The sequence below is a fragment of the Hylobates moloch genome, unplaced genomic scaffold, assembly GCF_009828535.3.
Source record: "Hylobates moloch isolate HMO894 unplaced genomic scaffold, HMol_V3 SCAFFOLD_175, whole genome shotgun sequence".
Classification (NCBI taxonomy): Eukaryota; Metazoa; Chordata; class Mammalia; order Primates; family Hylobatidae; genus Hylobates; species Hylobates moloch.
Window position 1 is genome coordinate 1 of NW_026652450.1, and position 55640 is coordinate 55640.

The following is a 55640-nucleotide window of genomic DNA, read 5'->3' on the forward strand; positions in this document are numbered from 1 at the left end:
TGGTGCATTCACAGACCCTGAGCTAGACACAGGGTGCTGATTGGTGTATTTACAATCCCTGAGCTAGACATAAAGGTTCTCCACATCTCCACCAGACTCAGGAGCCCAACTGGCTTCACCCAGTGGATCCTGCACCAGGGCTGCAGGCGGAGCTGCCTGCCAGTCCCGCGCCATGCGCTCTCACTTCTCAGCCTTTGGGTGGTCGATGGGACTGGGCGCAGTGGAGCAGGGGGTGGTGCTCGTCGGGGAGGCTCGGGCCACACAGGAGCCCATGGAGGGGGTGGGAGGCTCAGGCATGGCGGGCTGCAGGTCCTGAGCCCTGCCCCGTGGGAAGGCAGCTAAGGCCCGGTGAGAAATCGAGCGCAGCGCCAGTGGGCTGGCACTGCTGGGGGACCCAGTACACCCTCCGCAGCCACTGGCCCGGGTGCCAAGCCCCTCATTGCCCAGGGCTGGCAGGGCTGCTCCGAGTGCGGGGCCCGCCAAGCCCACGCCCACCCGGAACTCCAGCTGGCCCGCAAGCGCCATGCGCAGCCCTGGTTCCCGCTGTCACCTCTCCCTCCACACCTCCCCGCAAGCCGAGGGAGCCGGCTCCCGCCTTGGCCAGCCCAGAAAGGGGCTCCCACAGTGCAGCGGTGGGCTGAAGGGCTCAAGTGCCACCAAAGTGGGAGCCCAGGCAGAGGAGGCGCCGAGAGCGAGCGAGGGCTGTGAGGACTGCCAGCACCCTGTCACCTCTCAGTATAAGAAAAACAAAGCCACAAAACTACTATTTTAAGGCACTGAGATTTTAGAGTTGCTACTGCAGCACAACCTACCATGTCCTGACTGATACAGGAGCCACATGAAGATTCATGAGGAAATATGCTTTCTGAATATAAAATATTTTTATAAGAAAATTAAATCATGCTAGATGCTTACCTTACAACAAATCAAACATTCCTTAAGATGCTACTACAGAGACAAAATCAAAATCAGTCGACTAAAATCTTCAACAGCCATCCTATTCACTTCAAATTTCTTTCCTTTTTTTTTTTTGCTTTTGAGACAGGGTCTCACTCTGGTACCCAGGCTACAGTGCAGTGGTGCCATCTTGGCTCACTGCAGCCTCGACCTCCTTGGCTCAAACAATCCTCCCACCTCAGCCTCCCGAGTAGCTGGGATTACAGGTGCATCCCACCACACTGGCTAATTTTTGTAATTTTTTTTTGTAGAGACAGGGTTCCACCATGTTGTCCAGGCTGGGCTCAAGTGATCTGACCGCCTCAGTCTCCCAAAGAGTGATTCAATCTGTTTGACCCGGGCATTCGGTTCCCTTATTGGAGGAGCCTGGGTTATATCCCCACTTGTGGCAGTCAGAATTCTGAAGATGCCCCTTCCAATCCCGCAGGATTGCCATTGTTGGTTATTCAACCAAACACTAACCTAGGTACTGCCATGAAAACAAATACAAAACGAATATGCCACTCCAGGAGGACAGAGCAGGGCCAGCCCCTCCCAGCACCACAGGAACTGATCATGGAAGAGGAGACTCCACAAAGAAAACCAGTTGCTGGCCACGGGTAGTGGCTCATGCCTGCAATCCCAGCACTTTGGGACCAAGGCCAGGAGTTCAATACCAAGTCTAGGCAACATAGCAAGACCCCATATATATCCGTATATATGAGTATGTATATATTAGCCAGGCATGGAGGTGCATGCCTGTAGTCCTAGCAACTCAAGAGGCTGAGGTGGGGCCCGGCGCGGTGGCTCATGCTTGTAATCCCAGCACTTTCGGAGGCCGAGGCGGGCGGATCATGAGGCCAGGCGTTCTAGATCATCCTGGCCAACATAGTGAAACCCCATCTCTACCAAAAATACAAAAATTAGTTGGGCATGGTGACGGGTGCCTGTAATCCCAGCTACTCGGGCGGCTAAGGCAGGATAATCACTTGAACCAGGGAGTTGGAGGTTGCAGTGAGCCGAGATGGTGCCACTGCACTCCAGCCTGGATGACAGAGCAAACTCCATGAAAAAAAAAAGGGGGGTGCTGAGGTGGGAGGATGGCTTGAGACCAAGAGTTCAAGGACTGCACCCTATTCTCCAGCCTGGGTAACGAAGACCATGTCTCTTTAAAAAAAAAAAAAGAAAAGAAAAAAGAAAAAGAGAAAGAAAACCAGGTGCTGTTTCCAAAAGGAGCAGGAAAGCACTGGGCAGGGTTGATGGTGTCGAAGCCGAAAATGCATTCCCCATGGCCCAGCACCCTGACACAGCCAGGCTGTCACCCAAGCATCAGACCCATTCAAGGAGGGGCCTTGGCCCCCTTTGTGCCCAGGGCCATGCCCCTACAAGGCGCCAGTCGTTTCCTGTGCTCCAGGAATCCCTCCAGCTCTCCCCCAATTCTTCTCTCCATTCTTTGGCTTCTTCGGTTTTCACCCCACTACTCAGGTGTCCAGAAAATTCCCTACACCTGGCCAGCTCCCGGGGCCTGACAGGGTGCAGGTTCCGTGTAGACTTTCAGCAATCGTGGAGCAGAATCCCTGGAACTGGCAGCAGGAGGAGGAGCAGGTCAGCCAAGCTGTTCCGGGCAGGGCTCCCTGATGTCACACATCCCATCCTTGTCACAGTTCCGTCGGCAGCCAATAGGAACTCCATTTCTCAGAAGAAAAAAATCAAGGCATGAGGGAGATAAAGCCTTCCCCAAGGTCAGCACATTCATTCTTCCCCTTCCAAGTGACGGGAACCCAATTCAACCTGGCGTAAGAAAAAGCGGAGGCCAGGCGCGGTGGCTCACGCCTGTAATCCCAGCACTTTGGGAGGCCGAGGCAGGTGGATCACCTGAGGTCAGGGGTTTGAGACCAGCGTGGCCAACATGGTGAAACCCCGTCTCCACTAAAAATAAAAAAAATTAGCTGGGCGTGGTGGCACGCGCCTGTAATCCCACCTACTCGGGAGGCTGAAGCAGGAGAATCGCTTGAACCTGGAAGGCGGATGTTGCAGTGAGCTGAGATCGTGCCATTGCACCCCAGTCTGGACAACAAGGACAAACTCTGTCGGAAAGGAAAGGAAAGGGGAAAGGGCGGAGAGGGGAGTGTGGATTCAGGCCACCTGGAGGTCAGCGGCTGGCTTCAGGCCCCCTTCGGTTCAGGCACTGGGGAAGTCTTCGTTCCCCTTCTGCCTCCCTCCTTGCCTCTGTGTTTTCCTCCCTGTCTCTGTCTCCCACCTCCTCCTCCTCTCAGGCTTTATTCCCTCTCATTGCAGATGGATACGATAGGAAATGCAGCCTGCGGCAAAGACAGAAACCTGTCAGGGCAGGAAAATGCCCAGAGGATAAATGACATTTCTCAAATTCCTTTGCAACCAGTGATACATAAGCACAAGTATTCTGTAGTACATCTGGGAAGGTTGCCTGAAGGGAGCTGACACCGCTGGAAGAAGAAACTCTTGGGCCCTTACCTACCTTTCCTCCTTCCTGTTGCCTAAAACATAAGTGCAATGGCTGGAGCTTTGGCAGCTATTTTGGGCCATGAGGTGAGATGGAATGTCTCAGCGAGTCACATGAGCCCTGGACTGCCCATCACCAGGCTTCTTTTACATTAAAAATAATAATACATCTTTACTTGTTTAAGCCACTTTTATTTGGAGCTTTCTATTGTGTGCAGTTAAACTTAACCCCATGACATGGGGCCACCAGCAGCTCCAGCTTCACCTTCCCAACTCAGAAACCCCAGGGTCAGGACCACTGCTCTTCTCACTTCACACCAAGGTGTCAGCCAAGGTGAAGCTCTGAACTGCATGGCTTGGCCATGACTGGAGGAACGGCCGAACCATGGCTCAGGCCCATTCCCGGGGCATTTTATGTTACTTGTTGGTTTGCTTTTGAGGAGAGGCAGCTGGAGTGGAAACCCATGAATGGTGGGAGAAGAGAATTCCCCAAGAGAAAAGGGGACACAATTCCCCAAGATGGACACAGGAAATGATGGGTGCCCATGGCAGCCAGCACGTGGAGAACCCATTTGTGGGGCTCACAGGCCAGGAGCTCTGCCCTGCTCAGCAGTGTCTCGGTCTTACTGGAGGGCTTCCCTGGCCATCCTGTCAGGTGCCCCCCCGGGTGCATCTCACCTCTCCCAGGGAGGTCCATCGGGAGGCCACCATGTAGGGGGTCAAGAAGACAAAGGTGTGGAGGGCTCCAAGGTCAACCCTAGGGAGCACATCTCAAACCAGCACTGTCAACTGCTTGCAGGAGGCCAAACAGACCTGGGGTCAAAGCCCACCTCAGCCCCTTCAGCTGTGTGGCCTTGAGTGAGCTGCTTTACCTCTCTGAGCCAGCATGCCAGTTTCCTCATTTCTGCCTCTGGGTCTGTCTGTACTCTCTCCCAGCTCCCCGCACACCTGGAATTCCCTCTTCTTCCTCTCCTGTCATCTACCCTCCCCAAGAGGCCCACCTCCACCGCTCCAGCCACACCCGGCCTGGGACCTAGCCTAGTGACCCACTGAGACCTAGGATGTGTCAACACTCCCCTTGATTCCAGGGCACTTCACATGGTCTAGGAAACAATTACACTTTCAGATTTTCCAAACGAGGCTGGGTGCGGTGGCTCACACCTGTACTCCCAGCACTTTGGAAGACTGAGGTGGACAGATCACTTGAGATCAGGAGTTCAAGACCAGCCTGGCCAACATGGTGAAACCCTGTCTCTACTAAAAAAAAATAATAATAATAAAAAATAAAAAAAAAAAGAAATTAGGCGTGGTGGCAGGCACCTGTAATCCCAGCTACTCAGGAGGCTGGGGCAAGAGAATCACTTGAACCTGAGAGGCGGAAGTTGCGGTGAGCCAAGATCATGCCACTGCACTCCAGCCTGAGCACAGAGCGAGACTGTCTAAAAAAAAAGAAAAAAGAAAGTAGAGGTCAGTGTGCTTGTTGGAAGAGAGAGAAAGAAGGGTAGAGAAGGAAGAGAGGGAGCCCCCCACTTCTTTGCTAAAACAGACAGATGGGCAAAATCCTGCTGGAACCCAGAGGGAACCACTGCCACTGCCAGGAGGGCTGGGGAACCACCGGAGAGACCAAGCTGAGGCTTGAGGTACAACTAGGAACTCTCTAGAATTTCTGGACCTCCACTGGATGGAGAAACAGGGGAAAGACAGTTCAGGCGGAAGGTGTGAGGCATGGGCGGGAGAAAACACGGCATGCCTAGGCTTTCGTGGAGGACTGGTGCAGCCCGAGAGGAGGCTGTTTGGAGAACAGAGGGGACAGGGAAGGGGGTGAGGACTTGGAAAGGACTTCATGAGCCGGGCCAAGGCCTCGGGACTTTCTCCCATTGATTTCAGGGAACACTCAGTAGGTGCTCACTAAGCCTCGGTTGAAGGAATGACTTGGTCGATTGTTGAACCCCATTCGGAGGAGGGGACCCCAAGTCCCACCACTGGAGTGGTAGGAGCTCCGGGACCCCATCCCCAGCCCAGGCCCCCAAGCAGCTGCTCCTCCCCCTCCCACAGACTCCAGCCTGGATGTTTTTCTCTGCGCTTGATGAAGTTAAAATAAGCCCTCTCTGGGGTGAATCGCAAGCGTTCAAATTGGATTGGCACACGGACGTCGAGCAGTTGGTGGCAGGAGCCAGGGGACCGGAGAGCAGGTTTTCGCTGGAGGGGACATGAGCTTTATTTCCCTCTTGGTTGCTGACGAGGAAGCAGCTGTCCTTGCCTGATTATTTTTACCTCGAGTCACAGCCGCTGCCACCGAGCCCCACCTGCGCCTGCCTGCCTGCCAGGGCCAGGTGAGGAGCCCACCACCGCCCTGGCCCGGCTCTGCTGCAAGCTGCGAGCTCCACCTACCGCCACTTCCACTCAGGACCCAGAAGCAGCCCCGGCCTCAGGCCCAGACCCTTCCACACCACAAAGTGCTCACTGTCCAAAAGAGGGAGACCCAGAGCAGCCTTAAGGATATTTGAGACAAAAAAAAAGGAAAGAAATAAAATGACCAATTCCGCTCTTCTAGCACAATAGCTAATTCCTTCTTTTGTTTTAGTTCAGACTTTCAGTTTGAAAAATTAAATGCGAATATCCCTTTACCGTTAACCAAGAACTTCCAACTCTGTCATGTTGTTCTACTCTTGAAAAGCCCAAGAGATGAGTGTAGCTTCATTTTAAAGTTGAGGAACTGATGGGAGGCCGAGGTAGGCGGATCACTTGAGGTCAGGAGTTCAAGACCAGCCTGGCCAACATGACAAAACCCTGGCTCTACTAAAAATACAAAAACTAGCCAGGCACAGTAGCGTGTGCCTGTAATCCCTAGCTAGCTACTTGGGAGGCTGAGGCAGGAGAATCACTTGAGCCTGAGAGGCGGAGGTTGCAGTGAACCAAGATCGCACCAATGCACTCCAGCCCGGGTGACAGAGCGAGACTCTGTCTCAAAAAATAAAATAAAAATAAAGTTGAGGGAACAGAGACTCACAGGGGAAGTGACTTGGCTTAAATCACACAATAAGAGAGTGGGAGAAATGGAATCTGAACCCCAGTTTGTCTGACTTTGTCCATGTGTCAGTTAGGGATGCTGTCAGCTTCAAGTAACAACAACAGTGCATTAAATAAATAGGGGCTTCTTTTCCTCACATACCAAAAAAAAATGTTGGTAGGTGGTCTCCAGATTGGGGAGCAGCTCAGTGATGTCACAGACTCAGGGTCTTTCAATCATGCTGCTCCACTATCCTTTTTGACAAACTAACTGCCTCATGGACACAGAAAGGCTACTGCAGCTCCAGCCATCTCACATGCATTCAAGGCAGAAGGAAGAGGGAAAGGGGATAGTGAAAGCTATGACAATCTTGCTCTCTCTCTCTCTGTTTTTTTTTTTTTTTTTTTTTTTTTTTTTAAGACAGAGTCTTGCTCAGTCATCCAGGCTGGAGTGCAGTAGCACCATCACGGCTTACTGCAGCCTCCACCTCCTAGGCTCAAGGAATCCTCCCACCTCAACCTCCCAAGTAACTGGAACTACAGGCATGTGCCACCATATCTTGCAAATTTTTTTTATTTTTTGTAAAGATGGGGTCTTGCTATGTTGCTCAGGCTGGCCTCAAACTCCTGGGCTCAAGCAACCCTCCTGCCTTGGCCTCCCAAAGTGCTGAGATTACAGGGTTACAGGCATGACCCGCTGTGCCCAGCCAACAACCCCTTTTCACAGGAAAGCAAAATAGTTCCCTAAATTCCCCCAGGAGACTTTGGTTTACATCTCAGTGGTAACATGACTACCCACAACTGCAAGGGAGGCTGAAAAAGCAAGCGTTTCTGGACAAAGAAGGGCGGTGAGAACAAATGCTGGGCAGTCACCAACAGTATCTGCCAGTCTGCATAAAGTTGTACTTAGTTGCAATTATACAACACATAATTTTTGTTTTCTCCTTTTTTCTTTTACTATTAGATCATTTGCAGTTTCCTTATCACTATGTCTTTTCTATAATTCTCATCAATGGCTTAGTACTTCTTCAAGTGGATGGGTTCTGATGTATTTGTTGGACATTTATGTCGCTTCCAATTTTTAAAATATTATACATAATGTTATGATGAATATCTTCATGCAGCAAGTATTTTCCATTGAGTACAATTATTTGCATCGAGAAATTTTTTTTTTTTTTTTGAGATGGAGTTTCACTCTTCTTGCCCAGGCTGGAGTGCAATGGCGCAATCTTGGCTCACCGCAACCTCCGACTCCCTGGTTCAAGTGATTCTCCTGCCTTAGCCGCCCGAGCAGCTGGGATTACAGGCACCCGCCACCACGCCCAACTAATTTTTGTATTTTTGGTAGAGATGGGGTTCTGCCATGTTGGCCAGGATGGTCTCAAACACGTGACCTCAGGTGATCCATCCGCCTCAGCCTCCCAAAGTGCTGGAGTTACAGACGTGAGTCATGGCGCCTGGCCAAATAGGTATTTACTGAGCACCTGCTGTGTGCCAGGCTCCAGGCCAGGCGTGTCACAGATCATCTGAAACCAAGAGCAGAGACATGACTTATTCAGGTTCCTATGCTGGTTGTTGGCAGAGAGGGGCCTGGAATGGGGGATGGGGGCAGGCAGAGGTTCTGACTGCTAGCTCAAGGCCACTGCACCAGCTGCTTCCACGTTTTACTTCCGGAGCTGCCCCAGTGACAGGTGGGGACAGGTGGGGACAGGTGGGGGTGGGCGGGAGGGGCATCTCTTTTCTCCCAGGCTGAGGAGGGGCCTGCCTCAGGTTGGCACGAAATAGTTGTTTCGCCCTCCGGTGGCCACAAGCAGCAGTGCAGGTGTCAGGCCTATCCAGGTATGACTAGGTCTGTTGGAGCATTCCAAAGCGCTCACTTTGTCAGGTGTAAGCTGGGTGCTGGGGGCAGGCAGGTGGACAAGTTCCTGACATTTGTGGAGATCAGGGGACTTCTGAGCCAGTTTAAGTGGAGGTCAGGGAAAGCATCCTAGAAACCTGAAGGATAAGTGGAAATGAACCAGAAAAGACCTGGGGCAGGTCTGCCTATTCCTAAGCAGAGGGAATGGTGCAGGCAGAGGCCTGGGGATTTCATTCTGGCTAGAAGGTAAGGGGAAGAGGCACAGTGAAGGAGGAGCTATGGCTGCGGTAGATTGGGTGAGCCGTGAGAGGAAGGGTGGACTTCCTCCTGGAGGCACTAGGGATCCACAGAGGGATTCTGAGCAGAGGAGAGACAAAATCAGATAGAAATGTTGTTATTGTTATTATTATTATTATTATTATTTTAATGTAAGCTGAATAGACGGAAATTTTAGGAAGATCAGCCTGACTGCTGTGTGGGAGGTGCGTTGGGGCAGGCCAGAGAGGAGGCTGTGCCAGTGCTGGTTCTGGGCCCATCCTGGATACTCGAGGCCCAAAGTTTGCAGGGGCATGAGAGAGGGGAAGGGATCCCACTTTGTCTACAGAGCGGGAGACAGGTCCCCTCAGAGAGTAATTACAGTGACCCCAACACTCACAAATCTCTTCTCACAGCCATGCTTTATGTCCCCGAGAGAAAGAGGTGATTCTCAACATTCTGTAGAAGACACAGAGTGGAGAGACCTGCCTGGGTCACACAAAAGCTAGCTGATGGCCAAGCCTCAATTCTGGGGGGATCAGGGTGACCCCAAAGTGAAAACATCCCAGTGGCTGGTTCTTCCTTCCAAAATCCCTGGCCCTGGGCTATGGGGGTGTTGGCTGAGGGGCCAGGAGTGAGGACCCAATGTCCTCAGGCCACCCTCGAGGCTCCCTTGGGTCCTGGCAGACCTCAGGCTCCCCACCCCCTGTACCCAGGCAATGAGCCCGAGGTCCGCAGTGGCTATCGCCTACCCACAGCCTGAAGGCTTTGTCCTTGGAAACAAGCAGCCTGTCAAAGCTGCCCGCTGTAAAGCGGATGGATGGCCCTTGGCTGCCAGCTAGACAATGCCCAGGCTCTGCGGAGGGGAGATTAGGCCAGCTGTGGCCCAAACCAGTCCCAACCGCTCAGGGGCCTCAAATCAGGGTCCATGGACGCCCTGCCCCTTCATGGTACTTGACCATCTTCAGGAGTGACTCCTGGAAAATGTGATCCCCTGGAAGAAGGGAGTTGGGCTGTGGGCACCAGGGCAGGGGCATCGCCAAAGATAGGAAGGTCGTTGCTTAAGATACAGAGAGAGATTTGGGGTAGGACAGGAAAGGCACGGTGAGGAGGGCCAGAAGGTACACAAGGAGACTGGTAGCGTTGGCATTCAGAGGCTGACCTGCAGCCCACCCCTTCCTTGCTTCGTGACCTTGGGCCAGTCCTTTATCCTCTCTGGGCTCAGTTTGCACATGCGTAAAATGGGCTCCTAAGAATCCCTGCCTTGAGTGAGATGGTGCAAGTGTGGGAAGGCCCAGCCAGGGCCAAGCAGAGCAAGGCTTCATCTTGGGCCTCTCCTTCCCGCACTTCTCACTGGCTCTGGAAACTGGGATTGAGTGGGAAGTGGGCGGGTTGCAAACAGGAGGGAACCAAGTCCTGCCCACGTTTTGCTGGACCAGGAACCTGGGAAATGCTCCGAGCTCTGACCCAGGCAGAGGCCACTTGTCTCCCAATTTTTAATTTGAAAATTATCAAACCCAGAGAAAAGCTGAAAGAATAGCACATGGAACACCAATATATCTTCCTTTGATATATATTGATTCCCCTCCTTCTTCTTAAAATAAACCATCACAAGAGCAAGACCCTGTCTCTCTTACATATATATATAATAAAAATAAAATAAAAATTGTTGCCAGCAGGCTTTTTTTAGGGGGGAGAACAGAGTGTCACTCTGTCACCCAGGCTGGAATGCAGTGCGACAGTCATGGCTCACTGCATTCTCAACCTTCCAGGCTCAAGCGATCCTCACACTGCAGCCTCCCAAGTAGCTGGGACTCCCGGTGTGCACCACCACACCCAGCTAATTCTTACATTTTTATAGAGACAGAGCAGGGTCTCTCAGTGTTGCCCAGGTTGGTCTCAAACTCCTGGCCTCAAACTATCCTCCCATCTCAGCCTCCCAAAGTGCTATGACGACAGGCATGAGCCATTGCACCCGGCCTGGCAGGCTACCTTTTAAGTGAGTTTTGACAAGAATGCTAAGTGGACTGCCTGCCGGGCACCATGTATTAGCTACGGGCTTGGTACATGTTAAGTCAAAGTCACTTAAATCTCACAGCAACTCTATGAGTTATGCACTATTTATCATCCACACATTACAGATGAGGAAACTGGCTTGGAGAAGTTAGGTGTCATGCCTTAGGTCAGAGTCAACATGAACTTGGATGAACTTGGATGGATCTATCTGCCCCCAAAGCCTGGGCCCTAGGGTCATTCAGTCTAACCTCCCTCCTAACCAGGCATCCCTGCTACTGAGGCCAGGAAGGTATGCCCACAGTCCCTACTCCACACTTCCATGGGAGATCTTTGCCTCTGCATCCCCCCAACCCCTCAGCCTCCCTCTGCAGCCCTGGCCCTGGCTCTGCCCCTATTCCCTTCCCCCAGACAGGCCCTCTCTGCCATCCCTGCAGTACCTTTAGAATGGCCTGGATGAAGATCCAGAAAGCCAGGTTCAAGGCCCGGCTCTGCCTCTGGCCACTGGCCTAACCCGGGGTGAGAGCTTTCAGTTCTCCTCTGGCAAATGGGTACGCCTGCCCCCAGCCCTTCCTCGCAGCAGGTGGAAGGTACGGGAGAAGCGTCCTCTAGGGAGCCGGTGCAGGGCAGGCAGTAGGCCAGGCACTGAGCGCTTCCTCCTCCCCGACCATCCCGGCCTCCGAGGGGCCTGGGAAGCCCAAAGACCCTTCAGCTTCCACTAGTTTGCTTTGGATCCAAGTCTCACAGGTGGCCCCTCTAATCGGGTGACTTTAACCAGTGTGTTTGGGGGAGGTAGTGACAACAGGCCCGGGGCGAGGGACTGAAGGTCTCCTCCCACCCACCTGGAGGCAGGTATCTGTCTGGCTGGACAGGGTGGGGGGCCCAAGAGGGCGGGGTGGGGAGCGGAAAGGGGCGTGACCGAGGGGCGGGGTCTCCTGGGCCGAGGGGCGGGGTCTCCTGGTAAGTGCCAGAGCCCGCCGCTGCCTCCCCGACTTCAGTCCCCGCAGATGCCTCGCAGACGGTGAACAGCCACAGGCGCCAGGCCTGGCATAGCGGGTGAGGAACTGGAGCTGGGAACAGGGGAGGGACCAGCGGGTGAAGGGGAGGCCCCTGACTCAGGCCCATTGGCGCCTCGCGAAGGAGGGACGCGCAGTGGCGGGCAAACTTCGCATCTCCCTCTGGGGCCGCAACGAGTGTTTGGAGAGCAAGAAAAGTGGGCGCCAGGGGGCTTGAGGGCGCGAATCCAGGCAGACGTGAACGAGGGAGTGCTTTTCAGACTCCAAAACGCGGGAGCCTCCGAGTCCTTGGGTGAGGGGCGTGTTGGATTTTCGTGCTGTCTGGAAGAGGGAAAAGGGGTGAATGATCACTGGTGATGGCTCAGATGCCGTCACCAGGTGGCAGGAGGCCGGGTGTCAGGACACCGTGTTTTCTCAGGCACATTTGTGTAAAGCCAGGGCTGGAGCAGAGACCCAGGAGGCTCTTCCCTGCCTGCAGAGCCCCCCAGGTTGACGGGAGTGACCCCAGATCACCCAGGGTTAGGGTATCCCCGCTGAGCACAGCGTCTGGCTGTAGCACACCCACCAGCGGGAACCGCAAGCTGAACCTGGAGGAGGTACTACTGAGAGACTGGGAGGCAGTCCAGGCAGGAGGGATGGCATGGTCACAGGTCTGGAGAAGGGAAACTCAGAAATGGACGCACCTTGGGGAGCAGGGGAAAGGTGGCTGCACCGAGCAGCGGTGGACAGGTGAGGCCAGGGAACTCGGCAGAGGCCTGACGAAGCAGAACCTTGGCGGAGAATCCCAAGGAACACAAAGCCCACCTGGCCCTGACCTTCTCCCACCCCCTGCAGCGACCCTGAGCTCTGTTTCGCCCCTCTCTGGCCAGCGACTGCTGCTGCCTCCCCCTCTCCCAGCTCTCCAGGGCGACAGTGTTTCCCTGCTTCGGTCCTGAAGGGGCTCCTGGAGACCATCTTTTGTGCAAGTAAATGTCGTCCCTAGTAGGTGGGCCACGACATCCTGGGCGTCCAGCCCACTGGTTGGTTCCCAGCTGAGTGGGGTCTGGGAGCCAAACAAAGGGCAAAGGGACCCTGCAGAAGTCCAAGGGGGAAGCAAGGCAGGATGCCCAGCTGCTTTCCTGTGACTTTTTTTTCCTCAGTCCACGTTGGCCTGCCTGTGACCCCTCCTGTCTGTCTCCTGCTCTGTTGGATCCAGGATGGCACCATGGTGCTACTGTTTCCTCTGCCTCCTGGTACCTTCACCTCTGGGAGGGCGGTGGCTGGGAGGAGGTCAAGGGGACTCACAGCTTCAAGGGTTCCAAGTGGCCATCCTTACCTCATAAGATTACTGCAAAGGTTATCCAAGATAAGCCCTGGCACAGATGGAATAAAAGCAGTCACTAAGGGCGACCCCTCTTACTCATCAGCCTGTTTACTCCTTACACAGGGAAAAGGCTCAGGGCAGCGAAGGGCCCTCCCGAGATCACACTCTGAATGGTGGGATTTGAATCCAGGTCTGACTGCAGAGTCTGCAGCTTCCACTGAATGCCCCCTCCTACCCACCCCCAGAGTAGGCATTCAATAACTGCGAGTGTGCGGGGAGGGTTGCCCCAGCCCCCACTTGTCTTCTTCTCTCCCAGATCAGGAGTCTCTCTGGAACCCCCTCCAACTCCCCAGGTGAATCAAGGAACCCTTGGGCCCCAGGTTGGTATGAGGGATCCCCCCAGGGAGGGTCCCCATCCCCCAGCTAAGCAAGTCTGTGATCCAAGGGGTGCACCGGCCTAGAATGCAAAGGAGGGGAAGAGTAACATTTAGTTCCACCCCCACCATACCAGGCCCTGCGAGGAACGCTTCACTGGTTTCCATCTCATTCCTGCCATTGTGCAGATGACGAAAAGAGCTCTGCAAGAGGACAGGACTCAGCGGGCGATAGACATGGCCGGGTTCAGCCCCACCCAGCCCGAATGACTCCAAGCCCAGCGTCCTTGGCTCCGCCCAGCCCTGGAAGAGTCAGATGCCCACAAAATGCACCCCCCACCGTCTCTCTTATCGTTTTTAGCCCCCGTGGTCCCCGGCGAGGTGGTGGAGACTGCAGGTGGGGTGTGCAAGTTCTCTGGACAGCGACTGAGCTGGTGGCAGGCCCAAGAGTCCTGCGAGCAGCAGTTTGGCCACTTGGCACTGCAGCCCCCTGGTGGGATTCTTGCTTCACGGCTGCGCGATCCGGTCTGGGTGGGCCAAAGAGAGGCCCCTCTGCGGAGACCGCCGCAGAGGCGTGAGTGTGGGCCCCTGGGAAATGGGAGCAAGGGGCAGAGGCTCTGGTGACCTTCAGAGATAGGAGCCCACAGTGACAATGTTTGCAGAATGAGCTGGGAGTAAGATCCCATTGCATCTCCAGGTTCCCTCGCCCTGGACTGGACACCGGGGCTTGACTCTTGGGCAGGGGAACGCTAGCCGCCATTTCTTCCTTCCCGAGGTAGGGGGCACCCCAAAGCCTGGAAGAACCCCGCCGCTGAGCCAAAGGGCAGGGCAGGACCATGTGCACAGGTGAGGAAACTGAGGTCGTAGCCCACGTGTCCCTGCAGGTGCGCGCACCACCGCCGTGCTGGTGTTCGGCGAGAGGACGGCTGACCGGGCGGCGCGGCTGCGGAGCCCTCTGCCTGAGCTGGCAGCGCTGACCGCGTGTACTCACGTGCAGTGGGACTGTGCCTCGCCCGGCCCCGCAGCGCTCTTCTCCGTTGCTGCGCCCGCGCTGCCCAACGCGCTGCAGCTGCGCGCCTTTGCCGAGCCGGGGGGCGACGTGCGGGCTGCGCTGGTGGTGCGTGGGCACCACGCGCCCTTCCTCGCAGCCTTCCGCGCCGACGGCCGCTGGCACCATGTGTGCGCCACGTGGGAGCAGCGGGGCGGGCGCTGGGCGCTGTTCTCCGACGGGAGGAGGCGCGCTGGGGCGCGGGGGCTGGGCGCCGGCCACCCGGTGCCGTCCGGCGGCATCCTGGTGCTGGGCCAGGATCAGGACTCTCTGGGCGGTGGCTTCTCGGCGCGTGACGCCTTCAGCGGCAACCTCACCGACTTCCACCTGTGGGCGCGGGCGCTGAGCCCCGCTCAGCTGCACCGGGCACGGGCCTGCGCGCCGCCCCCAGAGGGCCTGCTCTTCCGCTGGGACCCGGGCGCCCTGGACGTCGCACCCTCGCTGCTGCCCACGGTGTGGGTGCGCCTTCTCTGCCCCAGTACGACCCGCCCCGCCCCGGCCCCACCCCATGGCCCCGAATCCTTCCCTTCCGACCCTGGAACTCGACCCACCCCTTGCCAACCAAGCCACGCCTAGCTCTGGGCCACGCCCTCTCCAGGCCGCAGTGCCTGCAAGCTCCAGCATAAACCTGGTCCCAGCAGCCTGGGGGTCTGCGCTCGTCCCCCGGCTCCCTTACCCCCACCCCGAGCTGGCCACAGTGTCCCTCTCTCAGGTTTCACATTGCCACCTAACCCCGGGGCCGTGCGTCCTGGCTCTCCAGGGTGCGCAGGACACCTAGGGAGCCCTGACAGCTCCCCCGCCCCTGCCAGTGCCCTCAGAGGAGTGCCCTACGTGGAACCCGGGACCTCGCAGTGAGGACTCTGAGCTCTGCCTGGAGCCGCAGCCCTTCCTCTGCTGCTACCGGACAGGTGCGCCCTGGCTGTGCCCCTGGGCTCTGCTGAAGGGAAAGCCAGTGTGGACCGGAGTAGACTGAGAGGGGGTGAGCTGTTGGCAAAGCCTGGGAATTCAGAATAATCTCAGAGCTTCAAGGTCTCCATGGAGTCTAGGCCACAGAGCAGTGGGTCCAGGCGGACCTGAGGGTGAATCCAAATTGTGTGACCTTGGGCAAGCTCTTTTGCCATGCTGTGCCTCAGTTTCCCCATCTAGAACACTGTGTAAGACTCTGGACACACAGCCATCAAGGTGCTCTTCCTTCCCTGGGCAGCACATGCTGGGTGGAGGTCACTGAACAGGCTGGTACCTCTGGGCAGGGGTATTGCCCGGGGCCCAGCCTGGCATCCACTCCTTTGCAGAGACCTATCGGCAGCTGCAGGATGCCCAGTCATGGCCTGGCCAGGATGTTATCAGCCGAGTGAATGCCTTGGCCAAGGACATTGTGGTGAGCTCTCTCTCGGGCTGGAGAGCCTGGGGGCTCCATGGGTCACCTCACTACACCTCGGTTTCCTCCCGGGTAAAGGACACCCACCTGGTATGTCTGCAGGAATTAAGGCCATTCAGGCTCTCTATTCTGTAGCCCCTGAGAGTTGGGGGCTCGTGACAAGTTTAATGGGTGCCCACCAAGAAGACCCTGGCAAAGCCCAAGCGTGGCCCTTGGGGGGATCCCCTCATAACAACCAGACCCGGAGTCAGTGGCTCCTCTGCCCACAGCTCCTCCCGGACCCCCTCTCTGAAGCCCATGCAGCCCTGTCCCCAGCGGAGGCCTCCAGCTTCCTGGGCCTTCTGGAGCATGTCCTGGCGATGGAAATGGCTCTGCTGGGGCCGGCCGCACTGCTGGCTGTTGTGCGCTTCCTGAAGAGGGTGGTGGCCCTCGGGGCTGGGGACCCAGAGCTGTTGTTGACAGGCCCCTGGGAGCAGCTGAGCCAAGGCGTTGTATCTGTGGCCAGCCTGGTCCTGGAGGAGCAGGTGGCTGACACATGGCTGTCCATCCATGAGGTGAGGCTGGCAGGGCTGGGTGGGGCAGAGGCCTCGGCTGTGGTTCCAGCCTAGCCACCAGCTGGTTGTGTAGCTGTGGGGGAGTCAGCACCTGGCTCTGGGCTCCATCTCTGTGTCTATCCAGAGAAGCTTCTCTTTTGTCTGTTTGATAAGTTGAACTTCCACAAACAATTGCACTTGAGGCTGGACACGGTGGCTCACGCCTGTAATCCCAGCACTTTGGGAGGTCGAGGCGGGTGGATCACTTGAAGTCAGGAGTTCGAGACAAGCTTGGCCAACATGGTGAAACCCTATCTCTACTGAAAATACAAAATTAGCCAGGCCTGGTAGCGGGCGTCTGTAATCCCAGCTACTTGAGAGGCTGAGGCAGGAGAATCGCTCAAACCCAGGGGGCGGAAGTTGCAGTGAGCCGAGATGACACCACTGCACTCCAGCCTGGGTGACAGAGTGAGACTCTGTCTCAAAAAAAAAAAAAAAAAATTGCACTTTAACAATAGCTTCTGTAGTTAAATGAAGTGATTAAGAGCCACCAGTCAGTAAGAGCCTCCCCCACCTCCAAGAACCTGCTGACCACCTTAAGTGGGGGATCTACGCAAAGTGGACAGTCCACCTTGTCTGACTAAACAGCCCAGACACTCTGGACAACATGAGAGGTGCTATCCAGATGGAGAGGCTGTTGGAAACCTTGTCCTGGCGGAAGTGGCTGTCGGCCTGGGAGTGATGAGCCTAGAGCAGGGAGGGAACAAGAATCATGAACAGCGCCTGCAAATTATCTGGGGTTGAAGGAGCAAACTTGGTCCCCCTGTGGGCCTCAGAGGACAGAACTGGGACTAGGACATGGGGGTGGGGGAAGACGGCATAACACAGGAGGCTGGTTCTATGGAATGATTCACCATGGGTAGTGAGCTCCCCATCCTGGGAAGTGTGCAAGCCCATAGTTGATTAGGGATCCGAGGCACTGCGGTAGACTGGGGAAAGCCAGACTGAAGCTCAGTTTTCTTCCCTGGGGAATGGGGATGATCACACCAGCCTTGCTAAGGCAACGGAGAGGCGTTAGGGATGAACAGTGTGACTTGCTCAGCACAGAGTAGGTGCCCCGTGAATGCAGGTTCCTCTCCTCCCTCCCCTGCTCTCACCACCCCTCACCCATGGCTTTCCTTCTGGAATCTCAGTGTTGAGCACCCATTACGGGTCTAGCACTGAGCCACAGCAAAGGGGTAGGCATGGCCCAGCCTTCGGAGTGTGCCCTGGTTGGCAAACAGGAGGATGGGGTGGCTTGGGAGACAGAATTGGATAGGTCGAAGGAGGCTGGGGCAGGCAGGGCTTCAAATGTCAACCTGAGGACCCAGGACTTGATCCTGGAGTCCTTAAAGAGCCATGGAGGGTCTGGAGAGGGCAGGACCACCTCCCAGATCATGGAGCATTCATCCCAGCACTCAGGACAGGCGGCAGTGGGGTGCAGAGTGAGACAGGGAGCTGAGACGCAGCGTCCTCCCAGGTGGTCGGTGGGCCTATGGCCCTGGTGGCGAGTGTGCAGCGCCTGGCACCCCTGCTGAGCACCACAACGACCTCAGAGCGGCCCCGAATGCACATCCAGCACCGCCATGCTGGTGAGCCTGCACCCACCCGCCCGCACGGCTGGACTCAGACCTCCCTCCTCAGCCCTGGTGACTGGGAGCTGTCTGCACTTCCACAGACACTCTATTCTGTTTCCTGCATTTGCCCATGCTGTGCCCTGCATCCAGAATGCCCTCTCTCCCTTAATCTCCTAGCAAACACCTATACATCCTTCAGAACCCTGTGTGGGCATCACTCCTTCTAGGAAGCCTTCCTGTGTTAGCGCTCTCCTCCTCTGAGAGACAGTTCCTCCCGCCTCTGTTAGCCCAGAACCTTGAACATGTCTTTCATTGCATTTCTGGTAATTACATAATGGAATTATCTCCCTCCACGGGACACTCCTTGAGTGGTAAGGCTGTTTCTGAGCCCGTCTCTGCATCCCGGGGCCAAGCCCAAGTACACACTCTGTGAATGTTTGTAGCCTGAATGGGGGTGCACCTGTGGTGAAGCTTCAGGTACAAACACGTGCCCTTCGGGTACCCACCAGTTTCTGGTGACTCATCAATATTCAGGTCCTGCCTCGTGGTGACCGCCCCCCCTTCTCAGTGACCCCCTTTCCCTGGAATTGGAAAAGTCAGATCTGCCTTGGGCAAGTTGCTGAACCTCTCTGAGCAGGAATGGTGGCCTCCTAGGCCTATGGCAGGAAGAGAGGAATCCAGACCCTGCTAGCTGGGCCTGCTCAGCAGAAAGACCTCACTCCAAGGTCCAGCAACCCAGCCCCGTTTACCCCCAGGCCTGGAAGTGCAGAGCTTACGCTTGAGGGAGGCCAGCACCAGGGGCTGCTTATTCACAATGCCTGGTGGGCGTCCACAGGGGCCCGGCCATATCCACATTCCTGCGAGTGAAGTGAGGCGACTCCTCGGGAAAGGTGGGTGAGGATGAGGGGGTGTCCAGAGCCCTGTTGTGTTCTGGGTCAAACCTCAGCTCTAACCGTTGCCAGCTGTGCTACTCATCTTTCAGATCCTCAGTTTCCTCGTCTGTAAAATGGGCACATTACTACTCGCCTTGTGGCTTATGAGGTTAAAAGCACCCACCACATAGTGGTGTTCACTTACTCTCCTCCACAGAACGACACACATCTTCCCTCGGGAGTGAGTGGTGGAGGAAGACCCCCTACGCTTGATGCCATGCAGGGGTGGGGGATTAGGGCAAGGGGCAAAGGGCCTTGGAGTTGTGAGGTTAAGCACATGGACTGTGGCTGCTTGGAATTTTGGCTCTTCCACTTCTTAGCTGTGTGATCTTAGGGAAGTCATTTAACCTCTCTGAGCCTCAGTTTCCCTATCCGTAGAGTGGGGAGGGCATCATCCTCGGGGCCAACTGGTGGTGCTTGTCCAGCCACCGGGTGGTGCCTTGGTGCCCCTTCCTCTCAGCCAGGCCTCTCTAGAGTCACCGTGATCCACAGCTGGTTCACCTCCAGAGTCTTCCAGCACACCCTAGAGGGACCGGACCTAGAGCCCCAGGCCCCTGACAGCTCAGAGAAGGCAAACAGGGTGCAGAGGTGAGTAGGCGCCACCTGGAGGGCTGTGAGGGCCTGTGTCCCCTCCCCAGGGAAGGCCAGAGCCCACCTTCTGGTGGGCGCATGTGTCCTTAGCAGCCCAGGGCCCACCCTTTCCCACCCCTGCCCAACACACACTTCTGCACCTGCCGGAGGTGAACATGGCTCAACTCCTGTCCGGGGTTTTGGCTTCTGTGCTGGGATTTACCCAAGTTACCAGCAAGTCCCTAAGGCAAGACTGAACCGGTGCCACAATTCCTGATATCTCTTTGGACACAGAGGCTGCCACCTCCACCGTAGGGGCCTGGGTGACGTGCCCCAGCCAGGCACCATCCCTCCTCCACAGCCACCCTTGAAAGCTCCCATCCTTCCCACAGGTTCCTAAGCACCCACTTGGGGTCAGCCATCATCTCCTCTGAAGTGTGGGCCGTCACTGGAGAGGTCAACATGGCTGTGACCTTTCATCTGCAGCACCAGGCCCAGGTACTGGGTGGCACTTCTGGGAAGCAGCTGTCCTGGTGCACGTGTCCTGGTTCAGTTCCCCCAACCCCCAGTATTTATTCATTGGACAACCAAGGCCTAATAATGCACACAAAATGCACCTGCAAGCCACCTCCATTGTCCTCAAGGGAATGGGAAGGGAAGCGATTGACTGCAGGGTCACCTTATGGCAGGTGCCACAGATACGCAGCATTCATTTAATCCTCCAACTTCGCATTTCATCCAAAGCTTGGGAAGGCTGATGTGATTGGCCCCAGCTTGTAAGTGGCAGAGCTGGGATTTCATTCTATGTCTGCATAACTTGAAAACCTGTTAGTTCCCATGGAGTCATTCACTGCAGCATGTGCAGTGAATTCATTCATTCACTCACTGCAGTGTGTGTACAGAGGCCTTCCCATATGAATGTGCTTCATACAAATAAAAATAACCTAGATGTCCATCAGTAGGGGACTACTTTAAAAGTTTTTTAGGTCTGGGCACAGTGGCTCATGCCTGTAATCCTAGCACTTTGGGAGGCCGAGGCGGGCGGATCACTTGAGGTCAGGAGTTTGAAATCAGCCTGGCCAACATGGCGAAACCCCATCTCTACTAAAAATACATAAAAGTTAGCCAGGCATGGTGGTGCACACCTGTAGTCCCAGCTACTGGGGAGGCTGAGACAGGAGAACCGCTCGAACCCAGGAGGCGGAGGTTGTCCAGGCTGGTCTCACTTTGTTGTCCAGGCTGGCCTCAAACTCCTGGGCCCAAGTGATCCTCCTGCCTCAGCCTCCCAAAGTGAGCCACCATGCCCAGCCTTGTTTAATATTCTAAAGGATGAATTTTTGAGATTATATTTATATATTAATAATTTAAAATACGTTAAAATAAAAATAAATAAAAGTGATGTGTTACTCATTGTGACACATTCAGAAAATATAGAAAAGGATAAAGACAAAATTGTATTACTCAGAGATAACCGGTATGAACATTTTGGTGCATTTTACTTAAGCTGTTTTCTGGGCACATAACACTATATATATATTTCTTTCCTTTTGCAAAATGAAAGCCCTTGCTCTTTCAGCGGAGCCATGCAAAGCATGGCGCTGCGTAATCTTGAGCAGGTTAACCCTCCTCTCTGAGCCTCAGTTTCCTCATCTGAAATTGCATGAATTTATAGCTGTCTCTTAGGTTGCTATGAAGATCAGCTACAATAAAGGACATGAAAGTGCTTGGCAAGACACAAAGGGAGGTGTCATCACCATCACCCTCCCCAGTCAGGACAGATGGCCCAAGTCCCATGCTCAGGCTACCTTCCCTACCTAGACTGGGCTCGTACCGCTGGCCACCTGATGTGTCTTCACTGCTTAATGACATGTTATAAAATCTATATTTTTGTCATTGTTTAATTACAAAAGAACTAACACATTCATCATAACACATTCAAACCCAGACCTAACCACTGTTAGGTTCACTGCGTGTTTGCTCCCACACGTGCTGTGTGTGTACGTGCGTGTGTGTTTTCACAAGTATGCAGACCTTAATTTTTCACATAAATTGGGCTTATATCATGCCCAATATTGTGAATTCTTCCTTTACTGAACAAAGTATCACGGAGATCTTACCACATCAGTAGCCAGAGGCCTGTGTGTTCATCTTACCAGAGACAGTGTCCCAAGGAGAGGAGAGGCGCAGTTGCTTAACTGCTCCCCGGTGATGGAGGCTTAGCTCATTCCCAGTTTTTCCACCTTCCACACCATGCTGGAATGAGAGCCTGCACTCTCCTCCCTCTGCCTCCCCTCTGCCCCTTCATCCACGACACATGGTGGGCAACCCCCTGGACCCTAAAATGCAGACTCCTCGGCGTCCCTCCATCCTCCTGGTCTCTCTCCTTTCCCATCCACACTCACACCTGCCCCGTGCCCCTCAATCCACGCTCATGCACCTGCCCTGTCCCTGTCTCCTGCCTCCAGACCTTCCGTCATAAGCTGGTGGAGCCTGTCTGTGCTTTCTGGAACTACAGTATCAGGTGAGTTTCTATTTCCAGGTTTTTGTTTTTTTGTTTTTTTTTTTTGAGATGGAGTTTTGCTCTGTCGCCTAGGCTGGAATGCAGTAGCGCAATCTCGGCTCAATACAACCTCCATCTCCCAGGTTCAAGCGATTCTCCTGCCTCAGCCTCCCGAGTAGCTGGGATTACAGGAGCCCGCCATCACGCCCAACTAATTTTTGTATTTTTAGTAGAGACAGGGTTTTGCCATGATGGCCAAGCTGGTCTCGAACTCCTGACCTCGGGTGATCCACCCACCTCAGCCTCCCAAAGTGCTAGGATTACAGGTGTGAGCCACCGAACCCAGCCTTTAAGATGATTTTTTTTTTAAAAATATGTCCACTGTGCTTGGGGATGAGGCAAGATTTACACATAGTTTTGACCTCTGTTCACCATCTGCCTCTCGGGGTGACTCCAGGCTCCTCCCAGCTCTAGGACAAGCTGCGGGAGGAGGATGTGTTACCCAGGGGGTAGTGAGCTCCCTGTCATAGGAGTATGTGAAGGAGGAAGCACTCACTCTGTGAGGTGCCTAGGAAGAGACTCATCCGTCAAACGGTGTTGAACTTGATCTATCTGAGGTCAGGGCCCTTGGACTCTTGAAGGAGCAGAGCAGGCTCCAGGGATTATCCTGGCTCCCTGCCCTGGATCTTTAGCTGAGGTAGGGAACCTTGGTCCCAGTGGCTCAGTAATTCATTAAGTTGATAAATGGCAATCACTGGGATCAGCCCTGCCCTCCTACCATCCTAAGAAGGTCAAGCACATTTTATAGGTGAAAAACTGAGACCCAGGAAGGGGCGGTGACTCGCCAAGGTCACGTAGCTGGTTAGAGGCAGGGCAGTGACGGGCCCCAGGCTTGGGGACAGCCTTTCCCCTGCTTGCTCCTAGCCCCTCACCCCCTTGTCCACCTTATCTCAAGAGCCCCCTGTTCCCTCCCCATCCCCCAAGCCCATATACAGGGGGTGCCTGGGCCACCACGGGCTGCTCCGTGGCTGCCCTGTACGCGGACTCCACCGCCTGCTTCTGCAACCACAGCACCAGCTTTGCCATCCTGCTGCAAATCTATGAAGTACAGGTGAGTGCACGGTGGGAGGGGGGTGTCAGGAGGGGGGTTCTTACCTGGAGGTGAAGAGAAGAGCCAATAGGTAGCAACAAGAAGCCTCTGAGGGATGCCAGCTTTCATAGATTGTTGCGGACGGGGCTGGGCTCAGTAGTTCATGCCTGTTGTCCCATCACTTTGGGCGGCCGATCGCTTGAGCCCAGGAGTTCAAGACCAGCCTGAGCAGCATGGCGAAACCCCGTCTCTACAAAAAATGCAAAAATTAGCCAGGTGTGGTGGCTTGCGCGTATAGTCCCAACTACTCAGGAGGCTGAGGCAGGAGGATTGCTTGAGCCCAGGAAGTTGAGGCTGTGGTGAGCCAAGATCACACCACTGCACTTCAGCCTGGGTGATAGAGCAAAACCCTGTCTAAAAATAAATGAGTAAATAATAAATTGTAAAAAAAATTGTTGGGGGAAAACGCTAAGAGTTTTGACCCCAGGGGTCACCTGGCGTGTTGAGGGGCACACTGCAAAAACATGTTACCAAATGCATTTTTCCTGTAAAGTCAGGCCAGGCACAGTGGCTCCCACCTGTAATCCAACCACTTTGGGAGGCCAAGGCAGGCGGATCATTTGAGGTCAGGAGCTGGAGACTAGCCTGGCCAACATAGTGAAACCCCATCTCTACTAAAAATACAAAAATTAGCCGGGCATGGTGGCCCGTGCCTGTGGTTCCAGCTACTCGGGAGGCTGAGGCACACGAATCACTTGAACCCAGGAGGCGCAGGTTGCAGTGAGCTGTGAGCTGAGATGTCGCCACTTGCACTCCAACCTGGGTGACAGAGTGAGACTGTCTCAAAGCAAAAAAAAAGTCAGAGCGTGGACACTTTTCCACATCATGAACAATCCATCCGCAGCCCCATTCTGATGATACTCCATGGTCCCCGGGATCCCTCCCCGTGGGCATGTCGGTCAGCGCTCTTAGTAGCTGTCCAGTCGGTGGAATCTGGGCCAGTTGGGGTCAGTCTAGGGAGAGCCAGCAGGAGAGTAGGACATGCTCACGCCTGCTTATTAAATGCTTACTGTGTGCAGGCCTGGGTCCTGCTGGCTGCTGCTGCACTGCAGAGGCGAATGCGGCGTGGGGGGCCTTAGAGTCACCAGGCGGGGCGAGGTCTGGTCTGGGTCGGGTCTGGGTGGTGCCAGGGGGGTTTCTCTGTCCCTCCACACAGAGAGGCCCTGAGGAGGAGTCGCTGCTGAGGACTCTCTCATTTGTGGGCTGTGGCGTGTCCTTCTGCGCCCTCACCACCACCTTCTTGCTCTTCCTGGTGGCCGGGTGAGGAGAGTTCACCACTGTAGCCTGGCGGCCTGGGCCCTCCCCACCTCACTCAGGCCTCCATGTCCCCATCGGTCGGGTGTCCATCCTTGGTCCCAGCAGAACCTCGGTCTGAGCCTCTCCTTAGGATGTGCTGGGTCCCCTGTGGAGCTGCTCTCTTTCCCCCCATCTGCCCAGGCACAGGGGATCGGGCAGGACAGAGCGCTGTGGGGTGTGGGGACCGGCAGTGGTGTTCTTGTTAACTGACTCCTCTGTCCTCTCCAGGGTCCCCAAGTCAGAGCGAACCACAGTCCGCAAGAACCTCACCTTCTCCCTGGCCTCTGCCGAGGGCTTCCTCATGACCAGCGAGTGGGCCAAGGCCAATGAGGTGGGCAGCCAGTGGGTGCGCTGGAAGCCCGGGGAAGCCTGGGAAAGTGCCTGTGGGCTTTTCTAGGGTGACCCCCTGCCCCCCACCATTTTCACGTGGCCCCACTTCCCTAGGGAGGAGCAGGGCCCGGGGAGGAGAAGGGCCCCGGGAGGAAAGGCCCCGAATGGTGGAGCAGGGCCCAGGCTGCTGCCCAGAGGCCTCACCCACTGACACTTCTTTGGGTTGGCAAGGCTGGGCTGGGCATGGGGCCGTGGGGCCGGCCTACACCTGCGTCTGACCTCGGACCTGGTTGAGGATCCCCACCCTCCCACAGGTGGCATGTGTGGCTGTCACAGCCGCAATGCACTTCCTCTTTCTGGTGGCGTTCTCCTGGATGCTGGTGGAGGGGCTGCTGCTGTGGAGGAAGGTGGTAGCTGTGAGCATGCACCCGGGCCCAGGCATGTGGCTCTACCACGCCACAGGCTGGGGTGAGGCCTGCTCTGCGCCCGCACTCTCTTCTCCTCAGCTGTACCTTGCACGGCCAACCCTGCCATCTAACGTGGCCCCACGCCCAGCACTCCGCACCCAGCACCACTCAGCATCCGGCATTTAGCATCACCCAGCACCCAGCACCACCCAGCCAGCCCCATCTCTGACATGACCTCAATTTCCTCAGTTCTATTAACCTCCAATTTACCCATCCTCATTCCTCATAATCCTTCTCCACTTCACAGCCTCCCCTCTCCATCCGCAGTGCTATCTCCCCAAATCTGTAGCCAGCCAGTTGCCCAGCCTCCATCTCGGGAAACACTCAGCTGTAGCCTCCAAAGCAGCCTCAGCTCTCCCCACTCCCAAACTACTGTGGCTCTAATGCCACCCTAACAGTATCAGGGCCCCCAGCCCTGCTCCCTGGACCTCTCCAGTGCCCCCAGTACAACCTCCAGTAGGGGACAGCTGCGTCTTGGGGGGCGGGTCCTGGGTCCTGGAGAGCAAAAAGCAGGTGACCCGGCCTTGAGGCCCCCTTCTCCCTCTACCCTAGGCATGCCTGTGGGCATTGTGGCGGTCACCCTGGCCATGCTCCCCCATGACTACGTGGCCCCCGGACATTGCTGGCTCAACGTGCACACGTATGCCATCTGGGCCTTCGTGGGGCCTGCGCTCTTCGTGCTGACTGTGAGCTGGGGTCCTGCAGGGGAGGGGCATGTTGGGGACGGGGAAGTCCTCTCGCCCACTGACCCCAGGTCTCCAGGCCAACACCTGCATCCTGGCCCGTGTGGTGATGATCACCGTGTCCAGTGCCCGTCGCCGTGCCCGCATGTTGAGCCCACAGCCCTGCCTGCAGCAGCAGATCTGGACCCAGATATGGTGAGGCCCCAGAACGGGGGGCCAGGAGGAAGCAGGGAGTGCAGAGTCAGGCGGCGCCAGGCGTGAGGCTCACTGGGCGAGAGCACGTGCGAGTCTGTGTCCGGAGCGTGGCCGTGTGGCCGTGCCCAAGTCTCTATTGAGTATGTGGGTACACACGTGCCCCTGCATATGTGTCACACATGCTCGGGCATGTCAACATGCACCCATGCGTGTCACATGTGGGGATGGTCACTGATCTGTGTGAGGGAGCTGTGGACACCGGCCACTGTTCGAGGGGTGCACTGTCTGCAGAAGGTACTGATAGCCTGTAGGAGACAAAGTAGGGGAGACCCTCAAATCAGGGTTAGCCCCAGAAGTTCAGGTTCAGGGTAAGGACCGGGGTCCCTGTTCCTGCTAAAGACCCCCATCACCCTCTGGGGTCACACTCTGCGAGAGAGGGGGACCCCGCTGGCCTTCCTTCCCAGCCCTGCCTCCTTGCTGGCTTTCCCCTTCCCCACCCATCCTCCACCAAGCACAAGGCAGCCCAAGCTCGGGGGGGTCCCTGAAAAGCCAGGGAACCCCAGGGCCCTTGGAGAGGGAGAAGGGAGTCCTTCTGACCCCATCCCTGCTGGTCCCACTGCTCAGGCCTCAGCTCCCGCTCTGGACGGCTACCACCCCATTCCTTCCAGCCAGGCTGCGGGTCGGGGCCCCATCTCCCAAGTGCCCCTACCCTGCTTCATGCCACCTCTGTCTCTGAGGGTGGGGGGCAACAAAGTCCAGTCAAAGGTTCTGGCTCCCTCTAAGTGCTGCTGAGCCATGGTCCCGGTCCTCAGCTCCCACCCCGCTCCAGGCACTTACAGGTGCTGCTCTCCCTGGAACCCTGCGGGGAGCTCCCCAGGCCTCCCAACCCCCGTCAGCCCTGCCTGCCCTCCTACAGGGCCACGGTGAAGCCCGTGCTGGTCCTGCTGCCCGTCCTGGGCCCGACCTGGCTGGTGGGCATCCTGGTGCACCTGCGCCCCGCCTGGGCCTACGCTGCCGTGGGCCTCAACTCCTTCCAGGTACCTCCAGCCCCAACCTTCTGGGACTAGGCCCTGACGTGCATGAAAGCTCACAGGGGATGACTGGGGTGTCAGGGCCTGGGGGGGTGAGCTCTCCATCATGGGAGACATTCAACAGCAACTGGGACATCCTATCTAAGAAAGGGTTTTGAGGGTGGGAGTGGGAACAGGCAACCGCCAATCAACCAGCGGTTCGTGCAGGAGGCTCATGGGGCCCCTCTGCCAGCTGGGGAGGCTGAGGCCCAGAAAGAGGGTGTTAAGGCTCACTGTGCTTGGACACTCAGGGTCCGGCAGAAATTCCAGCCCCTTGGCTGGTGCCAGAGCCACTTAGTTCTTGCCAGGAAGCTGGGGAGGGAACGCAGGGCATCAGTCACCTCCCGCTTGGGGTCTGCGGCCTGCTGGGATAGCCGTTTAGAGGAGGGTTTGGTGAGGAGGCCAGTTCATGAGGCCACAGGAAAGGGCCCGGGCTTCCCGGGTCTCTCGGGGCCTGTGTCCTGGAACCACAGGGAGGAGGCCAACTAGGTCCCTCTCAGGGGATTGGCAGGTCTGTGGGGGACCAGAACATTAACAGAAGTGACAACCAGGGGGCTGGGTGCTGGGAGTCAGGAAGGCCCACCGAGACCCTTCCTGGCCCCTCCCTTTCCCTCAACCTCCCTGGACCATCCCCCCAGGCACATCTCCCTGTCACCTGCACTTCCTGCTCCCTGCCTGCCCAGCCCGGGTCCCTCTCAGGGCCAAAACGTGGATGAGCGAGGGCCCAGGCTGGACTGCACCAGGCTCAGGAAGTCAGGTGCAAACTCCACCTAGGGTCCATGAGCCCTCCAAGCTGGGGACCCTCCATCTTTTCCTTGAAGAAGGAGAGCCAAAGTGGTAACAGCCACTCACAGTGCCTGGGTGCTCCCTCTGCGCCCCAGGCCAGGCTCCTATTTTTTTATCTCCCAACAAGCCTTGTCAGCGGGGAAACTGAGACCTCATCAGGTCACATGCCCAAGGCCCCTCAGGAGGCAGCAGCAGTGGGGGCATCACTCCAGAGTCTGTGTTCTCAGCCACAGGGCATCCAGCTATGACCGCAGATGAGCCCTGGCTGGTCCCTGGGAGCATGCTTGGACCCGGTTACTCATTCATCCATGTGATTTTCATAGCTCGCCCAGTGTGTGCCAGGCACTGTGCCAGGTGCCAGGCCGCAGCAGCAAATGAGGCAGCAAAAAGCCCCTGTATTTGTGGAGGTGCTCTTGGAGAGCAGGCAGACCATGGCCACGACGAAGAAATGAAGTGTTCATCTAGGGGACGAGGCAGGGAGCCCTCTTCCAAGCCCCACGCCCCCAGGGCTTCATGGCTGGGTTCAGTCTAGCTGGGCCCCTGGTGAGGCTTCTCCACCTGTCACACGGTGGGGCAGGCGGTGGCATCTTGTTGCCATGGCGATTCCTCCAGCTCTTTGCCAGGTGCCCCTCTCCACATCATGGGGGGTTGGATCCCTGATGCTCTCCGTCCTCACCCGTGCCCCTCAGGTAGGCAGAGACACAGCCGTGGGGCAATGCCACCGTCAGCCATGGGGCAATGCCACCATCGCACCGTCTCAGATCCCTCCCTTCAGTTCTCATTCTTTCCTCTCTCTCTGTCCCAATCTTGGTCTCTGAATCTTCTCTGGTTCTGTCTCTCAGGCTCCCCCTCTGTCACTGTCCCCCTCTCTCTGTGCCCTTCTCACCCTCTGGCTGTGGATGTTTTTTCTGGCACTGACCCCACCTGGCTCTTCCTGGGCCTGTCTTCATGTTTCTCCCCTTCTCTCCTCAGTCTCTCTGACACCGATTTGTTTGTTTGTTTTGGGTTTGTTTTTTTTTTTTTCGGAGATGAAGTCTCGTTCCGTCGCCCAGGCTGGAGTGCAGTGGCACGATCTCGGCTCACTGCAACCTCTGACTCCCGGGTTCAAGCGATTCTCCTACCTCAACCTCCTGAGTAGCTGGGATTACAGGCACCCGCCACCACGCCCGGATGATTTTCGTATTTTTAGTGGAGACGGGGGTCTCACCAGGTTGCCCAGGCTGGTCTTGAACTCCTAACCTCAAGTGATCCTCCCGCCTCGGCCTCCCAAAGTGCTGGGATTACAGGCATGAGCCACCGCGCCCAGCCCTCTGACACCAGTCTTTTTATCTCTGCCTCTCCATCTCCCTGTGCATGACACTCTCTTGTCTCTGCCTAAGGCAGCCTCAGGTTACCCTTGGGACGGTCACCCGGTGAAGGCAAGGAGAGGCTGCCTTAGGCAGGAGCTCAAAAGGCAGGATTGGGATCTGGGCCCCACCGCTGACAGTCACATGACCCTCTTAGGCTCAGAGCCCTGTTCTCTCAGTCAGTCCCTCTCCCCAGGCCCGGCCTTTCCCTTCACCGCTCCTTTGGTCTCTCCCTGTCTCTCTGTATCCACCAAGGTCTCTCCGTGTCTTCCCCTCACACTCCACCTCCATCCCAGTCCCTCTCTCTCTCCATCATTCTTGGGCATAAGCTAGGTACATCCCACTCTTAGGAGGGTGACCAAGTGACCAGGGAGGAGGCCTGGGACTCAGGGATGAGACTCTGCCCAACCTCATTCACTCTCTGGGACTAAGGTGTGTCCTTCTGGCCCCTGTACCGGGTTGTGTCGAGGGAGAGCAAAGCGTCACTTCTATAACCAGCCGTCGCTCCCACTTGCCCTGGCAGACAGAGCCTTGTTGTGAGGCCTGGAGAAGTGGCACCAGGCCTCTGTTTCTACATCTAACTGAAGGGGATCAGATTCCCACCCTCCTCATGGGAACATCGTGGAGTTCGACTGATGTAACATTTGCCAAAGCTACGCACAATCCCTGGCACGTGCTAGGAGCCCCACGAGTGTGAGCTCATTCGTTTTGTTCAGTTGTTGAACACGCACTCCCCTAGCACCTCCCCGTGCCAGGGCTGGCCTGCACGCTAGGGGGCATGGAGATGCCCAGGGCCAAAGAATTCTGTGACATTCTCAGCCTGAGGGAGAGACAGACATCAAAGCCACACAACCACAGTGTGTCATGACTGAGGCCGAGAGACAAGGGACCTTGATCAAGGCAGTGTGGGGACAGAGGAACAACTCATCGGAGGCAGAATGGGCCACCTGGAGAGGGTCACTCTCGGCCAAGACCTGATGGCTGTTTATGGAGAGGGGGAAAAGAATGTTTTAAGCCAGGGGAGGGGGGCATGGTGGGGTCAAATGGTGGGGAGACATGAGGGGTAAGGCTGGCGAGAAATGGGGCAGGAGGGAGTGTTGGGGGCAGACAGAGAGGGGTCCTCAAAGCTGTTGTAAGGAGCTCAGACTTGGCTGGGTGCGGTGGCTCACACCTGTAATCCCAGTATTTTGGGAGGTTGAGGCGGGTGGATTACCTGAGGTCAGGAGTTCGAGACCAGCTTGACCAACATGGTGAAACCCCGTCTCTACTAAATACAAAAAAAATTAGCTGGGTGTGGTGGCACGTGCCTGTAGTCCCAGCTACTTGGGAGGCCGAGGCAGGAGAATCGCTTGAACCCAGGAGGTGGAGGTTGCAGTGAGCCGAAATTGTGCCGTTGCACTCCAGCCTGGGCAAGAAGAGTGAAAACCCTGTCTCAAAAGAAAAAAGAAAAAGAAAAAAAAGAGCTCAGGTTTTGTCCCAGGGGTAGTTGGGAGCCATGCAGGGCGTCAGGCAGGTGCTGGTGTTCTTGGGTTGGCATTTGGAAAGATGCCTTTGGGTGGTGAGGAGTGGGTAGAAGGAAATGGGATGGAGACGGCAGTTCAGAGGCTACAGAGAAAGATCAGGCTGGGCCTGGGGACCTGGGAGGCTTTGGTGTCTGTCTTGGAGAATGGGGGTGGTGGTATCATCTCAGTTGGTGCCTGGGCACCAGGGGGACCAGTCAGGCTCTTGGGCTCCAGCTTTCAGCCCTGGGAGGCTGGAAGGCCCCAAGGAATTCCAGGCCCCCACCTGTGTCCTCCCGCCTGGGCCGCAGCACAGAAGCAGCTGCCTGTGACACTGCCTTAGGAGGGATCCCAGGACAGCCTCAGTGCTGGGCCACACTGGAGCTTAGGACCCATTCCTCTGCCCCCCACGCCCAGCTCCTGGTCCCTCTCCATCAAATGGGGAGAATGAATCCACCCCCGCCACAGACCTGCTGTGGGGGTCAAGTGAGAGCCCAAATGTGATGGTGCAGGGAAGGTGGTGAGGCCCTCTTGGTCCCACGGTGTGGGGAGAGGGAGCCAGCTCTGCCCCAGCCACTGTGTGAGTCCCTCACAGGCAGCACCTCCCATCCCCTCAGAAGCCAAGTCCCAGCTTCATCTCCCCTTTCCAGATGAAGAGAAAGAGGCTCAGGGAGGTGAAGGCCACTCAGCTAGAGGCACAGTGAGAAGGCACTCACAGGGCTGTTGTCCCAGGACCTGACTTGGCCTCGGAGCCTCAAGAAGGTGTGCCCCTCCCAACCCCACTGCACAGCATGGTGAGGCGGTGAGGATGGGACAGGCCCAGGGTGGGGCACAGAGGACTGGAGTCAGAAAGGCTGCCTGGTGAGCAGAGGCTGAAGGCTGGGGTTGCACTGGGCAAAGCCCCTTCTGGTCCTCTGGCCTGCTAAATGCCACAGCTACCCCTCCGCAGACGGGCACGAGGGCAGGGCCGACTTCGTGCCCATCAGCCTGTCTCTGGGTATCTCTGCGAGTGTCTCTGCCACTGGGGGGCGCCGGGACCCCAGGCAAGGCCAGGCTGTGGGAGATGGGGTAGGGGGCTCCGGGCTGAGGCACTCGCTGGGTCTGTCCTCAGGGGCTGTACATCTTCCTGGTTTATGCTGCCTGCAATGAGGAGGTGAGTCTGGGGGTCCTGGCTGCAGGGAGGGGGGCCCAAGGGGGTAGGGAGGGTCCCTGGCCTGACCTCCAAGCATTCCCCCAGGTGCGGAGCGCCCTGCAGAGGATGGCCGAGAAGAAGGTGGCCGAGGTGCTCGGGGCACTGGGAGTGTGGGTGGGGGCGGGAGGCCCCCAGAGCCAGGTCCCAGCCCCCACATCCTCTCCTTTCAGTCCCGTGCCAGCCCGGCCAGCTGGGGGACCAGCCTGAGGCCCCCAGGTCCCTGGGAGGCAGCCCGAGGGAGCCCCATAGCCTTGGCTCCACCCCAGAGACACGTGGCTCTCAGAGGTACTCGCAACACCCAGGTGGGAGTTCCGCCCACTGCCTCAGTTTCCCCAGCACTCAGGCAGAGCCGGGAGGACGAGAGCAGGTCCTTTTAGCCCATCTGAAAAAAGGAAACCAGGGCCCAGGAAACTGCAGCCCTGCGGCTTGAGCAATGTCCTGTCACTCATTCCCCACTGCCAGGAAACCCGGGCTCCTGGGGCCTGGCCCACACATGGGGCTTGTCCAGGGTGACCTTCTCTGGGGCTCCATGCAGAAGGGTTTGGGGGACTCCCGGAGACGGTGAGTAAATGGGGTTGGGGCTCTGAGGCAGGGTGTGGGTTGAATGACTTCGAGGCCACGCCAGGGGTTCCAATCCTAGCTCCCAGCCACCTCCTGTGTGCCCCTGGGCAAGTTCCCTTCCCTCTCTGGGCCTCATTACTAATCTGTGAGGTAAACCTTGGATTCTCAGCGTATTTGATCCTGAGGGCGCCACTCCCAGGATGGGGGAGCAGAGAAAGGGCTTCCTGCCTTCCTCTCTCAAAAATTTGCATTTTCCTCACTAGGGACCTGTGGCCCTAGAACCCCCTCAGCCTTCTCCTGCATTGCAAACCCGGAGAGACAGGTGAGGCTGGGACAGGGTGGGCCGCACAGGGCTCTGCCAGGGGGCTGGCAAAGCCAGCAGGCAAGGTCGGGAAGCCACAGGGCCTGGGCAGGGCTGGGGTGGGGGCTTCCCGGGGATCTGTTTCTCTGTTCCTGGGCTGAAGGGCCCAGGGAGGGGGAGCTGCTGGCCAAAAGCTGGCAGAGGCCGCTATAGCCAAGGGCCTCCAGGGCAAGGGGCAGCAGAAGGAGTGGGGGCCACCCCCGTGACAGCCCCTCTGTCCTCAGGCTGTGGAACTGACAGCGTTCAAAGCTTCAGGTACAGTCCCCACCTCATGGGGTCCCCTTTTTCCTTTTTGGGCCTGGACACCCGCTAAGACCCCCTGTACCAGGAAGGAAGTGATTTGAAATTAATACACCCAACCTCCCGCAATTGCAGAGGCCCTCCCCTCACTCCACAGGTCCCCTGGGAGCATTGGGGGCCTGGCGGGGACCAGGCAGTACCCCTTGGGAGAGTTTCGTTAGAGAGTAGGTCGTGGAACCCTATTCTGAGTGGGCGCTGCCAAGGAGCACAGCCTGCCTCCCTCTCTCTGCCCAGGGGGGCGCTGCCAAGGAGCACAGCCTGCCTTCCTCTGTCCTCCCCCTCTTTCTGCCCCCTAAGCCCAGCACCCCCCCTCACCCTCTGAAGGCCCCGGCCTGATGCCCTAGGATCCAGAGCCTTCCAAACCCACTGAGGGAGAAGTGCTTTCCTCCAAGGCTGCGGGTCACCAGCCGGACAGCTGATGGGGACACGACGGGGGCTGAGCAGTGGCAGGGGCGGTACTGTGGGAGGCTCGTGAGGACACCCCAGGCCCAGCTCAGGGAGAGGACTGAAGCCTGCGGAGCTCAGCCAGGCCCAGGGGAGCCATGGGGACCCTGCCCGCTGGCCGCCTCCCTGAGGGGGCACTCCTTCCATCTGAAACCCACACGCCCCAGCCTCTCCCAGGTGACTGTTTCCAGCGAAGGCAAGAGCCCTGCTCACCAGGCCCCTCCCAGGGACAGGCTCAGTGCTCAGCCCAGGCACCCACTGATTCTGATTCAGAGAGGGGGAGGTGGAGGTGCCTTTCTCTACCCATTGCGCAGATGAGGAAGTTGAGGCACAGAAAGGCGCAGCCGCTAGCCAGAGCCCGCACAGAGCCAGAGCCAGGCCCCCACTGGCGCGGATAGGGGACTCCCGGCACAGCAGTAGCCACGCGGGTGTAAACTTAGGGCCACGTGAACCCGGGTCGCGGGATCCCAGGCCCCGACCAGTCCCCGTCCCCGGCTGGTATCTCGGTCCCGGGGAGTCTCAGCTTCCCTTTCTGCAGAATGGGGTGGAAGTGCCCCCCACAGGCCCGCACAGGCGCCCCCCGGGGCCAGCGCCCCTCCCCCACCTGCCCCGCCCCCACCCGCGGGCGCCGCGGCTGCAGGAACAAGAGAGCGGCGGCGCCTCTGCGCTCAAGTGACGGCGCCTTTGTCTCCGCTGAATGGGTGCGTTGCTAGGGCCGCTCGTAGCAACAGAGCAGCTTCCACCTGGGCCCCACCCTCCGGACCCTCCACCCGGCCCGGCTCTCCGGACGCCCCCGCTTCCAGCCCCGACCCCACCCCGCGGGCCGCTCAGCGGCCGGAGCTGGAATCGCGGGGCAGCGGGGGCTGCCGGGCTGTGTCCTTCGCGGGGCCGCCACCGCCCCTCCTGAAAGGCCGCGGAGCCCTCGGGGCATGCGGATGTTCCGAGGATGGAGCAACTGAGACCCACCCGAGGACTGGCCAGGGTCTCCCCAAGCCTCAGTTCCCAGAGCCCATCCATCCCCGGGTTCTCCACCAGGATCCTCTGCCAGCCCAGCCCCAAGGGCGCACTTTCCCACCAGGTTTCTAGAGAGTGGCTGGGAAACTCATCGCCAAACCCTGCCCAGCTCAGCTCTGCTGGGACCCCAGACCCCAGAACGGCGCAGCGGGAGTCTTTGAGCGCCAACAGCGGCCCCAGCTCCCGTGGCCTCAGCCTCTGGCTTTCCCTAAAGGAGTGTGGGCCTCAGCCCCCTGTTCCCCTAGCCCACCGGGTCCCAGGCTCTTTCCCCCAGTCTTTGCCTATCTGTGCTCTGCTCCTTCCCCCATGCTCCGAAGTTCCAACGGGCTCTGCGGTGTCTGGTAATAAATAGGACTGTTGGGCTCTCCTGTCCTCTGGGAGTCGTCCTGGCCTGGGCAGAGGGAGGGGACGCCAGGCCCTCTGGGAGGAGGGAGGAAGCCAGAGAAGCTGCCACTTGGCTTTGGGACTCCAGGGCCTCAGCCGTCATCAGGGTAGGCGCAGCCAGCATTTATGAGCGCTTGCTGTATCCCTGGACGGTGCTGAGCCCTTTACAACCTTAGAGTTGTGGGTCCTCACCGCATTCCTGAGCCGCCATCACTCCTGCTGTGCAGAGGAGGACACAGGCTCATACCACTCAGGCCTGGGGTCTCCCAGGCCCTGTAGCACAGGGGGCAGGGGTGACAGTTTGTGTGAGTGGGGGCCACCCAGGCAGACAGCTCACAGGTAAGTTGTGAGTCTGGACACCTCCAAGTCACACCATGGGACCAGGACCTGCTGCCACAGTTGTGTGGCTGTGGACAAGGTCATTCTAAATCTTGGTTTCTTCTCGGTAGAATGGGTTTCGGGGCAGGGAGGAGAGCAAGGATGTGAGGGCTCTGCACGAGGCCTGGTGCCAGGGTGGACCCCAAGGCTGGCGGCAGGGAAATGAGGGCCCAGGCGCTGGGAGTGGGGGCACCCAGGCAGCCAACACTGTCCTGCGGATGCCAGCCTGGCTCACATCCTGCTGGGGCCAGGTGACAGGTGACACGACATAGCCAGGACCTCCAAGCAGCTCCCAAGAGGTGGGGCAGGGCTGGGTGAGAAGCAGCCAAGACCCAGTGAGGCACGCACAGCTCCCAGGGGCCTCCAGCTTCCACACTGGACCCTGCCTGGGTTGAGTCTGGGACAAAATCTGTTCAGGGTGTTGGCCCCACCCACACAGGTACAGGGCCCAGGTGCTTCTTGCCGAGGATGGCTGTGTAGCCTCTCGATGCCCCATCCGTCTTCTGTCGAATGGGGGACATCATACTCACCCAGTGGGTCATGCGAGGGGTCCGCGCAGTCCTGCACTTGGTTCCTGGCGCAGCCCTCAGCAAGCACTCAGAAAGTGTCAGCTGTGGCCCGAGACAGATGTTTGGGGCCGTGGGGGCCAGAGCCTGTGGCCCAGAGGAGGTTCAAGGCCTTGAAGGCGCCAGGCTGGGGAGGCAGTCCAGAGAGAAGACAGCACGGCTCCGTGGAGCCAGCAGAGCCCCTGCCCTGTGCTGGGAACGCTGGGCCAAGTGCGGCACTCTATCCTGCAGGGACAGGAGGGGTGGAACCCTGAAGGGGCAGTAAGGAGGCAGGCAGGGCACTTGGTGGCCCCCCGACCACCTACATCTCAGCATCCTCACCTTCAACGGGCTCCTGTCTCCTCAAAAACCCATCATATGGGCTGTGGGGGAGGGGACAAAGGTGGGACCAAGGAGTCCTTTCCCATCCCCCACCTCCCTCCATTCCATATCCCTCTTGTCCCCTATACACACCCTCTCTTTACTCTCCAGCCAGAGTAACTTCTCCTGGGTCCCCAAACACAGCCGCTGATACCCCTCCATCCTTCTGCTCACACTGTTCCCTCTGCCTGAACTGTCCCCAGCTCCTATCTAGCTGGTGAACTCCTGGGCATCCTTCAAAACCCAATTGGGATGACACCTCTGCTACAAAGTCTTCCTGTTCCCCAGACCCCCCATCTCTCCCAGGAGCAGGGTCAATCACTTCCTCATCTTGTCTGTCTCAGTCATAGGAAGTATCGCATCAGACTACAGTCTGGTTTAAGATAGTCTCCGCCTACAAGACTGGACATTGCCCAGGGCAGGAACTAGGGCATCTGCAGGTGCCAAGAAGAGGGACACCTTTTTCTTTGCATAAAAGCCACTGCCAAGCTGTGTGCCTAGGGCTACATCACCCTAGAGGGGACACATTTTTCTAATTTGCATGAAGCACTGGGAGGCCTGGGGTGACCCTGGAGATGAATTAGTCAAGTTGGTCAAAGTGGATCAGGACGATGGAGCTTTTTATCGTGGCTGTGCCGCTTTTAGCTGTGTGACCTTGGGCAAACTGCTTGGGCCCTCTGTGCCTCAGTTTCCTGGTCTGTAACCTACGGAAGTAGCTTCAAAGAGCAGTCAGTGTGACCAGATGAGGTGGGAAGCACTAGGCAGGGGGCTTGGAGTGGAGGAAGCCTGAGATGGTGGCGGTGCTCACTGCCGCCACCACGTGGGGCCAGGGAGGAATCTGTGAGGGACATGGTGGGGCAGACAGGAAAGGGCAGGGCTCTGAGGGGTCTGGTCTCCCAGGTCTGTGGCTCATAAGCCCTTGGCAAGTGCCTTCCCCTCCTAGAGTATAACCCCTGCCGCACAGGGCTGCTGCGGGGACAGTGAGATGACGGTGGCACACAGTAGGTGCCCCTTAAATGGCTGCTCCTTCTGCCCCAAGATGGGGGCTGAGCTGGCATGGCCAGGGTACAACAGGCAGAGAGGCCACAGCATCCCCCGGGCCTCCCAGTGCCTCAGGGTCCCAGGGATGAGGTGGGGCCCAAACCCCAACAGTGCCTGGTGTCCCCCCACCCGGCCCCGCCACCTACCTACCTCCTCAGAGATTTGAACCAAAGAGGGTCTGGGTGCCACCTCCATCCGAGTCGCAGCGCTGCCCCACCCTAGACCACCCAGAATCCCCCCGGGCTGTTCTGCTTTCACCCCAGAATGTAAACAGGCAAAGGTAGCTGGAAACTAATTGCAAAATTTATTCCAGGGCTGCGGGGTCTGGGGTGATCCTTAAGGGCACTTCTCGTTTCAGGGCTGTGGGTCTCCGGCCTTGGCAGGGGCACATGTTTCAGGGGGCAGAGCCGGGGGACTGAGACAGGGTGGCGGGAGGCAGAAGGCAGGAGGCAGGAGGCAGGGGTGCCCAGTCTCCTCCAAACGGGCAGGCTCAGCACAAGCTGCAACAGTAACATGAAAGCAGGACGGACAGCAGCCACCCAGCCGGGGACAGGAGGCAGCTGAGGCCTCTCCCTGGTGCTTCGCAGAGTGTCTTTCATGACCTAGGACAGGGGGTCAGGGAGCTGAGGGCCAGCTTCATGGGTTTGCAGCAAGGGACCCAACGGGTTGGAGCCACAGAGAGGATCAACAGCGCTATCCCTGATCTACAGGCCCGTGCCCCCTCCCAAGTTCACTAGCATTCCCACCCACAGAGACTTGAAGCCCCCGACAGGCATTCTACTGTTCACCTAGTGGATGTGCCCTAGTGGGCGGGCAACAGCGCTTCTCTGGATTGGGGCTGGGGCTCAGAAGTAATGACCCAGCACCACCCCAAGGGTACTTGGTAGGCGAGGGTCCGGGGAGAAACCATCGGCTGTACTTAATGGTGATCCCCAAGCCCCAGCTTCAGTCCTCAAATCTGTCCCCTTCCCTCCATCACACACACCTTTCAAGGAGTGTCTAGAAGCTTAAAAACAAAGAGGGGGGAGAAAAACCTCTCGACTACAACCTTGCAGATAAATACCAGCCTGGGAGGGCCACCTCCGGGTGGGGCTAGGATGTCGATTGTACCAAACATTCTCCTTGGGTGGGAGAGGGAATCAGTGATGCCTGGAGCAAAGTTTTTTTCCCGGATGATGTATCAATGCCCCCTCTTGCAGAGGTCAGGTGGGGTAGAAGGGCTAGGGAGAACGTCTTTTTGTCCTAACCAGTCTCCTAGTGTCCTCTAGGGCCCAATAGCCCCTCTCAATTTAGCAAACTCGGTTATCCTTAGTTTACAAAACAGAGGATCTCCCTCCTGGTCTCTATGGGGGGAACACTGGAGACCCTCTCTCCTCCCCGAGTTGATACCTGCTCAACTTCTCCCTGTCTCTGTTTCCAGGAGAGGAGGAAGGGATGACCTCTGATCCAAGGGACGTCGAGGCCCACCAGGGAATCCCAAACCTCCCCCCCGGACCTGCAGGCTTCAGACTCCAGGAGAGAGAGCTGGGAGCAGGGCGGAGGCGGGGCGGGTGGTTAACAGCCACCTCCTTGGGGCACTCCAAGTTGCAGGCAAGTGCCAGTGGCCACCCCACCTCCGCCAGGCCCTGCCCAGCCTCACCCACCTTCCCAAACACACAGTGTCAGAACTCAGGGGCAGCGGCCTCTGGGACGGGGCTGGAGCTCCTTGGTGGGCATCAGAAAATGAATCATGCAGAGCCAGCGGTGTGGCTGCGGCCCCACCCCGGCCCCGCCCCCAGTCCCACCCCCAGTCCCGGCCCCGCCCCCGGCCCAGGCTCAAGTCTGCTTGGCTTGCAGCATTTCAATGAGCAGGTTGTTGCGGGGCATCTCGTTGCCCAGGTGCTTGTGGTACAGGTACTCCTTGGCCTGCATGCTCAGGGCCCGCACCTCCACCAGGCACAGCAGCAGCTGTTGGAACTTGTCCCCGCAGTGCGGGTAGTGGCACAGGGTGTAGTCGAGCAGGGCGGCGTTGGCCTTCTCCTGAGCGTCTTTCACCAGGATGTGGTTATTCAGGAATTTCAAATCTGCAAAGGGAGGCTCTTGGTCACCATCGCGTCACCATCCATGCCCATCAGGGCTGGGCCAACACCGTCACCAGCATCACCAATACCACCTTCCCTATGACCACCAAAGACATGGGCATTGCTGCCATCAACCATGCAACATGGTCTCCCCGTTGGCACCGTGTCGCCATCACCATTGTTGTCACCCTGGTTGACAAACACCACCATTGTCACCAATACCCACATGCCTGTGTTTTTCATAAACGTGGCCACCGCCACCATCAACCACCCAACCACAGTCACCTGTCACCATCATCACTGCCATCATCATCACCACAGTGGTCACAATGAGCAAGAATCATGAAGCCCGTCACCAGCCTCCCTCGGGGAGGATCCCTGGGCAGTTATTGAACCTCTCGTTTCCCCATCTGTAAAATGGGCGTGATGACAGTGCCAACTTCACGACACTGTCCTGAGAATTTAGGGAGCTGCTGTGTGGAAAGTGCTCTGAAGAACAGTGTCTGGCACGTGAGAAGCTCGGTGAGTTGGGTTAGCTGGCACCACAATAATGCCATCACAATGGGAGCTGCTCTCACCGCCGTCATGGCCAACCATTGCTGCCATAACCAACACCATCCCCCTGGCACGATCAAAGCCATCTTGTCTCTATCATCACTGATGCCTCATCTCCATGACCGTTGCCATCCGCATCCCCACTCTGCCACCATCACCACTGTCACCCCATCAGCACCATGCCCACAGAGGCGCACTGTGGGTGGGAGTATCCCATCTCATGCTGCAACGCAGGAGGACTGGTGGCCCCGTTCTAGAGGACAGCTGGCATGTTCTTTTAGTCTCCCATATGACCAACAGAGAGGCTCCAGTACCCCCAGAAAGGACTCTCATGGGGCCATGGGGGAACATACACGTTCACTGCAGGAGTGCAGATGCGCTGACATCCTGACTAACCTATCGCAAGCTGAAAATATCATAAATCAGAAGGCATTTACTACGCCTGACCTGCTACACATCACAGCCTGGCCTACCTTAAATGTGCTCAGACCACATTACCCTACAGTTGGCAAAATCACCTGATGCAAGCCTATTTTACAATAAAGCGTTGAACATCTCATGAGGTTTACTGAACACCATGCTGAAAACGCAAAACAGAAGGGTTACATGGGTACTCCACGCACGCTTTCTGCTGAATGCATGTTTTTCATCTTCTGCACCACCGTAAAGTCAAAAAATCCTAAGCCAAAGCTCATGAGTCAGGGGCCATCTCTGCTCATGGTGGCAAGGAGGTAGCCTGGATGGCCACGTGGTGGCCGCACCCCGAGGAGTCGTGTGCAGTAGGCAGAAGTCAGGGAGCCACACAACGCAGGGCAAAGCCTGGGGCTGAATGGAAAACAAAAATCACAGAAGGGAGGTCAGGATGAGATCGATAAGGCTCAGCCATGTACATAAACTAGAAATGCTTGTTGGCCGGGCGCAGTGGCTCACACCTGTCATCCTAGTAGTTTGGGAGGCCAAGGTAGGTGGATCACTTGAGGTCGGGAGTTCGAGACCAGCCTGGCCAACATGGTGAAACCTCATCTCTACTAAAAATACAAAAAAATTACCGAGGCATGGTGGTGCGCGCCTGTAATCCCAGCTACTTGGGAGGCTGAGGCTGGTGAATCAGGTGAACCCGGGAGGTGGTGGTTGCTGTGAGCCAAGATGGCACCACTGCATTCCAGCCTGGGCAACAGAGCAAGACTCTGTCTCTAAATAAATAAATAAAGCTTGTACACAAAGCAGACGTGCTTTGTGGGAAGACAGGGGCAAACAGGACCACCCGCATTAAACATCAAGGAAGGGCTCCCTTTGGGGAGGGGTGGAGGGGGTTTGGCTCTGCGTGCACCAGTGATTGAACAGAGGAGTGCAACTGATGTGTCCCCCACGCCTGAGGTGCAGTGAAGAGACAGAAAGTAAAATGTCTTTGGAGTGAGACAGATGTGGGTTCGAATCCCAGCTGCTGCTGAGGTGCAATGCTCCCTGCCCCCGCCCTGACTTGACCAGCCTTCCTCCTCCCTGGAGGGGGAGAGCCGGGGTCAGTTTCTTGCCGCCCAAGTTCCTGTCACAGCTTGCAGGCCGCTTTCAGCTCCTGGGCACATTTCTAGCAGGTGCTTAGCCTGGGGGCGCAGGGTCAGCAGGAACCCACAGAATCTGTCCCCAGGCCTCAAATCCTAGCCCGGCCTTGCCTGGGATAGGGTGACCAGTGGCTCAGAAAATGGTCACCCACCCACTTCTCCTCCACCCCATCATCCCCAGCCCTGCAGCTGCGGGGGTGTCCAGAGGCAGCATGTGCAGCCCTGGCCCCCTAATCCCCCTTAACACCCGCTGCGCCAGGAGAGCGCCACGCTCCTGGCAACCCTGATCCCTGGCCGCCCCCAGCGCGCCTGCTGAGGCCTGTGTTGTCCAAAGTCGGATTTAGGGAAACCGGAGCTGGGCCCGGGGGTGGACGGCAGGACCTGGCCTCCATCCTCCCACCCCAGCCCGGGCTCCTCACCCTCCCTTCCAAAGCAAGCCAGGAGCACCTTCTTCCTCACTTCCCCAGGGTCACCATTAACCCTGAAGGCACCTTTATGCCAATTACATGGAAGTTCCCCCTTGTCCAGAGAGATACTCCTATATCCACCCCAACGCCTCCTGGCCCAGGAGCTCTTGTGCAGTGAATGACCTGCCCAACTGTATGGAGCAGCCCTACTCCCTAGCCTAGCCTGCCCCAAATATATTCAAAGGTCATGGTAAGTCGTGTCACCTAGCTGAGCTCCTGCTGGCCCCATCCCTGTCCCATCTGCCTTCACTCCCCACTGTCCCGGGCTGAGCAAGTCTCCTGACATTCTCTTCTGACAGTTCATAATGGGGGTCCAGAGGGGGACAGGGACCAGCTCAAGGTCACACATCAGTAAAGGGTCCTGGAGGAAGCAGCTGGAGTGGGGAGGACTGGCCAGGACGCCGCAGTAGGGGCAGGGGCGGGAGCAGGCTGGGGAAGACCAGGGCCTTGGCTTTACCAGGATTTACTGTTCTCAGCAGCACTGTGCCAGGGACACTGAAGCAGGGGTGCGGGGGTGGGTGCAGAAGGAGGACAGGTTTCAGGGATGCCCCCACTCCCAGCAGTTCTATGGCTTCCCAGCTCTCAGCAGGCTGGAAACCCCTGACTGCCCCCGAGAGGTCAGCCACAGGGCCAGGGGAGGGAAGCACAGTCGCTAACGGAGCCTCAGCAGCTACAGTCCAGAAGCCCAGACCCAGTTTCCTGGGCACCCCCCAGGCACCTTGCACCCAGCTCGGTTCATCTCGGCAGACATCCAGACAGGCAGGGCAGTGCATCCCCAGGGCTCAGGGAACCAGGGCCCCCTGAAGACACACAAGGTGCCAGAGCCTGGATTCAAACCCAAGTCTATCTGACACCAAAGCCCAAGTCTGCCATGGTAGGCAAGCAGGACTGGGGCCCCCTGCCCAGGAGCTGGGTCAAGCTGGGATGCATGTTCCTGCGGGATTGGACATAACTTTATGTCCCATGCCATCCATGAGTCCTGTCCTAGAGCCCCCACTCCTGGGGTCCTAGGTTTCCCCCAGAGAGGCTACTCTGGACTCTAGACTTGACTTCCTCCTCACCTGGAGGCCCTTGTACAAGTCACTCCCCTTCCCCAAGCCTCCCTGCGCCCCAGTCTCTAAAGAGATCACTGTGAAGAGTCCAGCGGATAACAGATGTGACGGTGCCAGCAACCCACAGAACACCACACCGTTCTTCCAGCAGACACGAGAGCGGGGTCAAACAAACCTGGAGACGCCCCCTTCATGTGTCAGGGGTTCAGATCCCAGCTTTACAACCAGCTGGGTGACCTTGGGCAAGTCACTTCCCCTCTCCGAGCTGCAGTTTCCCGTCATCTGCACAACAGGGGCAAATTCATCTCTGCCTCGCAGGGTGGCCAGGAGCTGGCTCTCATCTGCATGCCCAGCTCTGGGCCCTGGGCGCCCGAAGGTTGGAGACGGGCATGTTGGAGAGGTGCCTGCGCCCCCCAAGCCCACTCAGCTCCCAGCACTCGCGGAGGTGGAGGTGGGAGGGAGCTGGGAGATGGCGCCCCCACCTCAGAGAGCAGCCCGCTAGCTCTGCAGAGCTGGGGGCCCCCAGGTTCTCAGAAAAGCCCCCTTTTCATGGTTTAATTGAATATTTGAATAATCCTTTCATTCCAGCGAGGCATAAAGAATGTTGTCCCAATAGCGGTAACTCAGGCAGGCGCCCCCGCGCACAATGGCCCCTCGAGTGGGGCTGCTATTCAGGCCGCCTTTTGTTGGCGCGGAGCAGTGGGTAAATTGCAAACGCTTAAGGGAATGCTGCTGCCGACGCCTCAATGGAAGTCAGGAAATCGAATGTTAGGTCAATCCATTAAGCTTCGATTAAGTCCTCGGCAGAACAATGCCAGCCGGGCCCATCTTCATAAATACCGTGATTGCCAGGAGAGAGGCACTAATTTTAATTAAACCTCCTTACCTGCCTCCGCGCCCTCCCGAGACGGCTATTTAGACACCAAATGGCACCCTTATGCGGAGGCAGGCGCGAAGGAGGCGCTGAGTGAGCCGCAGGGAGGTGGGGCAGGTGGGGGGCCACAAGCACTAGCGCGGCCAGGCAGTCCGGCCCAGGGCGAAGCCGCCTCCCGAGGGGGACGCCCTGCGCGCCAGCTGTAGGTCTGCTGGCAAGTGGCGGTCCCTCTCCGGGTCCCAGTTTCCCTGGAGCCCCAGCTCTGGTGGTCTGGGTGGGATCAGGAGAGGAGACCTCTGCTCCAGACCCTGGAGTCTGCTGCAGCCCAGCCCCAGCTCTAGCCTCTGCCAGGCTGCCTGCCTGCCATCCTTTTCCCATGCTGCACTTAGAAGGGTCTTGATAAAATGCAAATTTCATCATGTTACTGCCTGCTTAAAATCCTTCCCAAGGGAAAGTTCAAGGTACCAGGCCCCGGCATTCAAGGCTTTGCACAGCTCAGCTCCTGTCCCCTCGCCAGCCTCCTCCCCACCCCGTCCCCACCCCTACAGCCACATAGAACTTTCAGGATTCCCCAGAACTTTGCACAAGCTGTTCCTTGAGTCTGGAAAGCTATTAATGCTGCTTGTTTTTTTTTACCCAGAATGCTCCTACTCATACTGCTAGGCCCAGCTTAGAGCCCACACCCCCCGGAAGCCTTCCCTGATAGCCAGGTGGTGCTGGTTTCTCCTCTCTGACCCAACCCTGATCACACTGAACTGATGGGGTTCCTCTCCCAACCTGGAACTGGCCAGCCAAAGGCCTCTGCAGCCCCCCACATCCCTCTCTCACTGCTTGCCATCAGCTGGGGTCCTGGAATCTCCTCCTGTTCCTCCTCTGGTACCCTCAACCTCACGAGGTTCCTGGCCTGCTGGGCTCAGGGCTCACCCACCCACATCAGCCAGACCCATGTTCCTGTGCCCAAGGATGAGGCACTGTGCCAGACACAATGATAAAGATGGAGACTGTGAGCTGCTTCATTCATTCACTTAATTCTTATGCATATGCACATTAACTTAATAATGGTGATTATGATTAAAACGATTCCGACACACACTTCCCAGGGGTCAGCCAAGCGCTGGGTACTTTGGGGAATTCTCTTATTTAATCCTTGTAACAAATTAGGGATTACTAGGAGGGTCACTCTACAGATGGGGGAAATAGAAGCTCAGAGAGGGGAGTGACTTGCCCAAGGGCACACAGCCAGAAAGAGACCAGAGACCAGATTCAGAATCCACTCCTCATCCCTATCTAGTTCCCTTTCCTAAGCACTGCGCCACCTTGCTTCTCTCACACACGCAGCAGGAGTGCGCACGCATGCACCCTTCTCCCCTCAACTCAGCCGGTTCCAGCCCAGCACTGGAGCCTCTCCCACCTCTCAGGCCTCAGCTGCTGCATCTGGAAAAAAAGGCTGATGACCAGCATGACATGAGGGCGGGGCACTTCCAGTTTTGAGCACGCCTACACTTGGACCCAAGAGAAGAGGGCTCAGCTCTGCGGTCTTCCTTAAGCCCCAGAGAAGGAGGAGTCCTGGATTCACCCCCAGCAGCCGCCAGAGCTATGCGCAGGGCTTTGGTGGGAAGAGGGGCTGGGGGCCAAGACAATGTCCCTGCCCTTCAGGGGACACCCAAGGACAGACAGAGCCCTGGCAAAGAAGCCTGCTGGCTGGTAGCCCACCCTCCACCCACCCCTCCTTAGGGCCCTCCCAGTGGCCTTGTGATGGCAACCAGGTCAAGAACTCTCATCTTAACAAACCACCCGGACTCCCGTGGACACACACTCCAATTCTAGGTGCCTCCAAGCACCACCCTTCCCCACAAATTCCTCATGTTCCCAGATCTCCCAGTCCATCCCCAGTCACACACAAACTCTTCACACAGGCTAACAATTAAGAAACCACAAGCGTATGAAAGTTCGTCGTTTGCACATGCCAGCACACACACATGCACGGAAACAGAGACAGATGTTCACGTAATTCCTGCAGGCTCCATGCCCCAACCACACAGACCCCCACCAAGCACGTCTGTGACTCTATCCTGTGCCAGTCTGCTGAGCCTGGCAGGCTGCAGGGAAGGTGCTGCTGTGGGCAGAGGTAGGAGGGAGCTTCCCCAGCTGCAGCCAACCGGGCCTGGGTCCCTGAGGCTCCTGTAAGGATTTCAGGCCACAGCTCCTAACTGGCTGCCCAAGATCCTACTCGCCCCCCACCCTAATGGCTGTCCCCTGCTGACCCCTGCAGAGCCCTGGCTGGTGTCCTGAGAGGTGACTTAAGGTGGCCTTGCAGATAAGCCCTCCAGTTACCAGCCTGTTCTGCCAGAGTCGGGAGACCCGGCCCACTGCACCCAGCCGCATGGCATGGAGGATGTCACCAATCCCGCCCAAGCACTGGGCTTCCCGCTTTTCGTTAATCCCCTCTGCCTCCGCAACACTCCCCACTCCCCACTCCTCCCTCTCTCTGGCAGGCATGCCCTTCCCAGACTGTGACTATAATGCCAGCCACCAAGACAATATCTTAATCCTGCCCCCTCTCAAGGTGATGAAGCACTCACTCATCTCTATTCCATCCCATCTGCATCACTGCAAAATAATTCATCCCCCCAGAAAACTCCTACTCATCCTCCAAAACCCTGCTCAGATGCCCCTCTTCCAGGAAGCCTTCCAGAAAGAGCTCTCCTCCCCACCCCAGGTTCCCTGAGCCACACCCATCTGTCTGTCTCAGCCCTAACCACCCAGGCTGCAGGTCTCTTCACGATTGGCAAGGGACAGCTATGTCCTCAGCATCGCTGGGCATGGGGAGGGCATTTGTGATGGCTTTCCAGGGAGTGAAGGTGCAAACTGGAGTGGCCCAGGCAGGGTTGGGGTCAGGAGGGCAACGGGAGGGAGACCCCCCAGGTGCTTGGGGAGTGAGGTGGGTGGCCGGGCTGGGCTGGGCCAGGCCTGCTCTCTGCCTCTCCTCTGCTTTCTTTTCCTCCTTAGCACTGGTCACAACCTTCTTGGCTATGCCTGCCTAATCGTGTTAGGAACCTACGTCTTACTAATTGTATTATGCTCATGATCTGTCTCCCCTAGAGAAGGTCAGTACCACAAGGGCTGGGCTTGGGGGTTTTGCTCACAGCGGTATTCCCAGTGCCTTCTACAGTGCAATTTCTTGGTGCCTGTTTGTAGAGTGAATGAATGGATGCACATGTGCCTGAGCAAAGGGGTCCGGGCCCCCAGGAGCTACAGTCAGAATTGGGGCCCCCTAGATCCGGGGATTAGAGAAAACAGGGACCCCAGGATGGGAGCCTGGAATAAAAATCCTAAAGTCACATGGGCCACCAGAGGGGGGGCAGCCCCCATTTAAGAGCCAGGCCCTGGCCGGGGGCCCTCAGACCTTTGTTCACTGAATGAGTAAGGGAGGGGTCCTTTCTCCCCTGAGGCTCCTTCGTGGCCACTCTGGCCACAGCAGGGCTACCTCTCCAGCCTCACCCACCCTCCCACTCGCCCGCCTCTGGCTGTCTCTGCCTGTCTGTCACTGGAGCTGCACTCACCCAGGCTGAAGAGGATGATGAACTTGAGGCAGACAAACTCCTGCCGGTCCAGCTGCAGTGCAAGCAGCTGCAGCACCAGCTCCTGCGCCCGCAACACCAGGCTGTGCAGCAGCGAGCCCGCCTGGGCGGCCACCGTGGTCAGCTCCACCTGGGGGCAGAGGGCACGGGGTGGGGGACAGTCAGAGGACGTTGGTCCAGGCAGGGGGCTCTCTGATGGGGGATGCAGGGCTGAGGGCATGGATTGGAGGTGCAGGTCAGATGGGCTGGGGTCAGGAGGGCCCAGCCTTGGTGCCGAGCCAGGCACGGGTGACGTCTGCACAGCCCCGGGGACCCTGCCGGGCCCACCCTTCCGAGCTCTCCTCAACCCGCCAAGCTGAGGCACCCATGTTCTGCCCACGTCCACCCCTCCTTCACACACAAACCAGGCCCAGCAGCACCAGCAGCTCAGGGGGCCCCCCTCTACATGCTGGGAGGGGAGGGGTCAGGGGAGGGCAGGCCTGTGCGGGGACACACAGACGCATCCACATGGCTTCCCAGAGCCCCCATGTTCACACCTACACGCTGGATCACAGCTCAGCTCAGAGTCACCACACACACACACACACAGGAGCACAGTCATGGGGTCACCCACTCCATGAAGTGAAGGCACACACATGTGCACACGGCCACACCCGCCCTTGCACGCTCACACTCACAGCAACACATACACCCATGTATGTGATCACATTTACGGGTTGATGGGAAGACAGTGACACCCACACACTGATGTGTGTGGAGATTTTGCACAATAAAATACAGGCAGGCGCACACACACACACACACACACACACAAACAGGCATTCCCACAGCCACAGAGCCTCAGCTGGCCTGCCGACACTCACACTTCATGCAGACTGCAGGCACCTGCACTCACGGGGAGCCTCAAAGACACCCCCTTGGGACCAGTGCTGCCCATCCCATCCTCCTGCCCCTGATGGCCTGTGACACCGAGGCGAGAGCTGGAGATGAGGAGCAGGGGCCTGGGGGCGCTGGAGCTGGGAGCAGAGTCTGTCTCCCCCACCCCACAGCACTCACTGACCCCACGGCCCCTCCTGTGTCCCCACCTGAGAGTGACGCTCCTGCCAGCAGGCTGGACCCTGGCCATCAACCCCCTTCTCTGCCTCCCTCCCTGCCTCTCTTTCCCTACAGCCCATCTCTCCAGGTGAGTCCTCCTCCCTGGCTGTGTCCCCGTGTCCCCACCCTGGCCCCCCACCTCCCATGCTGGCCCCTCCACCTGCCTCCTCAGATACCACCTGCCTGTGTCCCTCCTCCTCCTAAAGCTCTCTGGGGACCCTGCTGCACCTGGACTTTCTACCCCCAGATCCTCATTCCCTGCTCTAACGGGGCCCAGATTCTGACTCTGAGCTCTCTGGAGCCCTTTGCCCATTCATTCATTCATTCATTCAAGATTTAGGGCCTGCAAGGTTTTGCCCGCTAACCCAGCCCTAGCAACCCTCCAGCCTCCCTCATCTGTCACCTCATGCCACCCCCACACTGTCACCAGCAGGGCCCAGGGGCTCCACACTCCCACCCTCTCTGAGCCTGTGGTGGAGGTGGGGACTGCCCCCCTCATCCCTCATTCCCCAGCCAACGCCAGTGTATTATTTCCAGACCCAGGGCCACCATCACCTCCTCCTCCATGAGCCTCCCCTGACCATGCCCCCACCCCCGAGCTGCTCCCCAAGAGCAGGTCTCCCAGGGACCGGCGCCTCTCAAGCCTGGGTCAGGGCTGCTCACAGAGGGGTTGGGCCAGTGGGTGTCCCATGAACGTGGGGAAAGGGCTGATAATTAGGGTGCCCAGAGCCAGCCCCGAGAGGCCTGGGTACTCCTCTCCGGGGCCCTGAATCCTGGAAGTGCACAGCGAGGCCAGGGCAGGGCCCAGGGGCGCGGCCGAGGGGCTGGTCACCTCCTGCCCGGTGACCAGCAGGATGCTGCCCTCCTTGCCGTGCTGGACCTGGCGGTAGATGTGGTCGAACACCAGCAGCTCGCTCCAGCAGTTCTGCAGCAGCGTCATCTGGTCGGCCACCTGGAAGGAAGAGGCACGCAGGGGGCCGGGCTCCAGCCAGGGTCCAAGGAGCTTCCTCCACCCCTTCTCCTCCCACTGAGACCCAGCTAGGCGTGCGGCCTGGGCAAGCTAACCTCGCTGTGCCCATCTACCCGGATGTCTACGCTATCAAAGTGCAACAGCGGTCTGGCCAGTTAACAAAGGGGTGTTTGGGGGTTGAATGGGCCAGGCTTCAGGCCCCAGCTCTGTCTTTTGTATGACTTTACGTAAGTCCTGGTAACCTTTCTGTGCCTCAGTTTTCTCATCTGTAAAGTGGGCAAAGTACTGAGCGGACAGTCCCGTACATGTTAGGTGCGCCGTACATGTTCATGACTAATGTCCGTGGAGGTGCTCTGCAAAGGACTGCTACAAATGCATGGCAAGATTATTATTAATTTTAACATTGTCCCCATTTAAAAGCCTGTGGTCGGTCACACCTCTGGCAGCCCCAACTGCTCAAACAGGAGCCATGAGGAAGAAGCCAATGCTTCCCCCTGGGCCTACGCAGAGCTCTTAGGCTCAGGAGGGGGACGGAGGTCCCACCTGGCCTGCGGTCAGGCCCAGGGCATGAGCAGGGGGGCGGCAGTGGCCTGGCCCATGAAGCAGAAACGAACAGCAACAAGGGGCTGATTCTGAATGCCCAGGCTGCAGCCAGAGACACTCGGTGCAGGGGCAGGGCCAGCCCGTTTGGAGTGTCCTTTGACTCTGCAGGACTCAGAAGCAGAGCCAGGGATCCCCTGGCCCCAATCCCTATTTTTCAGCTGAGGAATCTGCCACCCAGAAAGGGCAAGAGACTCTCCTGGGATCACACAGAGGCAGGGCCAGGCCAGGGCCACGGCTGGCATTCCCGGTCCACAATCTCCACTGTGACAAAACGAGCCCTTCTGGGTATTCGGAAGCACACTGGGCACTGCAGATGGGCCTGGGCAGACACAGCCCCATCCCTCTCAGCCCGTGCCACTCATCAGCTGGCCACCATCGACCCAACAGACACTTCCGGCGCACCTTCCTGGGCCGTGCCCTGTGGCGAATGCAAACCATGACAGCCGACAGTCATTCCACTGCAGCCCTACAGCCCTGCGAGGTTCGTACAGTCGCCACCAGCATGATAGAGAGAAGAAATTGAACAGAGGCCACACAGCTCTGTCTAGTTTCAGATCTGCGCTCTTAACCACTAGGTGTGGAAGAGGACCTGTCACTCACCCTCCTTGCCATCCAGGAGTTCCTGGTCTCTCACAGGCTCCTTGCCTCCTCTACAGATCCCCTACCTGATCCCTCTCCTTCCTCGAGGCCCTCCCCACCCTCTGGATGCAGAATCTGCAACATCTCATGGCATCAGTCAAATGCCTCTGTCTTTGCCAATACCTGTGAGGTCTGGGGAGGCAGAACTGGTGTTCAGCTCTTCTCTGGGCCCCAGAGCAGGGGTCAGAGTGGCTGATGACCGGCAAGGTGCTCCCCAAGACAAGCACAGAGAGCAGAGGGGCCACTCCCAACCTGGGGCCAGAGACTCAGAGACACCACTCCCCACCGGGGGCCAGGGGCTCAGAGAGGCCACTCCCCACCTAGGGGCGGCCCCCAGTCAGAGGGGAACTGGGCCAAGCCTAATGAACAGCTCTGTCTCATAGGAGATAGAAGCACCCCCATCTCTGCTCCCCTTCTCCCCTGGGGCGTCCCTGGGGCCTGTGTCCTCAGGCAGACAGAAGGGGAGAAAAGGAGAGGGAGAAGTCAGGAACTGCACACAGACAGGCCTCCGGGCCCACATGGTGGAAAAGAGGGAGGTCTGTGTCTATTCCTTCCATCCACACCTCACCTCTGGGTCCAGAGCTCCCTCCAGCTCCCAGCAAAGCTTTCTTCCCAGAGCCCCTACCATCAGCCGTGGGCCCCCAGGCTCAGCCCTGACTGGGAGGGTCCAGGAGAGACTGAGGCCTGGGCAGGGGCTGACTCGGCCGTCTCTCGGTATCTCTCCTCGGAAGTGCCAGCCCCCACGGAGCCGCGGTTTCCAGGAGGGAGCCAAAGCTCAGAGAGCACCTATTACCAGGCACGGAGCCCAGTGCGGTACAGGACATCTCACCCCTGCCCTGCCGACATTCTGCCCACATTACAGATAGGAAACAGAGGCTTGCTGGAGGTAACGCTCAGGCTTCAGGCAGCTGGGCTCTGCCCAGAGGTTCCTACCGGCCAGACTTCTGGGGACCTGGGAACCTCCTGAGACCTGGGTAGGAGGGGCCTGCCCGGGGGTCACACTGGCAGCAAGAAAAACTCAGGCCCACCGTAGGCACCCAGGTGGTGGTGCAGGGCCAGGCTTGTCCCCCCGCCCCTCGCAGGCCCACAGGAGCAGACACCCTCGCACCCAGAACGAAGGCACAAGGGGGTGGGGAGGTGGCGGAGGAGCGATAAGGGGTAGAATGAGGAGATAAGGCTTCAGGCCAAAAGCAGATGGGTCACGGTGACCCGGCTGGCCCAGCCCTGGGAGCAGGCTCTGTACCCAGACCTTAGACCCTGGATGGGGCAGCCCTGCCCGGTGAGGCTGATAGGGGTGCCAGGGGCAGAGAGCCGCAATATGGTCGCTGAGGCTTTGGTGCCCCGTGCCCTGCATTCGAGTCCCCATCCGGCCATGCATTCTCCACCCTAATTTCCTGTTCTGTGAAGCAGGAAATATAATTTCTCTCTTTTTTGGTTAAAACGTAAGAACACACATTGGGATGTGTGGGAATCGCTGGACCTGCTGTTGGTTCTTCCGTGGATGCTGCCCGGCCGGGATCCCACCTGCTCCTTGGCCAAGCAGGTCTTGTACTCACTGCTTTCCTTGGGTGGACAGATGGATGCATAAAAACACCAAACTCCAAAACACTCCCCACACAGATGACAACACACACACACACACACACACACACACACACACACACACACACACAACCTCTTTTTATTTAAAAGAAAACCACAGGGCCATAGCTGCCAGCCCCTCTGCATGAGAAAGCAGGTGGCTAAGACGTTCCTTTAACCAGAAAGGGTTGGTTTTCACTTTCCGAAGTTTTCTCCCTAAGCTAAAGGCTCCTCTACCCTCAGGCCTCCTTGCCGCCCTGGGAACAATGACATTTGCAGCCCCAGCCCTGGGGTCTCCTACCAGCCTGGCCTGTCTGCTGGGCCCATCAGCCATCCACCCCTCCTGCCGGACCGCCACAAATCCTCCTGGAGCTTTGACGCTCTGCAGGCTGCCTCGGAGACCCGGTATTTATGGGTGCCAAGCTGACCTCCCTCCCAGCAGGGCCCCTCTGGAGCCCCCTGGGGTCTGATCGGTCTGGCTGTGAAGGCCGGTGGGCTGTGTAATTCTCTGGTGGCTGACACACCACGGGCTGGCTGCCGCGCTCTGCCGGCCGAGTGGTCAGTGAGGTGTCATTTGTCAGCCCAGGACTGACAGTTACTGCCGCTTAAATGAAACCGTCTATCTGGGCAGTTAAATCTGCTGTCAGGGCCTCGGAGCTGGATGTTGAGGGTGAACGGATGTCAAGATGGGTCACTGGGCACTCGTGGCCCCCGCCGTCCCCCTGGGTCCTCCCTTGCATCTTCCCAGCCTGTCCTTCGCAGTAAGTGACCAGAGAGGCTGACTGCCTGGGCCCTGGGCACTGCTGCCCACCAAGCAGCAGGTACAGGTGAGTTTCTGCCACCTTGCAGGGAAAAAGTTGCTTTATAAGCGCAGGACAAAGTGGCCCTCAGACGGTCCCAGAACAATCGTGTGCTCAGAGGAGCTTGGGTCCAATGCGTCTCTCCCTGCTGCCTCCCCGCCAAGGTCTGCATAAGCCTGCAGGCGTCGATTAAACAGTGTGGCTAAGGGGAAGAGAGGAAGGGCGCTGCGACCCCACTTCCTAAACTGCCCGTGCTCAGTTCCCCTGTCCTGGCTCACTGACCCTTTACAACAACCCAATGGGGTGGACATTATTTCAACTCCTCCCATTTTCAAGACGAGGAAACTGAGGCCCGAGGAGTGAAGTCACTTGCCCAAAATCATGCAGCATGTAAGCGACAGAGCTGGAACTTGACAACAGACCTCTCTGATTCTAGTCTTTGATATTCACTTCTGTGCTGCTATTGAATCTAACATGCTGGGATTGGTGTAAGATGGAAAAGTGGAGACGGAGGGGCCCCCATCCCAGCTGGGAAAGAAGATGGGGGAGGAAGACCCCAAGAGGGCATTTGGAGCCCAGCATCGGACACAGCTGGGTCCCTGGCACCCCTGAGAGCTCAGCTGAGACTCCAGGACTCCTCCCGAGCAGCAAGATGTCATCAGCATCAGAGGGCTGAGTGGGCCTCTGCTCAGAGCCCAAGCTCTGTCAGGGGAGCCCCTCCCCGACCCAGAACCTGGAGCCCCAGCCAGCCCCGGCAGGCCATCCATCACCCACTGCCCAAGGACCCACTCCCAGTCTAGGCTCTGCTCTGGCCCTGCCAACCTCTCCAGCCCTGCGTCACAGGCCCATCGGAACTCCCGGAACACGATGCCTCTCCACATTTTGGGACCTTCGCCTCTGCTGTGCCCACTGCCTGGAATTCCCTGAAGTCTTCTCTACTTTCTAGAAAGGCACAGAATTGTTCTCTGACTTCCTTAGTTAGAGCTGTTTGCTCTCCCCCCGAGGTCCCCTCTGCCCCTTCCGTGGCTCTCAGAGCCCTGGGCACCTCGCACTAGCATTATCTAAGTGCATGTCTGACTTCTCCTCCAGGCTGGCAGCTTCCTGGGTCCAGATGATTTTAATGTCCCCAGTGTCCAGCCCAAGGGCTGCTCCACTCTCAGAGCCAGAGAGCCCCCTCTTCTGTCTGCTAAGATGTGTCCTGCCTGGAGGTGGGGAAATGAATGATCAGCCAGAAGAAACGCCAGAGTCACACACACCCCTCCCACTTTTCTGTCTCCTCACCTCTGGACTTTGCAAAGAGACACCAGCCCAGGGTCCACTGGGCCAGTGGAAAAGAACTTCCACATGGCTGACGAGAGGCGCTCTAGGGCTGGGCTGGTACTTATCTGCAAGGCCCCTTTACAGAAGCTGGTGACCACTGCTCATAATCCCGGGCTCAATTCAAAGACTTTGGGAAGGGGAAGCAGGAAGGTTTGGACCACGGAGAAGCCAGAAGCAGGAAAAAACACTCAGCAAAGCTGGGACAAAAGCCCTTCCCATCCTGCGTGAAAATCCCCGGGAGACTAGGAAGGCGGCCAGAGGAAGTGCCCTGCCCCTCAATCCAGGGGTCTGGAAGGCCGGGAATGCCCTGCTCCTCCTCCCCTCTGCACAGGGGGTGCATGGGAAGTCTGGAGGGAAGCTAGCAACCAACCCAAGGTGCTTGGGGTCCTCATCCCCACCAGGGCCTCCAGCCATGAGCAGAAGGCAGGTAGGAGTGTTCAAGACCCTGCCTTTTGCCTCATCCATTAGGTCGGACCAGAGAGGCGGGCAGTGGTGAGAAGGGGCTGGGGTGAGAAACCCACCCCATGACAGAGACATGGTACATCCGCAGGCCTCAGTCATGACAGGCCGTCCACAGTGGAAGCAGTAGCCACCACCATCAATCCTTGACTCCCAGATGGCCCAGGCCCCAGTCCCACGATGCCCCTAGGGCTTGGAGCACCCACCCCCACCTACCAGCCAGGGCAGGCAGTGCCCCCAGCCCATCCGGCCTCATGCCCCTGGAGGAAGCCCAGGCCCGAGTGGCGTCAGCACTGACAATGCTGCTCAAGGCTGCAGTGGCCCCAGCAGGGGGGCAATGGGCCCTGCTGTTTACACCCAGCCCCAGAACAGCCAAGGGGGCAGCCTGGGAAAGCTAAACACCAATAGCCCTGGGTGAAAGAGTGCCTGAACCCAGGCCAGGGAGGGGCAGGCCTTGGTCAGCTGGAGGGGCCTCTGGGGAGGTCTCAGAGAGTCAGGGCACTGGAGGGGCAGTTCTGGGGCCTCAGGCTCTTCAAGCCACTAGGCAGGAAGACTGGGAAGTTCTTTCCTATGTCTAGCCTCAGTTTCTCCTGCTGCTTTCCTGATTACTGTAGCTTCAGGTACCTCAACCCAGGGGGAAAGAAGGCCATGCCATAGAGGAAGGCTGCCTCGCCCAGGAAGATCAGTGACAGACCCTGGAATCCCCCACCCGCCTACCTATCTAGCTTCCTGAACACACACACACACACACACACACACACACACACACACACACACACA

The 55640-nt window shown here is 57.7% G+C and overlaps 2 protein-coding genes across 2 annotated transcripts; one reads left to right on the forward strand and one right to left on the reverse strand.

Moving 5' to 3' along the window:
• Nucleotides 1-11548: 11548 nt before the first annotated feature.
• Nucleotides 11549-34879, forward strand: ADGRD2 (adhesion G protein-coupled receptor D2). Its single transcript, XM_058434977.1, has 25 exons — nt 11549-11608; nt 12403-12533; nt 12708-12800; nt 13188-13251; nt 13607-13819; nt 14130-14771; nt 15103-15201; nt 15586-15671; nt 15941-16225; nt 17724-17835; nt 18576-18710; nt 19217-19340; nt 19715-19820; nt 22778-22933; nt 24129-24232; nt 24497-24599; nt 24913-25066; nt 25618-25751; nt 25828-25943; nt 26860-26980; nt 31756-31797; nt 31882-31926; nt 32661-32719; nt 32983-33013; nt 34581-34879. Exons 3-24 carry the CDS (start codon nt 12765-12767, stop codon nt 32993-32995), a joined length of 2949 nt encoding a protein of 982 aa, XP_058290960.1. The 5' UTR covers nt 11549-11608; nt 12403-12533; nt 12708-12764; the 3' UTR covers nt 32996-33013; nt 34581-34879.
• Nucleotides 34880-39056: 4177 nt separating this feature from the next.
• Nucleotides 39057-49789, reverse strand: LOC116464098 (steroidogenic factor 1-like). Its single transcript, XM_032147368.2, has 4 exons — nt 49745-49789; nt 49321-49440; nt 47376-47523; nt 39057-39308 (listed from the first exon to the last, which is right to left on the reverse strand). The coding sequence occupies exons 1-4, from the start codon at nt 49787-49789 to the stop codon at nt 39061-39063; spliced, it is 561 nt and encodes a 186-aa protein (XP_032003259.2). The 3' UTR covers nt 39057-39060.
• Between the last annotated feature and the right edge of the window lie 5851 nt (nt 49790-55640).

What these genes read in the sequence shown, in the direction of transcription:
- ADGRD2 (XM_058434977.1), top strand. Translation starts at nt 12,765, where the DNA reads ATGGCACCATGGTGCTACTGTTTCCTCTGCCTCCTG. An exon ending in CATCCAGCACCGCCATGCTG is followed by an intron (nt 17,836 to 18,575) that starts GTGAGCCTGCAC and finishes GTTTACCCCCAG; the next exon opens with GCCTGGAAGTGCAGAGCTTA. An exon ending in TGCAAATCTATGAAGTACAG is followed by an intron (nt 22,934 to 24,128) that starts GTGAGTGCACGG and finishes CCCTCCACACAG; the next exon opens with AGAGGCCCTGAGGAGGAGTC.
- LOC116464098 (XM_032147368.2), bottom strand. Translation starts at nt 49,789, where the DNA reads ATGAACATGTACGGCGCACCTAACATGTACGGGACTGTCCGCTCA. An exon ending in TGCTGGTCACCGGGCAGGAG is followed by an intron (nt 47,524 to 49,320) that starts GTGACCAGCCCC and finishes CTCTGCCCCCAG; the next exon opens with GTGGAGCTGACCACGGTGGC. An exon ending in CATCATCCTCTTCAGCCTGG is followed by an intron (nt 39,309 to 47,375) that starts GTGAGTGCAGCT and finishes CTCCCTTTGCAG; the next exon opens with ATTTGAAATTCCTGAATAAC.